This window comes from Oncorhynchus mykiss, chromosome 15, assembly GCF_013265735.2.
Source record: "Oncorhynchus mykiss isolate Arlee chromosome 15, USDA_OmykA_1.1, whole genome shotgun sequence".
Lineage (NCBI taxonomy): Eukaryota > Metazoa > Chordata > Actinopteri > Salmoniformes > Salmonidae > Oncorhynchus > Oncorhynchus mykiss.
The window spans coordinates 56,927,051-56,990,993 of NC_048579.1; the positions used below are offsets into that span (position 1 = coordinate 56,927,051).

General features: G+C 44.0%; 1 protein-coding gene and 1 long non-coding RNA gene across 5 annotated transcripts; both read left to right on the top strand.

Annotated features, from left to right (window-relative positions):
* Window positions 1-1,906: 1,906 nt before the first annotated feature.
* On the top strand, window positions 1,907-11,408 carry LOC110490373. 2 transcript variants are annotated; one of them, XR_005036135.1, is made up of 3 exons: window positions 1,907-3,231; window positions 10,285-10,340; window positions 10,595-11,408. It is a non-coding gene; the product is annotated as an uncharacterized LOC110490373 (long non-coding RNA). The 2 variants fall into 2 exon arrangements; XR_005036134.1 differs by having other exon boundaries at window positions 10,285-11,408.
* Window positions 11,409-15,141: 3,733 nt separating this feature from the next.
* On the top strand, window positions 15,142-46,474 carry LOC110490374 (neuroepithelial cell-transforming gene 1 protein). 3 transcript variants are annotated; one of them, XM_036944735.1, is made up of 11 exons: window positions 15,142-15,379; window positions 26,038-26,092; window positions 26,448-26,514; window positions 30,183-30,245; window positions 41,824-42,108; window positions 42,809-42,871; window positions 43,111-43,284; window positions 43,473-43,730; window positions 43,838-44,008; window positions 44,374-44,560; window positions 44,684-46,474. In XM_036944735.1, exons 1-11 carry the CDS (start codon window positions 15,337-15,339, stop codon window positions 45,121-45,123), a joined length of 1,806 nt encoding a protein of 601 aa, XP_036800630.1. In that variant the 5' UTR covers window positions 15,142-15,336; the 3' UTR covers window positions 45,124-46,474. The 3 variants fall into 3 exon arrangements, with proteins under 3 accessions (XP_036800630.1, XP_036800629.1, XP_021419408.1); XM_036944734.1 differs by lacking the exon at window positions 26,038-26,092; XM_021563733.2 differs by lacking the exons at window positions 15,142-15,379; window positions 26,038-26,092; window positions 26,448-26,514; window positions 30,183-30,245 and adding an exon at window positions 38,433-38,684.
* Window positions 46,475-63,943: the final 17,469 nt, after the last annotated feature.

Below are 63,943 nucleotides of genomic sequence, written 5' to 3' on the forward strand. Positions count from 1 at the left end.
AGAGGATGAGGGGGAGAGGAAGAGAGAGAGTGAGGCTCACTGCCTGTTGACTCACTGAGCAGGAATGACTTGACTGGTCATGATCTGTATGACTGAGCAGTGCGCACACTCTCTCTTTCTCACACACGCTCTCTCTCTCTCTTGCACTCTCTCACCACAGACACACTCACCCGCTGAGTGGAGAGCTCCAGGACAGGCTGCTCTCGCAGCACAGCCTCAGGGACTTAGAGGTACTCTGCTGGGGAAGAGAGACAGGCAGGGACCCCCCCTCTGGAGCTCACTGGAACTTACTCTGTTTTTCTCTCCTTCTCTTTTTGTCTGTTTCCTCTCACTCAGTCTCTCTCCCCTTTCTCTCCCATTATCTCTCTATTTCTACTCTCTCCTTCCGTCTCTTTCCCTCTCTCTCCTTCCGTCTCTTTCCCTCTCTCCTCTCCTTCTCAGGACGGACACAGGATGTGAAGAGAGCAGGTGGCTGACAGTCTCACAGCAACAGTAGGTTCCTTTTTCTATTTTAATTTTTTCGTGTTTATAATATATTACAGGGAGTTTGTTAGTGTGTTTTCGTTCCAAGGACATGGAGTCATATTGGAACACATCACTGCAAGCCAGGACAGATTCAGAGGAGATTCAAATCATGATCTTAATAAGTGGAATGCGTGATTATTCAAATGCCGCCGCTTATTCTCAGAACTCATTGTTCACCTACTGCCAGAGCTTGGCTTTAGGCTAACCTTTGGCTAGGTTAGTGATGATATGGTGCAGCTCTGTGCTTAGTCATTAGTAGGGAACTATGATGTAGTCTGTCTATTCCCTGTAATGACTGAGGTCATTTATCTCCGTTATATCTCCTCCTCCTCTAATCACGCTGGTTGATTGCTGTGTAATACAAGAGGCTAGAGAGGGAGTTAACCTACCTACTGTACGGTTGTGAACGGGTCAACTCAGTTAGGAGCCCATATCAATTAGAAAGGGACTCCAAGGGACATTAGAATGGACAAGACATTCCAAGGCGTGTTTGAATCAGATTTATTGTGCAACATTCCGGTTTCTGAGACCAATCTCACAGAGACACACACACACACACACCTACACCTGAGGTAACTATAGCTGTTGACTCAGCTGGTTTTGTGTTTCTGTGAGGCTCCTCCTCACACCTCCGTATGTTCTTGGAATCAGCGTGTGAATGGCTGGGAGGGGTGGGTGTGGCACGCACCACTGTACCTTGACCTAACACCCGCAACGCCCACACACTCGTAAACCTGTATCTACACAAGCACACTCTTACATAGAAGGTAAGGGCATGGCAAAGTTTGTGATTTATACTGGACTAATTCAGGTAGGGGCTCCTTCCTTCTCCCTATCGGATGATAGGTGAACACACCTGGATTGTCCTACTGTGTGTGTGTCTGCTGTAATAGAAAGGCCTCATTCTGTCAGTATGGCTGATTCACTGTAGGGGGAGGCCGGGGGAGCTTAAAACCTGCTTGTCTCTCAGGTGACACACACACACACACACATGCTTATCTCTGCTGGTCAGACTTAGCAGTGTGTTTGTGGCCATAGATCATGTCCCTCTACTTGAAAATGAAGCTCCTGTTCTCATGGCTCTGGATGTATGGGGACTGGAGCTGTCTTTGTGCCTCACTAGAGTGGCCCAGATTCAGTCAGGTCAGCTTGGGTCTCCACTTCAGGGTTAGTAGACAGGTCAGGGTCAATGGCATGGTTGTTTACGTGTGTGTGTGTGTGTGTGTGTGTGTGTGTGTGTGTGTGTGTGTGTGTTTGTGTGTGTGTGTGTGTGTGTGTGTGTGTGTGTGTGTGTGTGTGTGTGTGTGTGTGTGTGTGTGTGTGTGTGTGAGAAAGAAAGAAAGAAAGAAAGAAAGAAAGAAAGAAAGAAAGAAAGAAAGAAAGAAAGAAAGAAAGAAAGAAAGAAAGAAAGAAAGAAAGAAAGAAAGAAAGAAAGAAAGAAAGAAAGAAAGAAAGAAAGAGAGAAAAAAAGTTGGATACCACTGAGAGAGCATGTGAACTGGGTCCGGTTTCCCACAATGCCAAGTGTGTACAGAGATATGAGTCGTGGTCACTCAGGGGTGGAGCCCTCCTCTGTTCCTACATCACCACAGAAACAGGCCTCTCATTTTGTTATCACTTACAGACTAAATTGGGGCTACATTGGAATTGCCCCACTTGACCAACGATCGCCGCCCTACTAGGGAATATGCTCTTTAAGGAATAGCTAACACTTGGGAACTGATAAATGGGATTGACAATAATCTGTGGATAATATGTAGTTGTTTAGTTGTCTTCCTCTTCACTTTTTGGTTGGTGGTCTCTGCTGTTTGCTTGTCAACAGCCCTGTGGAGTGCCCAAGCCTGTGGCTATTCCCATTTCTCCTGGTATTCCCAGTTCTCCTCCTGGCTTGGCTGGGCTCCTCTCCAGCTTCCTGTAGTGGAGTGTTTGGCATCACACCGTGCCCAGGAACACACATTGCAGCCATGCCTGTGGGCATGAAGTGTGCGTGTGGGAGAGAGAGAGGGAGAGAGAGGGAGTGTCAGGGGAGGTAGAGTAAAGGTACTGTCTCTCTCAAACACACACACACACACACACCACTTAGCAGTGCTACACTTTCTCACATGGTTGTGGGCTTCCTTTTCTTTACTAGTTTTTGTTGGTCGCTGAGAAAGACATACCCTCTGTGTTTGGTAGAGCAGGAGTCAGAGGAGAGAAAGACATACCCTCTGTGTTTGGTAGAGCAGGAGTCAGAGGAGAGAAAGACATACCCTCTGTGTTTGGTAGAGCAGGAGTCAGAGGAGAGAAAGACATACCCTCTGTGTTTGGTAGAGCAGGAGTCAGAGGAGAGAAAGACATACCCTCTGTGTTTGGTAGAGCAGGAGTCAGAGGAGAGAAAGACATACCCTCTGTGTTTGGTAGAGCAGGAGTCAGAGGAGAGGACAGGAGAGGGGACAGACTCATCCAGGTGGACAGAGGTAGGAGTGGACAGAGGGGGACACCCATGGAGGAAGGTCACTCTGATATTTCCCACTACTGACCCCCTTGTCTTGCATAGCCAGACATCGTATTCTTGCAATCGCAAAAATCAAAGCTAGTGACACGTTGATGACTCGGCTGGTATTCTTGTGCTTTCTCAGGAAATGGGAGGCTGTGGAGGATATGACAAACAGCCCTCATTCAGTCAGCAGACTAACTGGACAGCTCTACTGTACGCCACAGGGGACAGTGAGTAAACCTATTTATTTACTAAGGACCATACGGGAAGCCGTGACCTGTTTGTCATGGTCCTGTTAATGACTAATTAGTGTGTGTGTGCGGATGTATTTCCATTCAGAATTGTTTTATTTGTGTGTCTGTCAGTGCCTGCGTTTCTTCATTGTATGTTAGTATTGTGTAGAGTATGCGTGTTTGTGTTTTTGTGGGTGTGTGTATTTGTTTACATCTGTGTGTGTCTCTGTGTGAATGTGCGTCAGTGGATGGTAACCAAATCTGGCCTGCTCTGACCCACCCCTCTGGTGATGCACACACACTCTGCCACGTCTCACAGCTTTGTTGTAGTGGAATGAATACCTGTTACGTCTCGGAGGGAGGGAGGGAGGGAGGGAGGGAGGGAGGGAGGGAGGGAGGGAAATAAAAAGAAAAAGAGAAGGAATGAGATGGAGAGCAGGGGGAGGGGGTGTTACAGAGATTGAGGGGTGATTGTTAAGTTGTGATAGATGGAGTTGGATCCAGTACTGTAGATAGGGTAAAGGGTAGGTCAACAGAATATTAAATATGAGTTGTGTGTCCCTCCTTTCCAATACTGGTGTCTGTAACTGTAAAACACAGGGAATTCCTTTTTCTCCTACCTCTGATAAATACACCTCCAGGGGATGATTTCTGAAAACATGTTTTTTGTGGGCCTTACACAGAGACACAAAGCATCAATGGGCGTCAATTGAGTGTTCTCACAATAGCACAGGAAGTGACTTGATTTGACTATGACATCACTTCCATGTGGGGGTGGTCGAGAACAGTTTGTTTCAGTTCGAACGGTTTTGCTAATGTCATCAGGTGTGTTTATGTGTGGCAGTCCATGTTTACGGGTCAAATTCACCTGTGACGACTTCTCAGTTGAAGCAGAACACACACAGTTCTGAAGCGGTGAAGCTCGCTCCCACACATGCTGGAGAACGGTCACTGTTTGGCTGGTCCCAAGGGTGTCTACACATCAAGCCCTGAGTGTTGCGGGAAACCAGGCCAGCCTGTTCCACACACACACACACACACGCACCCCTCTGTAGCTATCACTCTGTCAGAGCTCCCATTAGCGTCATTGTTCCCTTGGCGACAACAGGGTCAGGGGTCACTTAGCAACGGCAGAATGTTGAGGACACTGGAGGGAGACTAGAGCTCAGTGCTTCTGGCCTTTTGTTCCAGAACATAGCCTCAAGTCTGAAAATAGATATGGGCTTTAATATTTCCACACTGTTTTCCTCCGCAAAGTGATGACACACTCTTCTATGGTAGTCGGATGTCGTCATCACAGCTGATGACATACGTTAATGTATAGAGAATCTATGTCCTTCTATGATATGAGGAAGCCGGCGTGATGTTCTATATGACACTGAGCATGATGGATCGTCTCCTCTCCTTCTGGCTCACTGCCAAGAAGGGGTTTACATGTCTTAGAGTAGGCTTCCTCTTTCCTTATTCCCTCTCTGATCAGACGGCACACCGTAAACACAAGGGGTGGTGATCGATACAAGCAGTGTGAGAGTTCTTCCCAGTAACAAATGTTTTTGACAAGGTTAACAGCGGTGATAAATGACCATAGTACTGGAAAAGCACGCGTGAACATTTATGACACCACCAGGCTGTGCTGCCGTGTACCTGTGCTTCATGCAGTACCTGCGTCACACTACCTGTGTACTCTAATGACCGTTAGAGGAGTGGCCCTATATAGTCCTTACAGTGCACTATAAACTGAATAATCAGATAAAGATGGTATTATGACAAAGCTTATCATATACTGGGAACCACGTACACATATATTCAGGAAAAATAACATTCTGGCATGTGGATATGCTTACACCTGTGGCTAGTTTCTCTCTCTCTCTCTCTCTCTCTCTCTCTCTCTCTCTCTCTCTCTTTCTGTCGCTCTCTCTCGCTCTCTCTCTCTCGCTCTTTCTCTCTCTCTATGGAGTGGCACTGCGACACAGAGGGATTGAACCTTTAGATATTGAGGCAGGCGGAGATCAAAAACGTCCTGTAGTTATTGATTTGTAGGGACGGAGAGGTGCCTGAGGAATGATTTGTAGGGAAGGAGAGGTGCCTGAGGAATGATTTGTAGGGAGGGAGAGGTGCCTGAGGAATGATTTATAGGGAAGGAGAGGAGCCTGAGGAATGATTTGTAGGGAGGGAGAGGTGCCTGAGGAATGATTTGTAGGGAGGGAGAGGAGCCTGAGGAATGATTTGTAGGGAGGGAGAGGTGCCTGATGAATGATTTATAGGGAAGGAGAGGAGCCTGAGGAATGATTTATAAGGAAGGAGAGGAGCCTGAGGAATGATTTGTAGGGAAGGAGAGGAGCCTGAGGAATGCTCTTCAGATGTACAGTCGTTGATTTTAGAGGTGGAAGAGAGAAGTGCTCAGACTCCGAGGGCTTTGGACTGGCCGTGAGCCAGCAAGCAAACACTGGGCGCCTTTGAGGAGAACCGCTATGGTGCTGGGGGGAGGTCAGAAATAGTTGGCTCATTTGCCATCTGCATATCCAACGATAGAGAAATTATATATTCTTCTATGGAGACCGTGACATAAAGTTCTTGCCTAATCATCAACCATTCCCCACTCACTCAAACACACGCCTACACAGTACTATCAGATGTCTAAACGTGAAGATTTCTCTCTTCATAAACAATGTTGTACAGTCATAGCGTGGCTGCTGTTGAAGCCGGCTGGGGCTTTCTGGAAAATTAGTTTACGGTAAAAAGGAGCTCTCTTTTTGGGAAGTTGCCTTGGCGATGGGCCAACAGGGAGTCCGCCTGCTTTGTGTGTATGTATGTGTGTGTGCGTGTGTGTGTGCGTGTGTGTGTTGTTGTTGTGACTCAGTGTTTGTGGGCTGCAGATAACTGTGTCAAAATTAAAAGCAAATGTGTCCCATCTCAAATGGATTTTAGGGCTTTAGTAAGAAAATAACAGTCCTCAGTTTGCTGTGGCAGATGTTTGTCAGAGACTAAGACTGTACTGTACAGATATACTATCTTAATTTGACCAGTTTCGCACTGCAGGAAAATAATCCTGCAGGAACAGGAAATGTGAATTATTATGTGGATTGTAAATAATGGATGTTTTTATAGGGGCTGATTCATTTAAAAAAATATGTTTTTAATCAAGTCTGACAATTTAAAGTGGAAATTTAACTTAAGAAGCCTTTTTAAACCTCAAATACACTACAATTTGCATTTCCTGTTGCACTGCAAAATTCTCTGACAACACAGTGATCAAATTACGATAACACATCTGTGTATAATTGGTTTACTGTAAACGTGAACCACTTTGTCAAGATGTGTGAGTTTTGTCTCAGCTTAATTCCAAGGAGGGTGATGGTTCCCCCCTTTCCCCTCTCTTGCAATACACACACAAACACACACCCTGTCAGTTGGGAGGTGTGGAGATAAACAGGAGGCTGATCACAGCAGTCCTGAATGCCACATCATTCCTGCTACCACCGTCATCTAGGTTTAGTGACTCACCCTGCCGTCATCTAGCCCCTCCGAGGGTCACACACGTCACCCAGAGCCCCACAATACACCCCCTCTTCCTGGCTTGCCCCCCCCCCCCCCCCCCCCCCCCCCCGCCCTCTCTATGGCCTACTCATCCCTCTCTGGCTCCCTGGCAGCCTGCTCCTGAGCTGGAGGTGAAGAGAGTCTCTGTTTTTCTCTCTCGCACATTTCCAGAGCCTTTCAGTCTCATACGCAGAAAAACAAGGGCTATTTTTTAACCATGCTCCAATTCGGATGTTAAGATTGTTTATCTGTTTCCGCGAAAGACGTGTCCTCCCGGCTTAAAGTGGCACAGAAAATGGAGCAACGTTCGTCCCGTTCCCGGAACTGGATCCAAACAAAGCCAGATATTTAAGATTCTCTTGCAAGCAAGGAGACGCACTTGTTATTGTCCTCTTTTTCTCTGACAGTGGAAAAATACTTTGGATGGTTATGGAGAAACGTCAGCCTGCCTTGTGTGTGTTCTGAAAATCCAGGAACTCTTAAATCTTATCTTATGATGTGGGCTTATTTTCGTGTGTGTGTGTGTGTGTGTGTGTGTGTGTGTGTGTGTGTGTGTGTGTGTGTGTGTGTGTGTGTGTGTGTGTGTGTGTGTGTGTGTGTGTGTGTGTGTGGCATTCAAAAGTCTGGTACTGTACTGTATTCCTCGCTTACTGCATAGATGCATGTTTGATAGTATTTGATTAAAAGCCCCCACTTACTCCAGAACCATGATGGATGTTCTGTTCTCCCTCCATCAGACTGATCTGCCATTAGCATAGCTCCACACAGTGGGCTAATACCTGCCATCAGTACAGCCTATTGCTCTGCATGGCCCATGCATGAACCCATAGCGCAGCTAGCGCTCTCGCGCTAATGCACATTAACACACACATGAACCCAGCGATACACGCTAGGCTTAACCGCATTATCTGGAAAGGGCTACTGACAGAGACACTTATCCAGTAATGGAGGGTCTTTATTGGTTAACTCCTGGAATGGCCCTCAGAGAATGGCCCCATCATCCAGTTTAATGCCTTATCACCACATCTGTACTGAACGTGTGGCGTCATCTGTCACGGTTCACATACTATTCAGCACAGGGTCTTTGATGGGGCTGCAGTCTCCTTCATTATCATTACTCAGTTGGCACTCCTGTTTTGTAACATCCTATGCAGATTGACACGTACGCGCACACACAGAAACACACACACCCAATATTCACATCATGGACACCTGTGCATGTTGGCTGTGTACTCTATCATGAAAGATCTGTTTCAATGTGCAACCGCCTCCTTTAGCTTCTCCCATTGACTTTCCATAGACTTTCTTGATCAGGAATCCAATAAAGAGACTTAAGCCAGAGTTTCCAGGGGTTCTGAAAAGACTGGCAGGGAAGGTATTAATCAGTAGTATGTCAACACTGATTCACTGTCTCTGATGAAATGCCAGTCACTCATTTGAGCCTCTTCAGCACTGCATTCCGCTACACAGTTCCTGGAACAGTTATGTCAATATAATGGCTCAGATGCTATCTTTACGGGAATGAAGGATACGCTCAGGTCAGTGATGATGTTGTCCCAGGGGGATAGAGGGGTTTGACGTGCTGCCTGTTGAAGACAGGAGAACTTAGAGAGGAGTCAGTCATCAGGCCTCATAAAGCTCTGGATGACTCACTGTTTTAACACCTCAGCAGTGTGTCCTCTCTATTCCGCTATAGTGAGTCCCATCTCTGACTGATGACTCATAATCTTTTTACCCTCCCACTCACACACACACACACACACACACACACACACACACACACACACACACACACACACACACACACACACACACACACAACCCGTAGGTAAGTAACGCCATATCCGGCAGGAGGGGTAACCTTGTCGTCTGATTATCATACTGGCAGTGAGTAATTCTTCCTGTGTAAAGATGAGAACATCCTTTCCAGAGTCAACCCTCCATCATCCTCCTCTTATGCACCTTGACCACAATCTACCCTCTCGCAGTCACCCCACATCCACAGAGCTCTGTCTGTCTCCTCCTCTTGTGTGAGGCGTTTATGTGTGTTTGAAACTCAGAGTGGACGTCTTGCAGCACATACCGTTTCCACCCCTTTCTGAAACTAACAAATTAATAACCGTGTGTCACTTTTTTGGATGAGTATAAGATCAAGTCTAATCTCACTAAATAGGTGTGCCGCAAGGCAGATGTGCCCATACAAGTTTGGACAAAAGAAAGATGCTACTCTGCCCAGCATAGGAATAGGCCGGCCTCTCCCTGAAAAAGGAATCTCATATAATTTTCAGGAAAATTACCCCCCCCCACCCCTCTCCACCACCATCCAGGCTGTTATATAAACACACCACCGTCACTCTCTCTCTTTCTTGCTCTCTCTTGATCTTTTTGATACCCTGAGTGAAGGAATGGAGGAGCAGCAGCAGGAAGGGGGACATTACCGTCACCCGCAGCAGCTAGGGCCTGCCGGGCTGGTGTGTGGGAGTCTCTATCTCTGCATGTTACTTCCTGGGAGAGAATGAAACAGAAAGCACAATGGCCAAACCTCACAAGGGCTCCTTTCACATGGGGGGGAGGGAGCGGTAGAGTTGAAATCTGTCTCTTACGTATTCATTCATCCCACAGGGTGTTGTTGTTGTTAGGTTTGAGGTTGGCTTCTCTCTTTCCTCTCCCCTACCATGCTACGTGCTGGTGGGTGACTACTTATGGTGTGGTTTATGAGATGTTATGCCTCCCCCTAGTGTCCAAAGGCAGGATTGTAGAAAAGTGCCACGTTGTGATGATACTGTTCCATCCAACTGTGTTTTCCTTATTTACAACATGCTCTGACATACACTATGCTATATGACCATTATAGGTCATCCAACACCCAGCATTCAGACACCTGTGATTGACTGTGAGAACCTCTGTGACCAACTGCTATTAAGCTGTGTTGTCATGGCGACGCCATGGTTACGTAAGTGTTTTGGCCTGGTTCTCATAATCACACAGCACAGAGCTCTTTGTGTCCCAGTCATTTTCTCCGACACTGGACACCCCAGCTGTGATCTGTTCACTCACTGTACATTCCTCCACCTGAATGTGATATGATGAAGATCAGGTGGGATACACAGGTGTGTGTGCAGCCTGCCACGCCCTATGTGAAACACACGTGTGTGTTTGTGTGTGGTGGGTGGTCATGATGTCATCGTCAACACTAGCCCCATTGTAAATAGAAATAGGGTTTGGGGAGGTGCACAGCGGTGTGTCACTGTGCCCTGCCGTGTCCATAGATACCTGCAGGACAGGTACAATAAGCAGGACACAATAAGGAAGCTATTGTAAGGCTATGAGGCAAGCACTGTAAAACAGGTAAGATATCACGACTAGTGTTTAGTGGCTGTGAGAGTAGTTTGTTTGGTTACTCATGGATGTGGAGTGTTTGCCCAAACACACACAGACACACACACACACACACTCACTCACTCACTCACTCACACTCTGTGGTCATGTGGTGTTTCTATGTGTTTTTCCCAGGACCTTTGGCAGGCAGAGAGGTCGCTGAGCTCTGAGAACAACAGTTAGTTGGGTGGGTGAGTAACATTGTAACACTCATGTTTGTTGGATGAGTTCTAGAATAGAAGACGAGTAGACTGGTTAGATGTTGTTACTTATTTCTTACAGTCATTTATTGTTGATAGATAATGATTGCTGTAATGAATTGTGCATACAAAATTGTATCATTGTCTTATACTGTCTAATATTGTAATGTGTTATGTTTTCTTTATGTTGACGTGACGAGAATAGTATCTAAAGATATGATATTATTCTTATAATGTTGCTGCAGATCTTCTTCACAGCTCTACTGTTAAGAGGCAGTGTCCAAAGTGTGGAGGATGATGTCACACGTCAGCTGTCCTCATCGCTGGGCTACCATGGCAACGACATTCATCAGAATGACTTCCTGCAAAAGCAAAGCACTGTCACGATCACTTTCTGTACTGACAGATCACTTTACAAGGATAATTATTGTGTTTGCGTAAGGTTACGCATTGAAATGCTATGCCAAATGAGTGGACTGTCTTTGTAAATCTACTTGTCATCCATGTCACAACTGCTGCACAGAGTTTCTAAATAAGCAAAGTGTCCTCCAAAATCTTTGCTGCTGCCACGCAACCACTGCATCCCTATTGTCCGGCAGGGAAAGTCTTCCCCCAGAGGCTGGTTTCACATGGTGGTTTAGATTAATGTTCCCAGTGTCTAGCACCATTTGAAATCAGTGTTCTTGGGGACAGGAGAACAGCACTGGGCCTCTGGTAGTGTCAGTCAGTCTATTGGAGCCATCCTCTCTCTCTCTCTCTCTCTCCCCTTTAAAGGATGACTGATTTCCTCTGGTGTTTAGAGCCCCTTACAGCCTTCTAGCACCATTTGAAATCGGTTATAATGACTGGGGATCAATGCCTCAATGTCTTCACGATGTCTACACGTCAACTCTACAGTCAAGCAGACAGGAAATGAATTTGATGAATGTTCATATTGTACGTGTCACAGGGTCTGCTCTACAGATTGGACAGTTGGACAGGAGCTCATTTCCAGTGGGACAGTTTTAAAGTTTTTATTGAATAAATGTTCAATAAAACTGAATTGATAGTGCATACTTATACATTTTTCTGTGTGTATGTTATCATATTTGTGTCCGTGGTTCTGAACCTGCATGTGAACTATATAACCCTGCTCTGCTATGTATAAAACTTATCAGAGCTCAAGGGATCATAACAAGTCTTTTCACAATACCCTCACTCATAACAGATTGAATCACTGTTATACCTAGCAGCACTCAACACAATCCAACACGTTCTTTATAACATGATCATGGAAACAGGAAAGGCTTTTTATTGCTGGGCTTGTACCAGACACCGCACAGAACCACAGAAGATGGCGTCTACTGAGTACAGAATGTTAAACCGGGAAGGTTCCTGTTCTGTAATGTGGGATGAATGACTTCCAAGGAAGCCTGATGTTTTCAATAAGATTTTAAAGTTGTGGAAGTTTATCTTGTCTCTGCTCGGCGTCTCTGTCGCCTGTGTTACCATGTCACTCTCCGGGTCTGGCAAGACATGCAGTGCACAACCGGTATCTATTCATTTAGTGTGTTGTTAGGTGTAGATAAAGGTGTGGGCGATGTCATTGATGGTGGTTAGCATGGTAGTATGAACATGATCATGGAGTTGAACTTGGAGACCATCCCAGAGAATGCAGTTGAACTGGGAGAGGAAGAGGAGGAGGCAAAGGAAGAAAAATAAGTGCCTCTCCACATTCGAGCGCTACAGAGGTACAACTTGGACCCGAGGTCATTCTGTGTACATGATTATTAGCTGAGATACTATGCAATTTCAAATCATATCATTATTTTATAACCTAATTGGGGAGGACAGGCTCATTGTAATTGCTGGAATGGAATGAACGGTAAAAAACACATCAAACCTGTGGTATTATGAGCCATTCTCCCCTCACCAGCCTCCTGTGGAGCCTGTATTGGCTAGGTTGAAGACAAAATAGGTAAGGACAAGTTGTATTCATGAAAATTAAACAGATTCACGTTTATTCTAGTTGATAACTAGCATCGCCTGGTCGTTCTTTAAAAGTAATTTCCGCACCATCTTAAATAAGCATGCCCCTTTCAAAAAATGTAGAACTAAGAACAGATATAGCCCTTGGTTCACTCCAGACCTGACTGCCCTCGACCAGCACAAAAACATCCTGTGGTAGACTGCACTAGCATCGAATAGTTCCTGCGATATGCAACTTTTCAGGGGAGTCAGGAACCAATACACACAGTCAGTCAGGAAAGCAAAGACTAGCTTTTTCAAACAGAAATTTGCATCCTGTAGCTCAAACTCCCCCAAATGTTGGAACACTGTAAAGTCAATGGAGAATAAGAACACCTCCACTGCACTGAGGCTAGGAAACACTGTTACCACTGATAAATCCTCGATAATCGAGAATTTCAATAAGCATTTCTCTACGGCTGGCCATGCTTTCCTCCTGGCCACCCCAACCCCACCAACAGCTCTGCGCCCCCCGCAGCTACTTGCCCAAGCTTCCCCAGCTTCTCCTTCACCCAAATCCAGATAGCAGATGTTCTGAAAGAGCTGCAAAACCTGGACCTGTACAAATCAGCTGGGCTAGACAATCTGGACCTTCTCTTTCTAAAATTATCCACCGCCATTGTTGCAACCCCTATTACCAGTCTGTTCAACCTCTCTTTCGTATCGTCCGAGATCCCTAAAGATTGGAAAGCTGCCGCGGTCATCTCCCTCTTCAAAGGGGGTGACACCCTAGACCCAAATTGTTGCAGACCTATATCCATCCTGCCCTGCCTATCTAAAGTCTTCGAAAGCCAAGTTAATAAACAGATCACTGACCATCTCGAATCCCACCGTACCTTCTCCACTGTGCAATCCGTTTCCGAGCTGGTCACGGGTGCACCTCAGCCATGCTCACGGTACTAAACGATATCATAACCGCCATCGATAAAAGACAGTACTGTGCAGCCGTATTCATTGATCTGGCCAAGGCTTTTGACTCTGTCAATCACCACATCCTCATCGGCAGACTCAACAGCCTTGGTTTCTCAAATGATTGCCTCGCCTGGTTCACCAACTACTTCTCTGATAGAGTTCAGTGTGTCAAATCGGAGGGTCTGCTGTCCGGACCTCTGGCAGTCTCTATGGGGGTGCCACAGGGTTCAATTCTTGGACCGACTCTCTTCTCTGTATACATCAATGAGGTCGCTCTTGCTGCTGGTGAGTCTCTGATCCACCTCTACGCAGACGACACCATTCTGTATACTTCTGGCCCTTCTTTGGACACTGTGTTAACAACCCTCCAGGCAAGCTTCAATGCCATACAACTCTCCTTCCGTGGCCTCCAATTTCTCTTAAATACAAGTAAAACTAAATGCATGCTCTTCAACCGATCGCTACCTGTACCTACCCGCCTGTCCAACATTACTACTCTGGACGGCTCTGACTTAGAATACGTGGACAACTACAAATACTTAGGTGTCTGGTTAGACTGTAAACTCTCCTTCCAGACCCATATCAAACATCTCCAATCCAAAGTTAAATCTAGAATTGGCTTCCTATTTCGCAACAAAGCATCCTTCACTCATGCTGCCAAACATACCCTTGTAAAACTGACCATCCTGCCAATCCTCGACTTTGGCGATGTCATTTACAAAATAGCCTCCAATACCCTACTCAACAAATTGGATGCAGTCTATCACAGTGCAATCCGTTTTGTCACCAAAGCCCCATATACTACCCACCATTGCGACCTGTACGCTCTCGTTGGCTGGTCCTCGCTTCAGACTCGTCGCCAAACCCACTGGCTCCATGTCATCTACAAGACCCTGCTAGGTAAAGTCCCCCCTTATCTCAGCTCGCTGGTCACCATTGCATCTCCCACCTGTAGCACACGCTCCAGCAGGTATATCTCTCTAGTCACCCCCAAAACCAATTATTTCTTTGGCCGCCTCTCCTTCCAGTTCTCTGCTGCCAATGACTGGAACGAACTACAAAAATCTCTGAAACTGGAAACACTTATCTCCCTCACTAGCTTTAAGCACCAACTGTCAGAGCAGCTCACAGATTACTGCACCTGTACATAGCCCACCTATAATTTAGCCCAAACAACTACCTCTTTCCCTACTGTATTTGATTTATTTATTTATTTTGCTCCTTTGCACCCCATTATTTTTATTTCTACTTTGCACATTCTCCCAATGCAAATCTACCATTCCAGTGTTTTACTTGCTATATTATATTTACTTTGCCACCATGGCCTTTTTGCCTTTACCTCCCTTATCTCACCTCATTTGCTCACATCGTATATAGACTTGTTTATACTGTATTATTGACTGTATGTTTGTTTTACTCCATGTGTAACTCTGTGTCGTTGTATGTGTCGAACTGCTTTGCTTTATCTTGGCCAGGTCGCAATTGTAAATGAGAACTTGTTCTCAACTTGCCTACCTGGTTAAATAAAGGTGAAATAAAAAAAAATAAAAAAATAAATGTAATATTTTAAATCCTTGCAGAACACAACTGTTTGTTGAACTGAAATATCAAAGAGGGCAGAAATGCACAACATTAGTCTATTACAATACAAAAACACGGTAGAGTGCATTGATATTTAATTGTGTCTAAGGGTTGTTTTGTGCAGATAATAGAAGCAAGTTCATTGTAACAGCATTTCCAATTGTTATTAGAGGTGCTGGCCCCGCCCAGAGTCGTCTGTTTATGTTATGACCCCTCCCATTTAACCATATAGCCTAGCAACTAGAACCTCAGGTCTTTCCTTATTGGTCATTGTTCAGATTTCCGCCATATTCAAAGAATTTCAAACATCCGTACTGTTATTATTTTTTCATAAATAGTTATCTATTATTCTCACCTTTAACATTGATTTCTGGTTCTGCCTTTCAAATGGAGGAAACCGGTGAAGCACAGGTTCAAATTTCGATACCAGAGAAGCAGAATGACAGACCAAAGAGAAAGGCAAACATGAAGAGGAAGTTCACCATAGATGATGAGACATCTCCCGAGAGAAATAACAATAGCAAATCAAGGTGAGACAAACGCGGCCTTAACTATTGAGTGCAGGGGATGAAACGAATATAAGTGTAAACTATTTATATGGCGTTAACAACGTATTACCAACAGACTCTAGCTAACATTATTTAGATAGCTAATAATATTAGTTACGTCAGTTTAATGTTTGTTTCGATGGCTAGCATGTGCCTGGCTGACGTTACAATTCGAGTAAGTTGTCATTGTTACACCCCAGCCCAGCTCATGGTTCTCACAAGGGAAGTGAAATTATAGGCTTGATGACTTTGCTCATGATCATGCACGCCGCAAATGACATGTTACTTACTATAAGTTCCTTGAATTTTATTTCACCGGTGTCTTTTCATTATCGATAACGTTACACCTATCAAAGCAGGGCGAGTGTGATGAATGGTCAAAACCATTAATCTTGTAGCGGAATGATGTCATATCACGTAATTATACAATTTTATACAATTGAGATTTATTTATATATAAATAAATACATATATAAATAAATTGACAAATTATCCAATGGATGATGGTATTTTTGTCCCACCAAAGAGCACAAAAGGCTGTTTGGCGCATCTATCATGAAGAGGAGTAACTTTGCAGCTGTTTCTGATTAATAAGCAATGCCATGCTGGCGGGTGGTAACCAGTGGCGATTTTAGCGTTTAAAAAAAATAATATTTAACCAGGTAGGCTAGTTGAGAACAAGTTCTCATTTACAACTGCGACTTGGTCAAGATAAAGCATAGCAGTGTGAACAGACAACACAGAGTTACACATGGAGTAAACAATAAACAAGTCAATAACACAGTAGAAAAAAAGAAAAAGAGTCTATATACAGTGTGTGCAAAAGGCATGAGGAGGTAGACGAATAATTACAATTTAGCAGATTAACACTGGAGTGATAAATGATCAGATGGTCATGTGCAGGTCGAGATACTTGTGTGCAAAAGAGCAGAAAAGTAAATAAATAAAAACAGTATGGGGATGAGGTAGGTAAATTGGGTGGGCTATTTACCGATGGACTATGTACAGCTGCAGCGATCGGTTAGCTGCTCAGATAGCAGATGTTTAAAGTTGGTGAGGGAGATAAAAGTCTCCAAATTCAACGATTTTTGCAATTTGTTCCAGTCACAGGCAGCAGAGAACTGGAAGGAAAGGCGGACAAATGAGGTGTTGGCTTTAGGGATGATCAGTGAGATACACCTGCTGGAGCTCGTGCTACGGGTGGGTGTTGCCATCGTGACCAGTGAACTGAGATAAGGCGGAGCTTTACCTAGCATGGACTTGTAGATGACCTGGAGCCAGTGGGTCTGGCGACGAATATGTAGCGAGGGCCAGCCGACTAGAGCATACAGGTCGCAGTGGTGGGTGGTATAAGGGGCTTTGGTAACAAAGCGGATGGCACTGTGATAAACTGCATCCAGTTTGCTGAGTATTGGAAGCCATTTTGTAGATGACATCGCCAAAGTCGAGGATCGGTAGGATAGTCAGTTTTACTAGGGTAAGTTTGGCAGCGTGAGTGAAGTAGGCTTTGTTGCAAAATAGAAAGCCGATTCTAGATTTGATTTTTGGATTGGAGATGTTTGATATGAGTCTGGAAGTAGAGTTTATAGTCTAGCCAGACACCTAGGTAATTATAGATGTCCACATATTCTAGGTCGGAACCATCCAGGGTGGTGATGCTAGTCGGGCGTTCGGGTGCAGGCAGCGAACGGTTGAAAAGCATGCATTTGGTTTTACTAGCGTTTAAGAGCAGTTGGAGGTGACGGAAGGAGTGTTGTATGGCATTGAAGCTCGTTTGGAGGTTAGATAGCACAGTGTCCAAGGAAGGGCCAGAAGTATACAGAATGGTGTCGTCTGCGTAGAGGTGGATCAGGGAATCCCCCGCAGCAAGAGCAACATCATTGATATATACAGAGAAAAGAGTCGGCCCGAGAATTAAACCCTGTGGAACCCCCATAGAGACTGCCAGAGGACCGGACAACATGCCCTCCGATTTGACACACTGAACTCTGTCTGCAAAGTATTTGGAGAACCAGGCAAGGCAGTCATTAGAAAAACCGAGGCTACTGAGTCTGCCGATAAGAATATGGTGATTGACAGAGTCGAAAGCCTTGGCCAGATCGATGAAGACAGCTGCACAGTACTGTCTTTTATCGATGCAGTTATCGAGCTGTTGGCCGAGGTTGGAGTAGCCAGGAGGAAGGCATGGCCAGCCGTTGAGATGGTGGGGCAACCTGAACAAAACATTTTTTATTTGCATGCCAGCAAAGCCACAACACTAAACAATGCAGTCCCAACCCCTGAATATCAACTACAACTTGTCTGTCAGCGAAACAGTTCATTCAGCCTCATTTACTGCCTTTAACAAAAAAAAGACAGCTAATATGGCTGACTTGGTTAAACAAATGTGGATAAGAGGCAATCTGTAATTTCAATGAAGACATTAATGAGCTAGGACGAACATAGTCAATATAACTATTTGTTCAGCACTTTTGAAATGTACAGCAACAGAATTCAGAACAGGCCGTTCTTACAGTATTTCCCCTGTACAGCAAGTCAGAACTGTAGTATAAATAAAGGGGGCATATAAGCAGACAATGAAAGCGCTTACAATATTCAATGATGACATTTTTCTAAAACAGGCTATAGGCTACATGTGCACCCCCAAGTCAGAACAGTAGGCTAAGTTATGGGGGGAAAGGAGACCAAATTAATAGGGTGAAGAACACAGGCTACCAACATCTTACTACACAATATACATTAGTATTACATTCTTAGCTACAGTATACATATCTCCCTGGCATATTACATAATTTATGCAGCAGCATACAATACATTTTTGGACTCGCCTTGTTGTGCCTTGCTCACTTGAACAAGAAGGTGGCGCGGCGGTCCTTCATGGGCAAATTCTGTCATCAAAGTCTCCCATTGGCTATCTAGCTAGCTTGGTTAAACCCCGATTGGGGCTTATTTGACAAAGATACAGTCGTTCAAGTGATGGCCGCCCGCGTCATCGACGTGCCATGAAGGCGTCACTCTCTGACCAAATATGGTGTCCTATAAGATATACTAACGATCCTTTTTAGGATATGAAAATTTGTATCTAACAAAACAACACTTCATGTTATCTCTGGGACCCTTTGGATGATACATTCTGAAATCTTGCTCTAAGCACACATTTCACCTTCAGAGGTGAAATTATCCAACCTGTTTTGTTGTTAGGAGCTCTCCTCAAACACGCATGGCATGTTTTTGCAGTAATAGCTACTGTAAATTGGACAGTGCAGTTTTATATATCATCTGAAAGCTTAAATTCTTGTTAATAATAAGACACTTCTATGTACCAACATTTGTTGTTACTCTAATATCTGTGATCTTGATATAACGCGCTGCATGATTTCTAACTGTCCCGTTAACGGAAAGCCGACCCTTAATTAAACAAGCAAACACATTTATATTGCAGTTAGAAGGTAGTGCTGGTTGCATATTCCAAGTCCTTGGAAAACTATTTTAGCTGGTTACTTTTGCATGTTCCCGTCAGGACCTAATTATCCTTTTGCGTCAGCACATGCCGTAATTGTAAACTTTTAAACAGACAGTCGGTTACAGATAGCAAGTACTGCAAATAATTGTGTACTACTGGACAGTATGCTGCAATACTGTAATACACACTAGTTGACCACAAGGTGGCAGTAAATGCCAACAAATTAATCAAGTAACCACGAATAACAGTTGGTGTGGGTGTTTGGATGATAGATGTGGGTGTTTGGATGATAGATAAATAGTTTGTTAGTCACATGTGTAGGGACGCAGATGTAATTTCCGGGTACAGGGAAAATCTTATGCGCCGTGCTCCAACAGTGCAGGTCATTTAAAAAAATCAAATAAATAAAAAGAATTGAGTGAGACAAAATAAAGATGATAATAATATATACACATTTACAACTGTGGGGGCGGGGTAAGAGTGAATGAAACAGGAATATAAAAAATAATACTATATACTTTACATAATTATTATTTAAAAAATGTAACCTTTACAGTTAAGAACAAATTCTTATTTTCAATGATGGCCTAGGAACAGTGGGTTCAGGGGCAGAACTACAAATTTGTACCTTGTCAGCTCGGGATTCGCTCGCCCAACGCTCTAACCACTAGGCTACCTGCTGCCCCTTACACTGTAGCAATGATAAATGTCCATTGGGGGTAGTCCGGGGGAGGAGGGGGAGTGTAGCAGGGAGCTGCCTAGTGACTATTGAGCAGCCTGATGGTCTGGGGATAGAAGCCAGTCTGACAGTTTTTGTCAGAGTTGGGACGTCCCAAGTATACCGTTTAGACTTCCTATCAATTCAATTCAAAGGGCTGTATTCGCAAGGGAAACATATATTTACATTGCCAAAGCAAGTGAAATGGATAATAAACAGTAAACAATACCCTCAAATTCTGACTGAATAGAGACATTTCAAATGTCATAGTATGGCTATATACAGTGTTGTAATGATGGGCAAAAAATTAAAGTACGGAAGGGAAAATAAACATAAATATGGGTTGTATTTACAATGGTGTTTGTTCTTCACTGGTTGCCTTATTCTTGTGGCAACAGGTCATACATCTTACTGCTGTGATGGCACACTGGTATTTCACCGAATAGATATGGGAGTTTATCAAAATTGGATTTGTTTTCGAATTCTTTGTGGGTCTGTGTAATCTGAGGGAAATATATGTCTCTAAATGGTCATACATTTGGCAGGAGGTTAGGGAGTGCAGCTCAGTTTCCACTTCATTTTGTGGACAGTGTGCACATAGCCTGTCTTTTCTTGGGAGCCAGGTCTGCCTACGGCGGCCTGTCTTTTCTTGGGAGCCGGGTCTGCCTACGGCGGCCTGTCTTTTCTTGGGAGCCGGGTCTGCCTGTCAACCTTCCTTGTTTTGGGTCAGTCACAGTGGCCAGGTATTCTGCCTCTGTGTACTCTCTGTTTAGGGTCAAATAGCATCTAGTTTGCTCAGTTTTTTTGTTAGTAGTTTCCAATATGTCAACTAATTATTGTTATGTTTTCTCGTGTTTTGGTTGGGTCTAATTGTGTTGCTTTGTGTGGTCTGTTTGTTTGTGAACAGAGCCCTGGGACTCTTCTATAGGTTAATCTCTCTGTAGGTGATGGCTTTGTTATGTAAGGTTAGGGAATCGATTTCCATTTAGGTGGTTGTCGAATTGAACGTGTCTTTTCTGGATTTTTATAATTAGCGGGTATCGGCCTAATTCTGCTCTGCATGCATTATTTGGTGTTTTACGTTGTACACCAATATTTTTGCTGAATTCTGCATATCTCTCTGGCCCACAGAACAGCATATGTCTCATGAAAGGACTTTGCACTTCTTGTTCAAAGTCTCATAAAGATAGTGTTCCCGTCTGACTTCAACCTCGACGGTTCCACATCTTGTAAGGAAGAAAATACTTGATTTGTTTATACTTTTTTTATCTTTCCTGTTCGAGTATACAATTTATGACACAAATAGTCTTCATAAATTTCCCCAGGCCCAATCAAACTTGTATTATTCCAGTTTTAGACAGACAGCAGACAGAGAGCCAAAAGTCAAATTTATTTTGGGGTAATCAGTACTGAGAAATATGATGTTGGCATGTGGCACACTGGTAGGCTTTCCATCCTTTGTGCCAAAAGGCCCCTGCCCACTGTTGGGAAAACATGGAAAACTGTGACTATAAATATGACCCCAATAGCCAACCCTGCAGGAAAACAAGGAGAGTGTTGCTCAGTGGACTTTGGATTACTAGGTAATAGGTGTTTGATTGCATGTTACCTTTGTGATTATTGAGCCGCGTGCTCCTGTCTCGATCGTTATTCACTGTCCTTCAGCCTCAATTATGTCAACATTTTCTGACTTGCTTCCAGCCTATTCAGGTGTTATTCACCCACAGAAGTGTGTAACAGATAGGTCTACCTCTGAGTAAGAATCATACCCCTGCCTGTGACTTCCAATCACAAGCCCCAGGGACTGACCTTTGTCCCTTTTTCCAATGGACAGTTGTCGTGGGAGCAGAATGGTCAGTACTGTTCTAGAAAAATAAACAACTAACTATATAATGTCATACAAACCTAGATTGTAAAACATCTATAGTTTTTAGACCCTTTAACAATAGCATTCAGGTGTATTCAATGTAATGTATCCAATGTCACGTTTCCAACCCACGATGAGCTGTTCAGAAAGCTGATACCAGCCATTGTGCTGGTGTGTGGGGCCTTTTTATGCATACGTGATTGATGTCACTTCGTATTCACTTGGTCATAGTAGTCAGCTTTGGGGCAAAGGCCACTTTCACTGTGCCAGTGTGAGAGAGCTGTATGTGCTGTGAGTCAGTGGAAAGGCATTATAGTAGGCCCTGCCTTTGTTTGTTAGGTTAGGTTATGTAAAACTGATTCCAACCACCCCACCTCCCGCTCCCCTGGCCTCCACTCATCCAGTATTTCTCACCTGGAAAAACTCTCTTGCCCTAGGTAAAGATTTCAGAGTAAATGACCTTCAGGCATGCACAGTCAGACACTCGGAGGGTTTTTTATGATGAAGTCTGTCAGGTGCACCACATTGCTATCTCTGTTTTTTAACAGGTCAGCATCCTTAAACATCCGGTCAACACATAAGGTCAGATAAAAGGAAATTGTGTCTAAAATAATCATTTGTTTTGTAATTGGGATGTTTTTTTCATTTGAATGACCCAGGCTCCCGAGTGGCCCAGCGGCCTAAGGCACTGCATCTCAGAGCTTGAGGCATCACTACAGACACCCAGGTTCGAATCCAGGCTGTATCACAACCGGCCATGATTGGGAATCCCATAGGGCGGCGCTCAATTGTCCCAGCATCGTCTGGTTGTGGCCCTCTAAACAACATTACATCCCATCGACATTACAGAATCTGAAATAATCGATTTAGGCTAAGGTCAGGTGTGACTGTTATCTGGTGTGTGTGGGTCAGAAATGTGAGTAAAAGCAATGCTGTCCTAACCACTCTAGGATGATACAACGTTGATGTCATTTGCTGTACAACGTGTGCATCAGAGAGGAAGAACCTTCCAAAACATCATGATTAGGCCTAAATCCTGTTAGCAAACACCTTTCCCAGTCTCTGGGTGGAATTATTTTCTGCATTAAAGGAGCTCTACGGAAATTATTTTCTGCATTATTACATAATGTACCTTTTTACTGTGTTTGTCTAGAATGATGAGCCAGGGGGAGAATGAGAGACAGGACTGCTGGTGATATGTGTGTTGTTGTACACACACACCTGTGTTGGGCTCCAGCCTCATTCCCTGCATGTTTTGACCACTGTCTGAGAAATAGCCCTGCTCTGGCCGTCCCTTGGCTTCTCCTGAGGGAGCTACTGTGATTATCTAGTGTTCCTGTGAAGCTCCATTGCATTCCTCAGACACCACCACCAGGCGGACACCAGAGAACCACCCAGGTCGTCACAGCGTAGCAGCATAGCTTTCATTCATCACCTCGCATACCTCAGTGTTCCTGCTGTCTACAGAGCACACCGGTTCCCAGAACATAGAATAACACAAAGCATCACCTCACTTTATGAGCTCATTGGCTGCCAGATGTCACTGGGATGTCTATTGGACAGGAATGTCTCACTGAACAGAGACGTTCTGATAGCATCCTGTTGATAGACCTATCAGGGTACCTATTACTGGTGTCTCTTCAGATTTGTTTCACATCATGGCTCATTGTCTGAGGTAATGTCATTTTGAATAATGTACACATTAATACACACCCTAGGGGCGTTCTTGAGTCTTCATAACCATCCTCCTCACCTCCAGGCCACAGCAGATCCAGTAACTAAACTCTCCCTCCTTTTTCCCACCTTGTGGTGCGTTCAGTTGAATACTGAGTCAAACCCATCATCCAGTTCAGGCTGTGGTTCTGACTCATGCAGGAGCAGCACTGCTTGTGCGTAGGTCTCTCGCTCATAATGGCTGTATGGTCTCTACCATGAGTGTCACTGACCACAGTCCTCATGATGTAAAGGGGTAAGATGGCGGAGGAGTGTGGTGTCTGTTGACCACCTGTAGTGACCTTTCACATCTCCCAGTGCCACACAGACACAACTCTCTCTTCTGCCCAGGTCTCTCTCGCTCAATTCAAAGGGATTTATTGGCATGTTAAACATATGTTTACATTGCCAAAGCAAGTGAAATAGATAATAAATACAAGTAAAATAAACAAATAATAACGTTACACTCATAGAATATCCAAAGGAATAGAGACATTTCAAATGTCATATTCTGTCTATATACAGTGTTACAATGTGCAAATAGTTCAAGTACAAAAGGCAAAATAAATAAATATGGGTTGTATTTACGATGGTGTTTCTGTTCACTGCTGTTTCTGTTCACTGTCTGTGTGGCAGCAGGTCACACATCTTGCTGCTGTGATGGCACACTGTGGTATTTCACCCAATAGATATGGGACTTTATCAAAATTGGATTTGTTTTTGAATTCTTTGTGGGTCTGTGTAATCTGGGGGGAAATATGTGTCTCTATGGTCATACATTTGGCAGGAGGTTAGGAAGTGCAGCTCAGTTTCCACCTCATTTTGTGGGCAGTGTGCAGATAGCCTGTCTTCTCTTGAGAGCCAGGTCTGCCTCTCAATAGCAAAGCTATGCTCACTGAGTCTGTACATAGTCTAAGCTTTTTTTTGTCTCTTTTTCCTTGTTGATTCTTCCATCACTCTCTTTATCCTTGGCCTTATTCCCTACAATCTACTTTGCACCTTTTAGTCCTATATTTTTCTTCCTGTTTGACTTGTCTGAACTCCCTATGTTCTTCGTTCTCTCATGCGTTCTCTCACGCATGCTCTCACACTCGTGCTCTCGTTCTCTTTCTCTCGCACTTGTTATTTCTCACACGTGCTCTTTTTCTCACACTCGTTCTCGCTTTCTCTCACACTCGTTCTCGCTTTCTCTCACACTTGTTCTCTTTCCCTCACACTTGTTCTTTCTCTCACACTCGTGCTCTTTCTCTCTCACTTGTGCTCTCTTTCTCTCTCTTCTCTCACACTCATTCATTCGTGCTTTCTTTCTCTCACACTCGTGCTCTCTTTCTCTCACAGTTGTGCTCTCAAACTTGTTCTCTTTCTCTCGCACCCGGGCTCTCTTTCTCTCGCACCCGGGCTCTCTTTCTCTCGCACCCGGGCTCTCTTTCTCTCGCACCCGGGCTCTCTTTCTCTCGCACCCGGGCTCTCTTTCTCTCGCACCCGGGCTCTCTTTCTCTCGCACCCGGGCTCTCTTTCTCTTGCACCCGGGCTCTCTTTCTCTCGCACCCGGGCTCTCTTTCTCTCGCACCCGGGCTCTCTTTCTCTTGCACCCGGGCTCTCTTTCTCTCGCACCCGGGCTCTCTTTCTCTTGCACCCGGGCTCTCTTTCTCTCGCACCCTGGCTCTGTTTCTCTCACACCCGGGCTCTCTTGCTCTCGCGCTCTCTTGCTCTTTCACTCACTCACTCACTCACTCACTCTTAGGGAATTCCTCCACTGTCCGCCAGGCCTCCACTACTAGTCGTTCAGTACCGATTTCTGGGTGCAGACCACATAGGAAGCTGTAGAGTGGCACCACAGCTGTGGTCAGTGCAGTCTGCCCTTCACTATAGACAAGTGCTGTGTCACTGTGCACAATGCCACCTGTAGCAACGAGGCAGGAAGGCCAACGGAATGACTTGGCCCAGTAACAGCAGTACAACAGGAACACATGCTAGAGACAAGTGGTTCAAAGGAATCAAGGAAAGAATGTTAGGATTGTAGAGGTTTAATTTCCTTTGTGGTTTCTCAATATATAAAGACCATTATCACCAATCTGTTTTCAGATATGATCTGAACATATTGTTGATGGTTTCAGAAGATATGAGTGTTCATCTAAGTAACACCTTGACATGAACTCAAACCCAAACAATGTGGAAACTGGTCTTTTTGAAAGCCGTCCAATTTGGCTTCATTTTCACTCATGTGGGTTGTTATCAGCGTGTGACAGGGCAATAATAGAAATCCAATCCTTCTGTCTCAAAAGACTGACAGAGGTTTTTAGATGTGCTGACAGGGTGCCTGTCTGAAGGGTAATCGTCTAGTCAGACAGAGGGAATAGATTGCGCTTTGTCTAAGAGCTCTCAACTTGTCCTGATCTGACCTAAACTAGCCCACTCTAATGGCCAGACTGACGCAATCCCTCAAAAATCCCTTATACAGATCTCGCCCTCATCAGGTTATCATCAATCATTTTAAATATAATCAGAAGTTTAATCATTGATGATAACCTGATAAGGGTGAGTATTGTATTTGAGGAGTTTCATGAGGTTGTGGGTGACCAGAATGGGGCAGTAGGCCAGCTTCATCTTTCTTTTTTAAAGCACTCCCTGCTCAGGCTCTCAGCAAACAAACTTCTGACAGGGGGAAACAGTTGCTTTCTTTCCCCAATTAGGAAAGGGGTGGGTAGGGTCCTCCTCTTACACGTGTGAGAGAGGTAGGCTGTCTGTCCTATAGATGGAGAGACAATAGTATTGTGAGGACATCTTGGAGACCTGGTAACCCTGTGGGTGCTGCACAGAGAGTGAGGGGTGAAGGACAGTTCTCTGACTGGATCTACTCTGCTGGGTGTCTATCCTAGCTGGCTGTCTGAGGATGCAGAGAAGGGGACATCGCTATGGCTACAGCAGGCTGTGGTATGTACCAGAGCCCATGCACCGTGTGCCACAGATGTATACGGTGGCACCTGAGCACGGGTCTTTGGGGAAGGCACTGGATGACTGAAGTAGTTATTGTGTTTGAGGCACTTCCTGCACTACCATGATTGAGCGTTCACAAGGCAGGGGTGAGCTTGCGTTCTTGCATGCGGCATTGTATTGTGTGGTTGTTACCTGCTGGTGTTGTGGTGGTGTTATGTCATCTCGTGCCCTGAGATGTAAAGGTCTTAGTAGTGTCACCTTTTTGAATTAGGGTGTAGGGTATGGTGTTATTCATATTGTACTAGTTGAACAAGCAATCATTTCCTGCTCTTTTTCCATCTTCATCTTGTAGGCCTGGACTGAGAAGAGGGAGCTCCTTCACCTTCCTCACCCCTGGACCTCAATGGGACTTCAGTCTGGTGAGTACAGCCTCCATCCAGCTCTTGTTTTTGTGTCTCCCTGTTCCCTCACAGAACCTTGGCTCATTCCACTATCCTCCACATTTTATCCTGGCATTGTTTGGGACGATTATGGCTATCCGGCCTGTTTGTGCAAAACTGTCTGTTTTTGCTTCAAATCTGGCCTTGGTGTTTTTAAACCGACACGGAAGCAAATGGACTTGTTCATTCTCAAAGCTGTAAAGTTCCTCTGACTTGGACCACAGATACTGACTCTGTGCACTTAGGTTTAGGAAAAAGTCCTTTATTAGTAAGCGATAATGACAAATGACTGAATCACTTTGGTCTTAAGGTTTTGAGGGGAGGTTTGGACTGCATACTAAATCTTACTTTGCTCATGCAACTCGCAATCACCTCTGAGTGAGAGGTGACGTAAGCATTCTGCAGGTCCATCTGATCCTCTATTCAGGAACTTTTTAATTGCATGACTCCCTCACAGCTGATGCCAGGCACAGGACAGACTACCCAGTGACCCAACAGTGAACAAACAAGAAAAATCTTCCTGTTTCTATTTCCCCTTCAACATAATGGAATCAACATAGCTCCTGTTCCTCTCAGATTGGCCGGCCTACTGTTTACAGTAAAACCTAGACCTCAATGTGATCAGTGATTGGAAACAGAGTTGAGAGGAGAGATTAGAGAAAGGAACGGAACGACAAGGCCTGGAGCATTCCAGGGTTTATGAGTGAACCCCAGCTGAAACCCTATCTATCACTCATCTGAGCCGGGGAGAGGAGGAGATGAAAAGAAGGGACGAGGGAGGGAGGGAGGGGTAGAGGAGAGGAGGCTCTTCATCTCGTGCCAAATGTTGCCTTTGATTCCACTAATTTACTTTAACTGGCATGCTTACCTCAACCACTAAAAGCATATAGCGCTTGTTGCCTAGGCTCCCCCCCATGACTCCACTATTATCTCAACTTTTATAAATCTACCCAAAGAGAGAGAAATGTAGACAAACGGTGGGCTCCTTTCTTCTCCTTTGTCTCCCATCCCCTCTTATCTCTACCTTGAAACTTGAATAAGGTCAGGAGGATCCTGTGCTTTGATGTGGGAATATAGGGGACTTTCTGGAGGCTGGGGCAGGCATAGTACAGTTTAGGTAGGGGGGGGGGGGGGGCTGTAGTGTTTCATATTATCGAAGAACTACATTAGCAAGGCCTCAGGGCAGTTCTGTAATGTTGAGAATATAATTTAGGTTTCCAGTTCTGTGCAAAGCCCAACTGCTGTTGTGTGAATGTAGGCAGGTAATTAGTAGGGGAGATGGCAGCTTTTCTGTCTCTCCCAGCGACGTGTTCAGACAGAATGTCAGTCAGCATCGCTTTCCATGCAAACGTTCCCACTTCAAACAGGTGTGTGTGTGTGTGTCTATGTGCCTAGGAATTGAGATTGTATTTTGATGTGCCAATGTGTGTGTCCCTGTGTGTAAGATCAAGCACCCTAATTCAATGATATCAACATAAACCTACCCAGCACATACCAAAACACTGAGGTGGGGTACTAAGTATGACCACTGATTATCATAGTCTCTGTTCTAGAATCTCTTGAGAGTCCATGGCATTCTTTAACACTATGCCTACCTACCTCATACTTTGCTTTGTGCCGGTAATTACATAGGGCCAGCCAGGTTGTGTATTCTGGCAGCTGACCAGGTCATGGTTTTATTGTGCCATTTTCACGTGACACACACAAACAGGCCAGCACAATAATAGGCCAGTGTTACTCGTGAGAGAACTCCACTGTTGCCTCACTCCCAACCCCCACCCTTTCTACACCTCTCCCCATCCTCCCTCTACCACTCCCTCCTTCTCTCACTGTTTCCCTCTCTCTGTGCAATCGATGTTTCTCACCTATCATTCTATCAAGCAGAACATACTTAACAAATATCACCAAGTTCTTTATCTAATCCCACCTGACATGAATGCCCTTTTTTCTCAGGCCTAAGCTGGGCTTGTTTAAAAGGTTAGTTTAGCCTAGCCCATGATGTCATGGTAATGTAAAATTGTATCATTTGCATGGGCAGCAGCAGCAGTCAACAGAGACTCTGCCCTCACACAAGCCTTGTTGTCTGGGGGAGGCTCTGAAGAGGAGACCCCTCTAGCCCAGACTTGCATTGCATCGGCAGTAGTTTGTTAGGTTCATGAACTGAGGAGCTTCTACATTATGCCTCTAGTCCAGTGTAAACATTCCATCTAACCTGGCACACCCTTTTGATGATTTCATCAAAAACGGACCAGAAACACATCGTTATTTAACAGCTAGCCTAGCACTATGCAGTTAAACCCTCTGATGATAAACTCTTTAATGTCTTGTTATTTTCTCTGATCAATCACTTCAATTCCTTTTTGAATGGGGATCAGCTTAATTATTAGTCGTTCAGTCACTAGCTGATTAAAGACACTAGTCTAAAGCTATTGGCTAATGAGCCTTTTTTTTATAGCTAGTTGATGAATGGCTACACTGTAGCCTTTTGATCAGATTGCCAGTTTCAGCCTCTCCTTTTACCGCAAGCTCTACTATAAACAAGAGTTTAATTGATTGATCCCACTTCCCTCATTAGCTTCAGAAAAGGTCCTAACTGCCTCAATTAGACTACCTTTAAAAAAACTGACTGAGTGTGTAACTACTGTATTCAACAGCTGTAGCACTAAATGAGAACCTCTTGATAAGGAGCTGTACTGTAGTATTGCGTAACTTTCTGTTAGCCAAAGCACTGTTAACTCCCCTTAGTAGGCTAGCTAATCATCTAGCCTTGTTCTCTCATCTGGGGCATTGCATATGGAGGCCCCTTGTGTCCCCTTGTAATTTATGAACCATGCAAATTCACATTTTCTCACCTTGTGTGATCAGAAATTGCACAAGGAGTTGTCTTTATATTGTACAAGGAGTTATTTTTATATTGCACAAGGAGTGGTCTTTATGTTACACAAGGAGTTCTCTTTACTGTGGAAAGGTTTGAGGAAGAAATGCCCATTTACCTCCTTCAAAACTAACTATTCATAACAAACAACTACCTCAACATACTGTCTCACTCTGCACACCCGTGGTCCCGTCTCGACTTCCTGAATGCCCTGTGATGGCCCTCTACTCCCTCTGTGGTTAATGTGCCCTAATGACAGCGCCCTAAGAGCCCCGGCAGTCAGGCGACGCCAGCGCTCCTCCAGCCTTTACAACCCTAGTCACATACACACAAACTCCGGGCCGGACCTCATCTCACCTGCCAGCTGGTCTTCTCCCCAGGTGTTCAAGTGCTCTTGTGCTTCATTAACCCTTTCCTGTTCCCAATGGAACCTGCAGGGGTGAACATTGTCCCTGTGGCAGTTCTTCACTTCACTGGGGTTATTCTCAAACCTATGAGACCAGGATAGGACAGGGTAATGGGGCAGAGGGGTGGTGGTTGTCTGTTCTTGTCTAACTATTTCTAACATCAGAGAACAGCAGGAGTCCAGACTAGATGTAGTTGTTTTGTGTGAATTGGAGAGACTCATGAGTGTGTGTAGCTATCTGTCTAAAGAGAGAGAGTGTGTGTGTGTGTGTGTGTGTGTGTGTGTGTGTGTGTGTGTGTGATAGATATGGGTAAGTTTATCTGTCTAAATTTGAAAAATAACAATCTCATTTCCATCTGTCCCCAGAAGCGGAAGTGCAGAGAGAAGAATGAGTCTGATGCAGTCAGCCTGTGCAGCTTTGACTTCAAGGTAAAACACACAATGAATCGGCCCATAACACTGATCTGAGTTCACAATATAGATGCCCTGAACCAGCATTACTGATCCTAGATCCGTTTGTCAAAGTGATGCACACAGTTCTGTAAACTGTTGTTGTCCCCAAGAGATGCTGACATTCATGAATGTACGGGAAATTGCATTCCAGACTTAGAATGTTATTGCAATGGATCATTTGGTACCAACATGGAGGACAGTTTCCTGACCTCTGTATATCTTTGGCTGAGGTCTGAAGAAGCTAGGTCTATAGCCTATCCAAAGTCTAGCCCTGTCCTGTTTGTTTGTGATACTTGAGCATATCACTGAAAACCATCCAGATAAGGACCATGTTTGTTTATAGCAACCACCACAACATTCATCAACTCATGTTTTGGGAATTCCATCACCAAATCTACTGTAGCTACTAAGATCATTATTTATAGTAAATTGACAATCAGGGCTCGTTGGTTGGAAAACGTCCTCCTATATGGGTCTATAATGTTGTCTGGGTGTTTGACTCACATACTCAGGCCTGTCACCAGTATTCCAATTTGGGATGATTTTCTCAATAATCCCCCTTTGGTAATGCTCTCTGTTGCCACAGAGGTTTCATTATCACACTCAATCTGGAGGCGAAAGAAACGCACACCTGGTGAGGTGAGGTACTGGCTAGCAGAGTAGAACACTTGGTAAAGGAAAGCCTCACAGTCTAGGAGCTCAGATGCAATAATTGAATAACCTAATAACTAATGTTTGGACAAACGAGCTATAATTATCACACTCAAAACATAACAAGCACTTTTCTGAGTAATCAAACGATTAATAGTACCCTGTTAAATTTCTCACAAACCACTATGACAGGCCACATTTCTAGTGAACACTTTTACTTTTGATGACTACATGGAGGACATTAGTCTGTTTCTACCCAGCGGAGCCTAATCTTGTTTTTTTGATCGCTTCATATTTCTTCAGTAAAATTCTTGGGTCTGAAATGACTCGAAAGCTGAGGGTGGTCTGATGAGACTGTTGATAGTAGTGCATTAAAGAGATTTGCCCATCACAATTTATAAACAACCCTACATCATTATGCTCAATCAGATTTGAGCCATTTTACTGGTAGTCTCTATATACAAAGACTTGTTATTGTCCTGTAGCATTGTTTTTTTTTTAGGTGGTTTATAGGCTGGTCTATGTATTAGTCTATACCAGGGAACTCTGTCGGGGTCTCGACTTACTTTCTAGAGTTAAAATACTAGAATACACAAGGTGCAATTTCAAAATGTGGTTGTGTATCAGCAGTTTCTCTTATGTCAATCACTGATAGTCAGTCAATTAGCTCATGTCGGCTAATCGTTTTTTAGATTAGTGGTCAGCTATCTAAACTTGTTATCATTGAGGAATTACGACCAGGGGGCCCCCATTGATTTTGTTAGTCAGTCTCACTCGGTTATGATATTAAAAAATGATAACATTTCTCTCCACCCTGTTGCAAAATGAATAGAATTGTATAAAATGACACTGAACAAAAACGTAAAGTGTAGGTCCCATGATTAATGAGCTGAAATAAAATATCCCAGAAATGTTCTATACGCACAAAAGCGCATTTCTCTCAAATTTTGCGCTCAAGTTTGTTTACATCCCTGTTAGTGAACATTTCTCCTTTGCCAAGATAATCCATCCACCTGACAGGTGTGGCATATCAAGAAGCTGATTAAACAGCATGATATTACACAGGTGCACCTTGTGCTGGAGGTTTTGTGTCACAACATAATGCCACAGATGGCTCAAGTTTTGAGGGAGTGTGCAATTGGCATGCTGACTGCAGGAATGTCCACCAGAGCTGTTGCCAGTGAATTGAATGTTAATTTCTTTACCCTAAGCTGACTCCAATGTCATTTTAGATAATTTGGCAGTAAGTCCAACCGGCCTCACAACCGCAGACCACAATCTATGGCGTTGTGTGTGGGGGCGAGCGGTTTGCTGACATCAACGTTGTGAACAGAGTGCCCCATGGTGCAGATTATAACATGCCTTGTCTCTGTTGTTGCTTCATTCATTCTGTGATCCGTGCCTGAGCTTCCAACACTTTCATGGTTGAACTGATTTCAGTCACCTGAAATCAGTGACTGGTATTATGATCCCATCACAAGGTATTATGACGGGATGGGCTATAGTGAAATGGAAGTGTGGATACAGACGAAATCCTGTCTGTCATTCAGTGGTATTAAAGTCTTATTTTTCCACTGTGTTATTGGTGATTGGTCAACAAGGAGTTGTCAAACTGTCAGAATGACCACTTCATGATCAGAGTTATGGTAACACAAGGTACATCTATGCTTCAGTAGAGGACGCCATGCTGTGTATTGAGATTTAGCAGCCAGATTCACTTCGAAATTGGACGTCCATCCATGTCCCGAGGATGTCTGGAGATGCCTTCAGAATCCTGCTAGGGCATTGTGGACGGAGATGGTGAATGAGCGTTAGCCACCCAGTGCTAAACAGTCGTTTTACATGTATTTGTTTTAACCCTATCCTTAACCTTGTTAGTTCTAGATCTGTCATTTTCATTGAAAGCAAATCTAAGAAGTAGTAGTTCTGTCATATTATCTATTTCTATGCTTCCTGTTCTTAAGTTTTGTTTTTGTGTCTTTTACCTTCGGTTTTGTACACCAACTTCAAACAGATGAAAATACAATCTTTTCGGTTATTGAAAATATATGTCACAGCGTTTTAAATGGTACAATGATTCTCTACACTATACAGTTAAAGGTGAAATATGCAGAACTCGTTCCACCATTTCCTGGTTTCTAAAATTCAAATAGTTAGTTTAATTTCAGTTTAGGCTACATTTCTTGTTTTGTCACTGAAATTAGGCCATCTATTTGAATTTTAGCAACCAGCAAATGGCGGCACGATTTCTGCACATTGCATCTTTTAACTGTTGAGTTGTTGTTGTTTGAACTCTATCCCAGCCCTTAACTCTTAACTTAACCATTCAGAATGAGACAGCAGTGGTGCAACCCCAGATGCAGATGCTGCAGTAGGAGCAACTCTTGGTGTCCAAAAAACGTAGACAATTTACGTTTGGAGCCACTTCTAAATTTCACATTTGGAGAAACATCTGCAGTGCAGTGATTAAAGCAAAGGTTAAAGGTTCTTGTAGTGTATGACTAACTGAGGTCAAACCACTCACTGACTCAAACTAAACACGATCAAAACAAGATTCGGCTCCCCTGGGGAAGAACGGAATAATTACAATAAACTTGCCAAGTGATATTTCATAAAGTCGAAGTTGGGCAAGAATGGAGAGAGGAATGATTCACTGAACCACTCCTCTGTCATAAAGTATGTGTTTACTAGAAATGTGGCCTGTCATAGAGGTTTGTGACAAATTGAACAGGGTACTATTATTCATCTGATTAGAAAAATCTGCCGTTGTGTCCTTGATCAAGGCACTTAACCCTAATTGCTGCTGTAAGTCGCTCTGGATAAGAGCGTCTGCTAAATGACTCAAATGTCAAATGAACTCATTCGGCTGCTAGATGAACAGTCTACTCTGGCGAATGGTCCTCGTTTAATGAAGTTAGATCAAAGCTGAATCAATGTCTGCATACAAGATCACATCATGATGGTATTCTACATAACTGAGTATTATAGTGTATTATAGTTTTCCTGTAAAACAAACACCACCTCATTTCTTATGAGATTTCAAGGTGATTGTGGCATGCTACAGTTTGATAACCCATCTACACTAAAATCTGCCCACTGTCCATAATTCTAAACCACACTGTAGGCTACTTCAGAACAACGCTGTATAACTCCAGAAGAGCTAAATGTATCTCCTCGTGAAACTGATTGAGATCCAATAGTTGGCATGCAGACGGTGCATGGATGTTTCACCGGTAAAACTTGAAGAATTATTATTCCCGAGTGAAAGTGAGAAATGTGCAGGGAGGGTACCACAAAAATGTGTGCGTAAATCCCCCCACATGCGCAGAACGTGATTTGGATCTTCAGCTCTGGGGAAGAAGGGATATAGGCGGGGACAGGGCGGTTACCTACGGATTCGCAGTCTCGGCCTGTTCGCAAACTTGTTGTACCAGACCAGATCCCTCCCCCGCACACCGCCCCAAATCCACCTTCAACCCCCCCATGCTGTCTTGCTCTTTGGCCCAGCTGGAGGGGGTTGAGGCAGGTAAACAACCTACGAACAATAGGCTACTTCCATAGTTCTCTGCTCCCCCTCAACCCTCCAGGTTTGACCTGCATGCTCGCCCGGAGAGCCAAAATGTTGCCACAATAAAAACAGGGCAGGGGGGTTGAGTAGCTGACTAGAAGGTGTTTGCTGTAAATGCTGCACACTTGTATCGCCAGTCCTGGCTGGAATCAGGGTTCCTTGAAAAACCTGAAGCCACAAGTTGTAACTTTCCAAGCTTCTTTCACCACCCATTTTTTTCTCTTCTGCATGTTTGCTTGGTGGGTTAGCTAGATTGTGTGTGTGTGCTCTCTATGAATGTGTCATGACAAACCTGTGGTTCTTGGTTACCTCCACACTGTTTGGTAGCAACCCATAGAAGCCCTGGTTGTGTGCACTGAGAAAAACTCACTTAAGTAAACTATTGAGTAACCAGGGGATGTTTGTCTGGTGTGAATTCTAGCGCTGGTATTGTGTTTAATGGCTGCTCTGTGATGGTTTTAGTGGGGCACTGCTGGATTAGAAGCCCTGTCCTCATCTCCCCTCCAATAGCTGCCGAAGATACCTTTTTTAAAGGTTGATTGGCAATAAGACAGAGGAATGAGGGAGGAATGGAGACCACAGGAAATTGGGGAACAGGTATAGGTGGAAAGTGAATGGGAAGAATGGAGCGAGAACAAAGGAGGCAAATTCCAAATAGTGAGAAATGGGGCAATACAGGAGTTGGTGTATCAGAAACGAAACTGTTTTTGTTTTTCTCTTTCTCTTGGCCCACTCAATCTGGCAGTGCCTGGGCTTGATATGATCACACTGAAGCCGTGACTCATTATAGTATATGAACACCCGTAGGCCTATGCTCTTCCTGCCTGCTCAAATAAGGACTCACCGACCAAATGTATATAGGAAGGAATAATCCACTAATATTAGGTTCATTCCAGACCATATCTGCCATTTGTTGTACCTGAACTCCTGCACCAAACTCCCACCACCAGGGGGCAATGGTTCCACCTCTTGTTGAGTGAATTAGTCCCCTTGGAAAGTGTTGGCTGTTATGTTTTATCCAGAACTCTAATAAACACTAGCCTTTTCCTGTACTGCTGGTGTGGAGGGCATGTTCAGTTCAGTCCGAACTGTAAGCCCCAGGGCTCTGTTTGTTCCTGGCAGGGAGGTACCAAGGTGGAATAGAGGGTAATGCTATGGTTGAGGTGACTCACTCCTGCCTGCCTCTCTGTGTGTGTGTGTGTGTGGGGGGGGGGGGGGGGATAGTAAAGTGTGTGAGAGGGTAGTATTAAGTAAGTAAGTAAGTGTGTGTGAATACACGTTTGTTTGTCAGACCTTTCCTACAGCTGACTGGGTGTTTGGGCCCAGCAAGTTGAGCTATTTTGTGTTTGGTTGTGTTCACAGCCCACCCACGGGTGATGGACCAGACAGAGTGGTGACTCAGCCTCAGGTCTCCCCACACAGAGTGACTAACACTGAGATGCACCGTGTTGTCTTCCCTGTGTCTGGATGATTGCACGATAAAGACTCTTTTCACAGACACAGGTTTTCATTTTCTCCACTGAAAGTGTACACTGGGGCAGTGGTGTGTTTTATAGTCTATCTCCTCCAGACTGTCTGTTTCCTGGTTCATATTCCAGCAAACAGACATTTTGTAAATATTATTATTCAGTCTTACCTGAATAATCATTCACACCATCCTCCCTTCTGGCAAACTGCTCTCCCTTTTTCACAAGTAATCTAATCATCCCCCAAATCAACATGTAGTCAGACTTTCCCCCTGGGCTGTTAATTTGCATTTGATTCCTTACCCGGAGCTGTGAATCCTAGCCACTTGTTGGGTCAGTTTGTGGAGTGGACTCTGCTTGTGGAGTGATGTATGCCAGACTGTCAGAGCCCTGTTGGTCTGTATAACACAATCAATTTAACCTATAAACAGACAGCCCTGACGAACACATTCTCAACCATGGTGCCAGTCCTCATTTAGTTTAGCAACAATGACCCATCTGTGTTTTCTCAATTCTGTCACCGCACACACACACACACAAGCTTAGTTGCATATGTCCTGTTTCACACCTTAGTATTGACACAGGAGGGTGAATTCGAGCCTTCACATTGGTCTAATTTGTTTGCTCAACACACACGCAAGCACACACAGACTGTGGCTAAATGACTAGCAAGGTTTTACATCCCTTCCACCACATAGCACCTCAGCACATTATCCAGTCCATCACACAGTCAACACCTTGGAATCTGCAGTCCATTTGCGCAGCAGTTATGAGTATGTAGCAACGTGTAGGGTTGAGTGGCTTGCCACAGGTGTTTTCACATCTCTAATCACGTCTCAGTTCACTTTTATTCAGATGGAGCATGATTGTGTCTGGCAGGAAAAGGGAAGCAAGCTTGTCTTTTACTTTAAAACTCTGCTTCAGAATGACCTGAGTTTAGTTTCTCACTTCTTTGTACTGTTAAACTGGGTGCAGATGAAATGCCCCCCCCCCCCCCCCCCCTTTAAAGGGATACTTTAGGATTTTGTCAATGAAGCCCTTTATCTACTTCCCCAGAGTCTGATGAACTTGTGGATACCATTTTTATGTCTCTGTGTGCAGTTTGAAGGAAGTTGCTAATTAGTGTTAGCTCAATGGAAGTCTATAATATCTACTAGCATTCTGGGTAATAACGAACTAAACACCCCTAATTTAAATCCACCCCACACACTACACTTCTGCCCTCAATACACAGGGTGTGTATGTCTTGTGTGTGTGTGTGTGTGTGATATAATAAGGAGGTGAATGAGTGCGTCCCTCTTATTGATATTCTAATTGATCTTCCCCTTCCCCTGCTGATCAGAGCCTGGTAACAGCTCTCTGCCATTAGCTAAAGCAGACCACGAACACTGCACTTTACACCTTTCACACCAGAAAGCCATAATTACTCACTCAATGAGGTGTGTTATTGATTACATGATGGTTCATTACTTATAGGTTGTGTTTGAACTAGATTCTATAGGTGGAAATGTACAACTGCTGTTTTCAAGGAATTTACATGATTAATTATCTGAATAGAATTCCTCTAAGCCTACTTTTGTACATGATTCATCAGTATGAGCTCAGAAGGCATTTCTCTATTGTGTTTAGTTTAAAAACACGAAGCAAGTTTCTCTCTGAGTTAGGGATGCTCAATTAATCTAATTTGGATCGAAATTGCAATATTGTTAGAGGCTGCATTTTTAAAAATGTTTTTCAATTATTTTTATGCCATGATTATAATATTCAAATGTAATAAGGGTCTCCAGGGAAACTCTGACCGACACTTTGGGTTCCTTCCCTTTCACAACATCTACTGTACCTGTCTTTTTCAGTAGTTGTCATGACAAACAACACCAACCATAGAATTGGAATACTCATTTTATTTCTATGATTCTTAGTGTTTTGATCTAAATTGGAAGTAAAATCGCAATCATAATATTGGGTTAAAAAATTGGGATTAGGTTATTTTCCCATATTGTGCAGTCCTAAATTGTTGGACGGTAACTTGTTCTCTGATGCGAGAGCAACAGATCTCTTATCAGATCTGTGACTGAATCAGCAACTAGCCCTGTTCTCTCTGCTATCTCCACTGAACACTGTATCTTAGCAGGGTATGTTTGTGTGCGTTTAGTCTCTGGCAGATTACTGCCTTGTTCAAACCAGAACTCTTAGAGCTCATTGTTCTGTAATACTGTCTGTACATGATGCATTCCTTTTCCATGCACTTTAACAACAGACCTACATGGAATTCTCCCAGCACTTTTTTGTTTTAATGTGTGTGTGTGTGTGTCTCCAACAAAAAGCAAACGGGCTGCTTCACCTGTATAGCCCTTCACACTTCCAAGAAGAGTCTGATTCCTCCAAAAGTAACCCCCGTAAATGGTGGGAGGGGTTTGGAGAGCTTGGTCCTCCCTTTACCAAGGAGTATTTAAACCGCCCCCTCCCTAACTCCACCTCAGACCAAAGTTTAGAAAGAGAGAGCGGTAGTGTGTGGAGTGGATTTGTTCTACTCTCACAAAGATATTTTGAAGAAGAGAAAAAAAACCTATTTCATATGGATTAATGAAGACTAACTGGATATAGCAGAAACCTTGTTGGATTTTTTTACTCAACGCTATGGTGGCTTACGATGAACTGGGTAGCTTGGTGCCTATCAAACGGACTCTACAAGCTATAGACTGTCAGAACCGAGGCAACAAAGACTCAGAGGTGAGATACTGGGAGAAGAAGTGATTGATCTAGTATGTTCTTTCTGCTGGCTTTGTCATTTGGTATCAGTTGGATAGGAACTTGTTCTCTGCTGCGATAGCCACTGATCTCTTATCAGATCTGAGTGAATCAGCACCTTGCCCTGTTCTCTGCTATCAAATGTTATTTGTCACATGCTCCGTAAACAACAGCTTTGTCACAAGCGTATTTGTCACATACTTCGTATCTCACCTGAACACTGCACCTTACTTAGAAAGGTATGTGTGTGTGTGTTTAGTCTTTGGCAGAACCTTGAGCAGGCAGGAACCATATTTGTTCTTTGATACTATCACACTGAACATTGCTCAACAGGTTGAAGTTGAGGTCATAAAACTATCCATCCCTTTAGCTTTGCTGGCTTTTGTGTGAATCTATCTGCCCAGACAGGTAATGTATCCTATCCCTGGGGGTTGAGTAGTACCTCATCAGCACTGTAACAGCAGGGGACAAATAGCCATACAGAGATCAACACCATGTTTTCAACTTCTCACCAAATGTTTCATTCCAATAACATTCTAACTTGGAATGTATGTGGTTTGAAGTTGGAACTTAATGCCAACATTACTGCACATTTAAATGTTCCAGTTGGGATTCCCCCAGCCCCATTTCTCAGAGCCCTGGGGGAGTGAGTGCAGTGAAGCGGCTCTCAGGTGTGAGTGCTCACACAGAAGGCTGAGAGCATTCCTCACACACAATTAAAGGGAGGGGGGGGGGGGGGTGGTGGTAAAACCCAGGTGTGCCTCTTCTTCTCTGACTCACACAGAGCCACTGGTCAGCAGAAGCCTTTCTTACTCACTTCTCTAGTCTCCTCCCTTCCCCCATTCAAGGTTTTTGTGGTTATATTTCGGAAGGGGTTTCAGGGGGAAGCCAGCGGCTACATTGTCGGTAAATCAGAAAGAAGAAGTTGAGTTCTTCAATGAAGTGAGTAGTCGTGTATGGAAACCTAAGTCACCCCACAGTTATACTTTGATGAGCTCTTTCGTTGGAGTCCAGGGTAAACCATGGTGTTCCACTCCCTCAGAGCCCTGCTATCAGCTATGCTGTAATGAGAGAGAGAGAGAGATGCAGCAGAGAGGGACAGGACAGCCAAGCCAGCAGGGATTAACACATGTGGGGTTACATCAAAGGGAGGCCAGGGGCACAGGAAGGGGCTATTGGGGGGGCCGGCTGAAAAAGTGGATGCATTTAGTTGATGAGCCTTTGGCTTTCTGGTTGGAGATAATGAAGTAGAAGGATAATTGTGGAGAGGAGGAAGGGAGGGGCGTTGTTATTAAAAGGGGCCAATATAGGACATTAGGGAAGATTTGAGTGAGTGCCCATGGTCCCTCAATCTGTGGTGGGGGAGGGGGGGGGGGGGGGGGGGGGTTGTTCCAAAGACGGTACAGAACGATACAGCCCAGCAGCACAAACCCCGGATATGTCTGGCTTCCTGAAGGGAGCGAGACTGAACAGTATTCCAGGGAGTTCCCTGTAGTCAAACTGCCTGGACTAGGACTAGTTTCTATCAGTCTGCATGTTGTCTCTCCAGCTGATAGTAACACTGGGTGGGCGTACAAAGAACAGCACTAGTGGCCTTTGTTATTCCAGGGCCAGTCCCCAAATGACAGGAAAGGCACAATGGGCAACACACGTTTCCAAAGTTTACATTGGAAGACCCCTTGATTTCCAAAGCAAATTCCCCCTCTGTTTCCATTGTCCAATGGGGTTTACAGCAGAACTAGTTGGACACAGTGTGGCTGTTATGGTCCTCTCTCCACTCAGTAATGAGGCCCATTAAAATACATTCCTAGAGAGGTTTAAACCAGACCTGTGTTTTAGGATTGGGATTCCTTTCTGACCGCACCACTGTCAGAGCGGTTCGGATGTGGTCAGCGCTGGTCCTCTCGGTTTATTGTCTCTGGGATACAGTGGTTTAGATAAGTTCCTGGACTGTCTGGCGGTCCTGGTCAAAGACCCCGACCACATTTGGACCATGACCCTAGCTGGCTGCAGCCACAGTGGCTTTCACACCAGACTCTGGGGTGGATCTGTTCTGCAGCTGTGGTCTGCTTTTGGGGCCAGGAGGAGCCTGAATGGCTCTCTGTTCCCCCAGTTTTGCTGAGCCAAGGCAAAACCCCATTCATCCTGAGTCAGGAGAAGCATTATATTTATGGTTGTTTTTGAAGAGGTCTCTCTCAGTCTATGAATTCATTACCTCAGATCTGCAGTGCTTTGATATGTTTGCTGCTGTTTGCAGCAGGCCAGTGCATTGGCAGGGGAGAGTTGCGCTCAGTACAGGGGAGTGAAGCGGGATTACCTGGTGTGATGCTTCTCTCACGCGACAAGGGCTCCAGGGCCTGTTCCGACTCGTACCCACAAACCCCACACCACCCCCTGTGACTCCTAAAAAAAGACTGAGACTTCCAGTATTCTAGTGCCTGTTTAGGACGAGGCCTGTTAGTTCCTCTCTATCTCTCACTGGTGGTCTTTCGTCTAGAGTCTCACATCAGTTTTACTCTGGCTGTCCAAACACAGCACCGTCCTGTCTCGTACCTCACTGAACTCTGGGAGACGGGAGTTAAATGATGAGGCCTTTTGTCTTCCTATGTTTGAGTGACTGAACAGTCCCAGTCTCACGGTCCGTTTGCTGTAGTTAAGCCATAATGCTGAGTAGTTGTGTGTGTGTGTGTGTGTGTGTGTTGGACAGCTGAGAGCGGGGGTCCCGTGCATTCCTGGCATGCCTCCAGGCCCCTTCTCTGGTCGGCGCCTCTGGGCTGCAGTCTGAAAGGGGGTCTTTGTGCTCCCCCAGCCTGCCCTGGGCTCCTCAGTCCTCACATGATGGAGGCAACAGCTGCTGGGGCTGCTGCTTCCTCCCGACCGCTGTCTCTATGGCCTGACCCCAGCTCCAAACCCGGCCTCCCTTGTGGAGGGAGTGTCATCAATAGGGATTCATGGCTGTCATCATCAGGGCCATGTCATATCAGTAATGGGGAAGCTTCTAACTGTTTCCTGTTGAGGCTTCTGCTAAAGGAGTTGACGTTCTGATGGTTGAGGTTTATGATAAAGGAAGTTGAGAATCTGAGGCCTAATCTGTGTTTCCCCCTCTCTCTCTCTTCTCCAGGAACCCAGCAACAAGCGTGTCCGTCCTCTTGGCAGAGTGACCTCGCTGGCTAACTTCATCTCCCCCGTGAGGAATGGGGCCGTCCGGCGCTTCGGCCAGACCATTCAGTCCATATCCTTCCGGGGCGATGGCAATGGTGGCAAGACGCCGGGCGTGCCCCAGAAGCCATGCAGTAAGGCGGCGGCGCCCACGCCGCCCAAGAGACGCAACAGCACGCTGTGGTCGGAGACCTTAGACGTCCACCAGAAGGGCACCTTCTCCACCAAGGAGATCAAGAGACAGGAGGTGAGAGTCAACACCGTCACCATAGACTTTTCAAATCTCTTTTCACACAAATCCCAATAGAGAAAGAATGGGAACTCGGCTGCAACCATAGATGGTGTGATTAGATTAGAATGGTGTGAGGTGAGAGACTGAACCACATACCTGATGTCTAGTTCGGCTGGCCCTGCTAAAGCGCTCCAGATGACTGAGTGCGCTCCAGGTCACAAAGCCAGACGCCACTGTATTCAGCCTAGCCCGGGACAGAGTTATTAAAGCCAGAGGGCTGGGCGCTTTTCCTGCTGCCCCCCCCTTGCACTGTTTTTCTCTTTTGATTCTCATACAAGAGTTCAGACTTTTGTTTGGTTTGAAAGTCCCCTCGGTATTTGTGCTGAGTGAGCTAAGTGGGGTTAGAAGCGGTCAGGGCCCAGTCTGTCACCAGTCTGTTCCAGAGCTGGTGTCTGACGTCACTAATGTACCCCTGGCCTGGCAGACCTCTCAACCAACTGTCAGAATACTCTCAAACCATAAACAACACAGAGAGAGTAATTGAGAGAGAAGGGACACAAGAATTTGGCAACTCATTGACCTCAGTAATTTGGCGTTGATTTGTCCTCTTACTTTAATATGTCCTCAGTAATTTGGTGTCCTTTTTAGTTTAATGTGTTTTAATTTGGCATGGCCTCCTGTTCCATGGTGTTTTAAACATCTCCTTCGTCCTCAGGCCATATTTGAGTTGACTCGCGGAGAACAGGACCTGATTGAGGACCTCCAGCTCGCACGCAAGGTTCGTACTTTAATTCAAACCCTCCGAGAGTACATATCAGGCAAACAGATTAAATCTGACTAGTTGGCAGCTCTCCTCTAAACATGACCGACCATTACCAATGAGCTATAAAAATAAATGATTCCATTTCTATCTCACTAAAACCTTTCCTCCAGAGCTATTCTTAGGCTCCCACTCTCTTTCTAAATAAACCGTAAGCTGTTGAATGACCGCTTGGCTCTATTTTCTCTCTCCTCCAGGCGTACCACGACCCCATGCTGAAGCTGAGTATCATGTCGGAGGAGGAGCTGAGCCATATCTTCGGGGACCTGGATGCCTACATCCCCCTCCACGAGGACCTGCTGGCCCAGCTGGCCACAGCCACCGGCCCCGACGGCACCGTGGGACAGATAGGACAAATCGTCGTCAGCTGGGTACGTACCAGGGCCCGTGCCCACTCAATTCTGGCCTCTCTCTATCTTTCTCTACCTGTGTGTTTAGCAGGGACTAAAGTGTTGATGATGTCATAAAGATGCCCCTTTATGACATGACGTATCTGTATGTTTATCTAGCAGTGAATGGCCAAAGTGCTAACGGTACGCTACATCTCTCTCCCCTCCAGTTGCCAGGGCTGAATGCATACCGAGACTACTGCAGTAACCAGGTGGCGGCCAAGGCCCTGTTGGACCAGAAGAAACAGGACCGGAGGGTGCAGGACTTCCTGCAGCGCTGCCTGGAGTCTCCCTTCAGCAGGAAGCTGGACCTGTGGAGCTTCCTTGACATCCCCCGCTCCCGCCTGTTCAAATACCCCCTCCTGCTCAAAGAGATCCTCAAACACACGATGCCCGAGCACCCTGACACGCCCCACCTGGAGCTAGCGGTGAGTGGAGACGCCCACAAACACTTATGAATACAGCGTTCTGAAACATCAAATATATCATTGTATCCTATCAGTTTGTGACTATAACTGTGTGTATTTGTCTCCAGATCACCATCATCCAGGGTGTGTTGTCTGACATCAACATGAAGAAGGGTGAGTCAGAGAGCCAGTACTACATAGACAAGCTGGAGTATCTGGACGACAGGCAAAGAGACCCGCGCATCGACCAGTGCAAGAGTCTGTTGTGTCACGGCGAGCTACGCAACAAGAGCGGAACAGTGAGTTTAGAACACACACGCATACACACACATTATAATGCTAAAATATGCACACTCGCACTGCAATCCACCTAGAGCAATGACTCTTCCCTGGCTCCTTCTAACCCTCACGTGCACAAACATGAGCTCTGCACCCCCACATAAGGCAATCGGGGCCAAAATTTTGACCTTTTTTCATTTAAAACGAACCGAATAACACATGAATTACATAATCACATGACAATCTCTACCAATGATTAATCCTCAGGAAAATAAAAATCTGTTGGCAGATGAGAATGTGAGAAACTATGCCTGAAATTAAACAAAACCTTTGCAATGATCTGATTTTTAACATATATTATTTATTCCTTTCTTTTGTCCTCCAGAAGCTGCATGTGTTCCTGTTCACAGAGCTGTTGGTGATGACCCGGCCTGTGACGCGGAACGAGCACCACTGTTTCCAGGTGTACCGGCAGCCAATCCCGGTGCAGGACCTGGTGCTGGAGGACCTGCAGGATGGAGACGTCAAAATGGGTGGCTCCTTCAGAGGAGCATTCAGTAACTCAGACAAAGGTGAGCCCCTGACCCCTCACCTATGACCCCTCCCCTATGACCTTCCATGTCTATCTGGAGGTTAAAGCCTGTAGCTGAAACTGATGGTTAATCTAACGTCTTGTTCTCTGCTCATCTCCTCAGCCAAGAACATCTTCCGTGTGCGTTTCCATGAGCCGTCTCGGGGCCAGTCCCACACGCTGCAGGTCAACGACGTCTTCCACAAGCAGCAGTGGCTCAACTGCCTGCGCAGCGCCATCTCCGTCCACCACCCCGCCGACGTCACCACGCCCACTTCCTCCCCGGCAGCCGACGCCCACTCCAAGCGGCACTCCTCCAAAATCTCCTCCGTCGTCCACACGGAGGAGGCCGACGAGAACTGCCCTTTGACGCCCGCAGGTGCAACCTCCGCCTCCAGTTCTCTATGCGGGGATGAGACCCCCAGTCCCACCTCAACGTCTCCCTCCTCCCGCTCCTCATCCTCCTCTTCATCACCACTATCCTCCCCGTCGCCCAAACACAAAACCAAAAAGGACAAGCGCTCCCTCTGTGCTTTAGGGAAGAGGAAGGAGACCATGGTGTAATTAGAGGGGAGAAAATGGACTCCTGGGCGAGTGTACAATATGTTTGTACATAAGGAGGGGGGGGGGGGGGGGGGGGCTGTGTGTCCCCTCCCCATGGGACTTTTATTTATGCATCTGTGTGTTTATTACAACAGTGTTTTGTGTTACTGTCCCCATTGGCAGCTATTTACATTACCCTTCCATCCCTCCACTGTTTGGTTCTGTCCACAAAGGGGCTAAGTGCATACCATTCAGTATTCTGGAGAGGCCTGCTTGGCTTTCAGTAATTAGATAGAAGTCGTGCATATAGTCCTGTTTACTATTTGATTTTTTTTTAATTGAAGTTTTACTCCTTTTTTTTCCCAATCTGAAATGACTGTAGCTCTATGTTTAAAACAGCACTGTTTCTATCTTTTTGCTGTTGTTATTTCACACTTTTTGGGGAGGTGGATAGAAGGGAAGAGTTTCAACAATAGATGAGATACGAAACTGAAAACTATACATTTTGATAAGTCTGATTTGTAGCTGTACTGGAGGACGGGTCTTATTTTTGTACATTCCTAATAACAGATATTTTTTTATGGTCCGGCCACCTTTTTGCATCACCTGCAGTTGAAGGCATTAACTTTAATCCAATCGCATTTTAATGGGGAAAAAACATGAATTGCTACAGAATGTAGTAATTTTATGTCAAAACGCATATCAAATGAGATTTTGTTTTACTATAATGTAAAAACAATTTAAACTGAGCCATGTTGGTTTAAAAAGCTGACTCTTCCAAATGAAAATTGATCACTTTTCAACGTAGCAATCTTACATGGAGCTTTAGTTGTTGACACTGCCACTCCCCAGCCACAGTACTGGCAGGGGCATATACATGCTTGTCTGATGGGTTGGGATCTACTAAGGAGATGACGTATAGCTGAAAGAAACCACAAAGATGGGTTGAGAAAAGCAAAAGAGTATGTTAGAAGAAGACTTAAGAGATGTGGAAAAAAGAGGGAAATGTTGAATGTGTTTGAACTGAGAAGTTGGGGGTTTTTGTTTTCAAGGTGTGTGTAGCCACTAGCCACGCAATGATGGAGCTGTGATGTGGTGCCTTGTCCAAAAATGGAGGTTTGAGGCACTGGTCAAAAGCCAGTGAGAAAAATGAAAAGAAAGACTATGTATGTTATAGGGAGAAAACAGATGAAGGTGTTATGAAAGTTTTGAAGAAGGAAAATGAATGAGGTTTGACTGTTTGAAAAGGGGATGGTAAAGAACTGTACTGAAAAGTAAAGGGCTGTGATATGACTGCCATGGCCTATATGCAATGTGGTGTAAAAACAACACAAAAATCTATAATAAAGATCTGTGTAAGAGTTGCATCTGACCTCTTGAGTTACTATCTTCCTTTCTATTTTCTACCTCAGTGGACTGAATGATCTGACCTGAAAAACTACATGTGTCATACATAAACACACCATCATCATCATCATTGGCTGTTGGTTGCTGTCTTGGTAACTGTTTTTGAGTTATCTGAATTGTTTAGATGGTTAATGGCGTGACGACAATGTTTACACCATTATGGCATCTCTTAGTCTTGCTTATAACAGGCAAATCACATTTACGTAAGTATTCAGACCCTTTACTCAGTACTTTATTGAAGCACCTTTGGCAGTGATTACAGCCTTGAGTCTTCTTTGGTATGATGCTACAAGCTTGGCACCTGTATTTGGGGAGTTTCTCCCATTCTCTACAGATGCTCTCAAGCTCTGCCAGGTTGGATGGGGAGCGTCACTGCACAGATGTTCAATCTGGCTCAAGTCCGGGCTCTGGCTGGGAAACTCAAGGACATTCAGAAGCTTGTCCCAAAGCCACTGCTGCTTTGTCTTGGCTGTGTGCTTAGTGTCGTTGTCCTGAGCGCAAATAAACTTTGATTTGATTTGATTTTTTGCTGCCATCACCATGCTTCACCGTAGGGATGGTGCCAGGTTTCCTCCAAATGTGACGCTAAAAGGCCAAAGATTTCAATCTTGGTTTCATCAGACCAGATAATCTTGTTTCTCATGATCTGAGAGTCTTTTAGATGCCTTTTGGCAAACTCGAAGCAGGCTGTCATGTGCCTTTTACTGAGTAGTGGCTTCTGTCTGACCACTCTACCATAAAGGCCTGATTGGTGGTGTGCTGCAGAGATGGTTGTCCTTCTGGATGGTTCTCCCATCTCCATAGAGGAACTCTGGAGCTCTGTCAAGTGACCATCGGGTTCTTGATCACCTCCCTGACCAAGACCCTTCTCCCCCAAGCTCTTAGAAGAGTCTTGGTGGTTCCAAACTTATTCCATTTAAGAACGATGGAGGCCACTGTGTTCTTGGGGACTTTCAAAGCTGCAGAAATGTTTTGGTACCCTTCCCCAGATCTATGGCTTGACATAATCCGGTCTCAGAACTCTACAGACAATTCCTTCGACCTCATGGCTTGGTTTTTGCTCTGACATGCACTGTCAACTGTGGGACCTTATATAGACAGGTGTGTACTTTTCCAAATCATGTCCAATCGACTGAATTTACCACAGGTGGATCAATGGAAACAGGATGCACCTGAGCTCAATTTTGAGTCTCGGAGGAAAGGGTCTGAATACTTATGCAAATAAGGTATATATTTTTTATTTGTAATACATTTAGAAAAAAACCTAAAAACATGTTTTACTTTGTCGTTATGGGGTATTGTGTGTAGATTGATAAGGGCATTTGTTTATTTAATCATTTTTTAGAATAAGGCTGTAATGTAACAAAATGTAGAAAAAGGGAAGAGGTTTGAATACTTTCCGAAGGCACTGTACCTCAGTCTGTCCGCAGGTCTTCCATTCCTCACAACACCACTGACCGTATTAACAGAAAAGCCTCACTCTGAAAGGGGGGACTTAACGGACGGACCATCAAAACCCTTTAATACCATTAGCATGTTAACAGTGGCAATTGGGGGTTCATATCGGTTGTTATGACAAGAGAGACCAGATTTTGTGTTTTTTAACCTTTATTTAACAACAATTTCTTATTTAGAATGACGACCTACCAAAAGCCAAAAGGCCTCCTGTGGAGACGTGGGATAAAAAAACATATATATATAGGACAAAAAAAAGAGAGACAACATAACACTACATAGAGAGAGACCTAAGACAACAGCATAGCATGGCAACAACACATGACAACAACATGGTAGCAACAAAACATGGCAGCAGCACAACATGGTAGCATAAAAAAACATGGTACAAACATTATTGGGCACAGACAACAGCACAAAGGCAAGAAGGTAGAGACAAACTAACCACCAACCAAAGGACATCCAGCCAACTTGACACAACTGTGGGAAGCATTGGAGTCAACATGGGACAGCATCCCTGTGGAACGCTTTAGACACCTTGTAGAGTCCATGACCCAACGAATTGAGGCTGTTCTGAGGGCAAAAAAGGGAGGTACAACTCAATATTAGGAAGGTGTTCTTAGTGTTTGGTAAACTCAGTGTATAAGGTGTGTGTCCAATAATGTGATTGGTAATATAGTGCCAACATAAGTATGGAGTTAAGTTGTGGGCTATGGGCGAGAGAGAGAGAGAGAGAGGTAGGGAGTCCATTGCAGACATCACTGTAAACACATTCATGTCCAGCAGCATAAAGTCCTGTTAGACTGGTTTAACTTACAGCCATTTTAATTGGTCTCTGTGCAGCCAGTGCTGCTTGGCAGGGCCGAGCTCGGGTTCAGCTTTTATGGAGAAATGGCCTCATGTCTGCTTTTCAGTAATAGGAGAATTCTCAGAGCATTCGCTCATTCTCTCCACAAAGCAAACCTGCTGTTGCATATTTACTTTAACCCAGGCCCTATATACACAAGTACATAATTGTTACAATTCAACAAATGGACACTTAACTTTATTTTTAACTTTATTTATGGGGCGGCAGGGTAGCCTAGTGGTTAGAGCGTTGGACTAGTAACCGGAAGGTTGTGAGTTCAAACCCCCGAGCTGACAAAGTACAAATCTGTCGTTCTGCCCCTGTTCCCAGGCCGTCATTGAAAATAAGAATTTGTTCTTAACTGACTTGCCTGGTTAAATAAAGGTAAAATAAAAAAAAAATTGTTCCCAGGCCGTCATTGAAAATAAGAATTTGTTCTTAACTGACTTGCCTGGTTAAATAAAGGTAAAATAAAAAAAAAATTGCCAGTGAGGTAATATAAGGTTCCTATCAAGTGTCTGTAGTCAGTAGAAACTAAAACATTTACTCATATTGTTTTTATCTGCTTGAGGAAAGGGATATTCTGTGTTTTTTTCCTACAAAGAAAGTCCAAATGAGAAATGATTGTCAGTGATTGTCATTTAACAACTCTGACTGAGACTAAACATGAACCAGTGTCAGCTCACTACTTGAGGGGTTGTTAGGCTCCAAGCCCTCTGAAAGTATTGCACCACCCTCATCACTGTGTTCAACTCATGTTTCCTTTCTTGTGTTTTCCTTTGACCCCCAATAAGGAGAACTGAGTAACATCCATCGTTGTGCAACACTATTATACACAGTCTTACTTCGTCTTTGGAGCGGAAGGGAGGAGGGGAGTCACTCGGGAGAAAACCCCCAGGCGTTCGCTGTTGTCTTTTGTGCTTAAGGTGTTTCTAAACAAACAAGGGAACGTTTGGCTTAAAGTGGTCGATAAAACTGCCAAGCTCCCCATTAACAGTAACAACTGCGGTTGCGTAAAAGGGCTTTGTCTCAAGTGTGTACTTTTGAGGTGTGGATGTATGTAATTCAATGCATGGTCTTTGAAGCAGACAGTTACACCATATTATTCTTCATGAGGCTACAGTCAAAGCATTGCTCTGGACACTGTTATACCTGTAGAAATTGATATGGAAAGATATGCAGAGATCATATCAGAAAGTGATTGTGATACCACAGTGGCATCAGTTGTCAAAGTCATTGGGTCAGGGGGCATTCAACAAAGCTGGCTTGTATCCAGCATGGCAGGAAGCTGTCTCATTAGGCTATGTAGTTGAAGCTACCCGGTGTCCCAACAATCAATCAATGTACACCTCCGCAAACCATGGCCAAAAGCCCCTATTGCATGATACCATATAATCTCTACTAAATGTTGATATGTGAACCCTGAATAATGCACAAACAAACACATATCAAAACTCTCGTCCACCCTAAAAGAATGTTCCTCTCAGCAGCTCATGGGACATGTAGTTGAAAGAGCTTATCCGGTAACACTCATCCTAAACCCCCCACCATGCAGCACTCATCCGAACTCTTCCGGATAGACAGCCTACTTCTCTATTACCCCTGGGGTGACAAAGAGACACAGGGATATGATTCAGACCAAGTAGGGAAGCAGCAACTTTTGTGTGACCAAGTGACTAAGTTACATATTACCTTAACAGTGCCATGGAAGTGACACTGTTACTCAGTTCCGGAATCAAAACAACTTGACCAAGACTACAATGGGGAAAGGCGATAACACACTCTCCTCTATACACACTCCCATATCAGTGCACTACCCCCGGGCTAGCTCAATGACCAAACCGTTTTTTATTTCCCTAATTGCGCAACCCCACATCCCAATGCTTTGGACAAGCTCCCCAAGTCAATTCTCACCACCCCCAGTGAAAATGTTAAACATATGCACGCACTATCAAAGAGTCCTTAGAAATCAAATTGGTTCTGAATTGTAATAAGTGAGGCCCATGAACAGCCAAAAGGTCAGCCTCCCCTACACACAAGTACATACGTATTACAGAACAAGGATCATCATGTGATAGATGTTATGTTTGATGAAAAGCTCTCAACAGCGTTGCCTCCCTTGAGAGTTTTATGACTCTCAAGGTAGAAATTACTCACTTTGCACAGACCTAGGATCGGTTTTCCCAAATGAATCTCAAACTGAACTAATTTGGAGCTATACCTAACATATGACTTGAGACCAGTGCTTAAGGCAACTTCTATGGACTCCGGGTCACATGGGTACAAAGACGCCCCATTTGAAAGCCAGCCTTCATGTTTCTGTCACAGAAGCGGCCCTCCATCCTCACCCTGACACACCAGGGCATCAGAGTGTAGAATCAAAAGGCACGTTCAGTCACCACTAACACCGTGTCAACAGGACCTGTCAGCTAAATGCATTTTCCTCTAAGACAAACAGTCTCAGGGATTTCCGCCATAGACAGTCGCCTCAGGTGAGGGAATTCACCCTGAAAGACAGCTCAAAATGGACCCAAAATAAGATTAACCTGTTTCAGTCTGAAATGTAGCTTCAACTTTGTCTTGCTCTAACGGCAGTTATCAATCCTTCATTTTTTAAGCTCCAAAAGATACAGCGAAGAATACCACCAAATACCAATTAGGCCGTCATAAATGAGAATTTGTTCTTAACTGACTTGCCTAGTTAAATTAAGGTTAAATAAAAAAAATATTAAAAAAATACAATTCAATACCACTGACATTTAGAAGTCCTTAATCATGCCTTCAAGTGCAGAAGGTCACTAGTTTAGTATAATGGGTGGATAAATCTCTATTGACAATGGGATAAACTTAATTGTGACTGAGTCATGTGTGGTATTATACTAATTTAATATATAACCAATTGTCATCTTGACTATAACATTTTCTGCTTCATATCAATCTGATGCTCACCACTATCTTTCCAACCTAGTTTTTGAAGCATGATACCTCTGTGTAATCACTCTCACCCACATCTCAAATATTTAAACATGAAATGTTTAAATGGAAGATGTATAAAAGTGTATAAACATACAGGTGTGGCTTTTGGCGAGTAACCCAGAAACGACACACCTTGGTTAACTCACAAAACCAAAGGAATTAGCAGTAGGGGAAAAATACTTGAAATCAAATCAAATTGTATTTGTCACATACACATGGTTAGCAGATGTTAATGCGAGTGTAGCGAAATGCTTGTGCTTCTAGTTCTGACAATGCAGTAATAACCAACGAGTAATCTAACTTAATTTCACAACAGCTACCTTATACACACAGGTGTAAAGGGATGAAGAATATGTACATAAAGATATGAATGAGTGATGGTACAGAACAGCATAGGCAAGGTGCAGTAGGTGGTATAGAGTACAGTATATACATATCCTGTATATAAACATTATATTAAGTGGCATTGTTTAAAGTGGCTAGTGATACATTTTTTACATGTATGGCAGCAGCCACTCAATGTTAGTGGTGGCTGTTAAACAGTCTGATGGCCTTGAGATAGAAACTGTTTTTCAGTCTCTCGGTCCCAGCTTTGATGCACGTGTACTGACCTTGCCTTCTGGATGATAGCAGGGTGAACAGGCAGTGGCTTGGGTGGTTGTTGTCCTTGATGATCTTTATGGCCTTCCTGTGCCATCGGGTGGTGTAGGTGTCCTGGAGGGCAGGTAGTTTGCACCCGGTGAAAGTACTACTTAAGTATTTTTGGGGGGTATCTGTACTTTACTTTACTATTTATATTTTTGACAACATTTACTTTTACTTCACTACATTCCTAAAAAAAGTATGTACTTTTTCCTCCATACATTTTCGCTGACACCCAAGCACTCGTTACATTTTGATTGCTTAGCAGGACGGAAAATGGACCACACTTATCAAGAGAACATCCCAGGTCATCCCTACTGCCTCTGATCTGGCAGACTCACTAAACACACATGCTTTGTTTTTAAATGATGTCTGAGTGTTACCCTGCTATCCATAAATTTAAAAAACAAGAAAATTGTGCCATCTGGTTTGCTTAATATGAGGAATTCTATGCATACTTTTACTTTTACTTTTGATACTAGTATATTTTAGCAACTACAGTGCCTTGCGAAAGTATTCGGCCCCCTTGAACTTTGCGACCTTTTGCCACATTTCAGGCTTCAAACATAAAGATATAAAACTGTATTTTTTTGTGAAGAATCAACAACAAGTGGGACACAATCATGAAGTGGAACGACATTTATTGGATATTTCAAACTTTTTTAACAAATCGAAAACTGAAAAATTGGGCGTGCAAAATTATTCAGCCCCCTTAAGTTAATACTTTGTAGCGCCACCTTTTGCTGCGATTACAGCTGTAAGTCGCTTGGGGTATGTCTCTATCAGTTTTGCACATCGAGAGACTGAATTTTTTTCCCATTCCTCCTTGCAAAACAGCTCGAGCTCAGTGAGGTTGGATGGAGAGCATTTGTGAACAGCAGTTTTCAGTTCTTTCCACAGATTCTCGATTGGATTCAGGTCTGGACTTTGACTTGGCCATTCTAACACCTGGATATGTTTATTTTTGAACCATTCCATTGTAGATTTTGCTTTATGTTTTGGATCATTGTCTTGTTGGAAGACAAATCTCCGTCCCAGTCTCAGGTCTTTTGCAGACTCCATCAGGTTTTCTTCCAGAATGGTCCTGTATTTGGCTCCATCCATCTTCCCATCAATTTTAACCATCTTCCCTGTCCCTGCTGAAGAAAAGCAGGCCCAAACCATGATGCTGCCACCACCATGTTTGACAGTGGGGATGGTGTGTTCAGCTGTGTCGCTTTTACGCCAAACATAACGTTTTGCATTGTTGCCAAAAAGTTCCATTTTGGTTTCATCTGACCAGAGCACCTTCTTCCACATGTTTGGTGTGTCTCCCAGGTGGCTTGTGGCAAACTTTAAACAACACTTTTTATGGATATCTTTAAGAAATGGCTTTCTTCTTGCCACTCTTCCATAAAGGCCAGATTTGTGCAATATACGACTGATTGTTGTCCTATGAACAGAGTCTCCCACCTCAGCTGTAGATCTCTGCAGTTCATCCAGAGTGATCATGGGCCTCTTGGCTGCATCTCTGATCAGTCTTCTCCTTGTATGAGCTGAAAGTTTAGAGGGACGGCCAGGTCTTGGTAGATTTGCAGTGGTCTGATACTCCTTCCATTTCAATATTATCGCTTGCACAGTGCTCCTTGGGATGTTTAAAGCTTGGGAAATCTTTTTGTATCCAAATCCGGCTTTAAACTTCTTCACAACAGTATCTCGGACCTGCCTGGTGTGTTCCTTGTTCTTCATGATGCTCTCTGCGCTTTTAACGGACCTCTGAGACTATCACAGTGCAGGTACATTTATACGGAGACTTGATTACACACAGGTGGATTGTATTTATCATCATTAGTCATTTAGGTCAACATTGGATCATTCAGAGATCCTCACTGAACTTCTGGAGAGAGTTTGCTGCACTGAAAGTAAAGGGGCTGAATAATTTTGCACGCCCAATTTTTCAGTTTTTGATTTGTTAAAAAAGTTTGATATATCCAATAAATGTCGTTCCACTTCATGATTGTGTCCCACTTGTTGTTGATTCTTCACAAAAAAATACAGTTTTATATTTTTATGTTTGAAGCCTGAAATGTGGCAAAAGGTTGCAAAGTTCATGGGGGCCGAATACTTTCGCAAGGCACTGTACATTTACTTTTGATACCTAAGTATCTTTAAAACCAAATACTTTTAGACTTTTACTCAAGTAGTATTTTACTGGGTGACTTTCACTTTTTTACTTTTTTTTTACTAATTTTCTATGGTCTTTACTTTTACTCAAGTATGAGAATTGAGTACTTTTTCCACCACTGGGGATTAGTTTGCCATCATCACAAGTACCTTATGGGCAGTGCATGGCAGGTTCATTGCCATTTTTCATACCAGTCACAACACCCCTGTCCTGGTTTATGTCTGGCCTCTTTACACACATGGCATTTTACAAGTGTTGTGTTATACAAGCGTGTTGAGCGTAAATCTATGGTGTTATGCAGAGGTTGAGTTGTTTTCCCCCTTATTTAGGTCATATCTAATGATTTTCAATATGTCTGGAAAATGTTTGTGGAGTATGGGGAACGGAAAGGGGATACCTAGTCAGTTGCACAACTGAATGCATTCAACTGAAATGTGTCTTCTGCATTTAAAGAGAAGTTCCAGTAGGCTATTTTGGCGACTACAGTAAGTATTTTTTAAACCTCCCTCTATGGGTTGGATGGGTCAATGTGTAGTTCATACATGCATAATCTATGAGCAGAATTACTGTTTTACCTTAATGCAAAAAGATGTTGAATTCAGACTGTCATTGTTTTACCACTTACCACAAAAAAAATGTAAACTACGGTGAGCGACATGCCAATAAATCAGCACAATATACTTTTTCTTTTTTTTCAGATTGCCGGTGTACACTGGGCTAATGACAACACACAAAATAGTAGGTCTAAACGAGATAATTGTACAATACAGCGGACTTAGTAAACCAGGCATTTGTGGTGAGTGCATGGGGGCCGCCACCTTCATAAACCTCCGCTATTAGCCACGAAATCCCTCGTTTGAAAGCGATTGTTTTCTGCAGGCAGTGTGGTGAATCATTCACACACACACGGGAAACTGTTGAGCGCTGCAGTTCTTGACACAAGAACTGGCACCTACTACCATACCCCGTTCAAAGGCACTTACATTTTTAGTCTTGCCCATTCACCCTCTGAATGGCACACACACACAGTCCTTGTCTCAATTGTCTCAAGGCTTAATAAAAATCCTTCTTTAAACTGTCTCCTCCCCTTCATCTAGTGGATTTAACAAGTTACATCAATAAGGGATCATACTGTAGCTTTCACCTGGATTCACTGGTCTGTCTATGTCATGGAAAGAGTGTTCTTTATGTGTTGTATACTCAGTGTAAAATGGGTGACACAGCAGAGAGCGAGAGCGCGAGATAATGTACTGTACATTATCTGCACATATATGACTTTGTGTGAATTATTATGTGTATTATAATTAATGGACGTTTTTGTGGAGGTTGATACATTTTTTCGTAAGGGAAAATCAAGTCTGAAATGTAAAAGTGGAAATTACAAGCTTACGAAGACTTTTTAAACCTCAAGTTTAAAATGTCCTGCATGGCAGGAAAGTTCTACTGCAACAGGGTGATCAAATTAAGATCCTACTTCTGTATGTAGACCGTTTGACTTTGAGGTGGGATACAGGTTGGTACAGTATTGCCAGCCAACTGCATCTTGGGAATGTACTAGTAGTGTAGCCAATTAGTGCATACAGTACCTGTTTTTCGAGGCAGAACATTATTAGATGCCTTATAGTTCAAATCTGTGTTTATTCCCACAGTATTCTGCTCATTTCTGGTGTGACAACCAGGTAGGCCACATATTGCTCATGAAGCAGTCCTTTAATTTCCTCTGTGAAAGCCTGTGGCTTTAGGGGTCTAAACCACTCACTCTGCTCAGACTGAAGTGGAGTTTTTCTTGGATGCCTGCACAGCTACGTCAAGCATTTCTCTTTCCCAGTCATGTGTAACGCTGTCCTGTGGTAGTGAGTGTGTAATCGACCGACCCTTATATGCCGAGATACTGAGGCCAGCAAGGAGAGGAGCTATGAGTTCTGTCTGCCCAGACTGACATAAATACACAAACAACTTCACAGACGATTATTTACACACACACACACACACACACACACACACACACACACACACACACACACACACACACACACACACACACACACACACACACACACACACACACACACACACACACACACACACACACACACACAGATTTGTATGTTACAAACTGTGTATTTATTTATTGTGTTATCTTTTTATTATTTATCTTGTTTCTCTGCCCATAAGTAAGCATTTCATTCATTGTTAGTCTACACCTGTTGTTTACGAAGCATGTGACAAATAGCATGTGATTGATTTATTGTAAACTCAGCAAAAAAATAAACGTCCCTTTTTCAGGACCCTGTCTTTCAAAGATAATTCGTAAAAATCCAAATAACTTCACAGATCTTCATTGTAAAGGGTTTAAACACTGTTTCCCATGCTTGTTCAATGAAACATAAACAATTATTAATGAACATGCACCTGTGGAACAGTCGTTAAGACACTAAGCTTACAGACGGTAGGCAATTAAGGTCACAGTTATGAAAACTTAGGACACTAAAGAGGCCTTTCTACTGACTCTGAAAAACACAAAAAGAAAGATGCCCAGGGTCCCTGCTCATCTGCGTGAACATGCCTTCGGCATGCTGCAAGGAGGCATGAGGACTGCAGATGTGGCCAGGGAAATAAATTGCAATGTCTGTACTGTGAGACGCCTAAGACAGCGCTACAGGGAGACAGGACGGACAGCTGATCGTCCTCGCAGTGGCAGACCACGTGTAACAACACCTGCACAGGATCAGTACATCCCACCTGCAGGACAGGTACAGGATGGCAACAACAACTACCCGAGTTACACCAGGAACGCACAATCCCTCCATCAGTGCTCAGACTGTCCGCAATAGGCTGAGAGAGGCAGGACTGAGGGCTTGTAGGCCAGTTGTAAGGCAGGTCCTCACCAGACATCACCGGCAACAACAACATATGGGCACAAACCCACCGTCACTGGACCAGACAGGACTGACAAAAAGTGCTCTTCACTGACAAGTCGCGGTTTTGTCTCACCAGGGGTGAATGTATGATTAGCGTTTATCGTCGAAGGAATGAGCGTTACTCTGAAGCGGGATCGATTTGGATGTGGAGGGTCCGTCATGATCTGGTGCGGTGTGTCACCGCATCATCGGACTGAGCTTGTTGTCATTGCAGGCAATCTCAACGCTGTGCGTTACAGGGAAAACATCCTCCTCCCTCATGTGGTACCCTTCCTGCAGGCTCATCCTGACATGACCCTCCAGTATGACAATGCCACCAGACATACTACTCGTTCTGTGCGTGATTTCCTGCAAGACAGGAATGTCAGTGTTCTGCCATGGCAAGCGAAAAGCCCGGATCTCATTCCCATTGAGCACATCTGGGACCTGTTGGATCGGAGGGTGAGGGCTAGGGCCATTCCCCCCAGAAATGTCCGGGAACTTGTAGGTGCCTTGGTGGAAGAGTTGGGTAATATCTCACAGCAAGAACTGGCAAATCTGGTGCAGTTCATGAGGAGGAGATGCACTGCAGTACTTAATGCAGCTGGTGGCCACACCAGATACTGACTATTCCTTTTGATTTTGACTCCCCCCCTTTGTTCAGGGACACATTTTTCCAGTTATGTTAGCAACATGTCTGTGGAACTTGTTCAGTTTATGTCTCAGTTGTTGAATCTTGTTATGTTCATGCAAATATTTACACATGTTAAGTTTGCTGAAAATAAACGCAGTTGACAGTGAGATGACGTTTCTTTTCTTACTGAGTTTACATGTGTGTGTGTGTTTGCATACTTTGAGTAGATGAGTTCCTCTCTGGAGTCCTACTTTTAAAAAGTCAACTGAGTTTGAATTAGCAGCCGTTTGTTAAAGATGTAGGAGAACTTTCCTGCAACTTTCCAGGAAATGTAAAACTTGAAGTATATTTGAGGTCTTTGGCAATTTTTTCTCTCGAGGCAAGCCGAAGTCTACACATCGGTGATTGGTCAACAGTAGTGATTCTTCAATGAGGTGTTTGTTATCATTCAGCGAGAGACAAATCGTTTTCATGCGAGAAATACTGCAATAACATCTTAGTTTGCGTGACTAAGATCTCTGCAAAAATGTCAAAATGAATGACAGATTTCCTGAGTTATCTTAGATTAATTCAGACTATTTTGAGGAAGTATACTGGCTACGGCCTCAAGGGGTCTTTTAACACTTGTTTGCTTCAGCCGAACCAAAGCATGCGGGCGGCTCTAGGCAACTCTACCTCTCCTTCGTACATACACCAGTATCCCACCTTCAGTAGTAGTAGTTCTCTGTTTTCAGGATAATGTAATGGTTATTTTGAAAAAAATGTCCTCTTCTAAAATTGATATACTGACTTTGGAAGTATATAAGAGTACTCCACTCAGATATTTTGGAGGTCTTGAGTCTCTCAATCAGGAGGACCATACAGTTACATTTTTGGATGGTTGACCTGCTAGGAAATCTGTAGGATTGTATCCCGAGGCCTTTCCCCCTAGCTGTGTGGTATAGGAATAAATATCTCTTAAAAAATAGTGATATTTATGAGCCAAGTTCAGGATCGTAGAGGCTGATCTCCCTCTGAATTGTCAGTCTTCCAAACTGGCGTCAGAAATATAAAAAAAATATAAAATTACATTAACCCTCTTAGAGCTGGGGAGGAGGTGGGTTCTGGGTTATGTGGATGGGTGGGTGTGAACTCAAATCCTTCCCTGAGGCTATGTGGTTAGCTTGAGTTATTTAGCCTTGTTGAAAAATCCCCTCTGTGCTATGTCTGTGTTCCTGGTAAACCAGATTTAGAAGCTTTTAGGGAGCTACAGAGGAGGCAGCATTGAACTACTGATCCATTGTTCTTCAGTGAACCTGTGCGGCCCCTGTCTCCTCCCAGTGGGTTTCTAACAGGTTAACTCCAATTTGTAATGTCTTCACACTGGGCTTAGCATGGTGGATGATGAGCAGTCACAGAGATTTTTTAATTTTGTAAAAAAAAAAAATGGACCTTTATTTAACTAGGCAAGTCAGTTAAGAACAAATTCTTATTTTCAATGTCGGCCTATGAACAGTGGGTTAACTGCCGAGTGTTTCCCCTAGGATTATTAGAAGCAGCAGTGGAAAAGTTAGTGGCGGGTAGTCAGCGGGGTAGTGGGCGAGGTAGTAGGCATGGCCAATGGCACGGTCTCCGGCCACAGAGACAAAATGTGGCTGTTTTAATGCAAATTTCCTGCGATTCTGCACTTTTTACCATGGTTTATGTCGTGTTCTTACTCAAACCTTTTAACAAAAGGCCCCATGCCATGACATTTGGGAAATTTTAGATTCTTCCTGATTGTCTAGTTTTTATTCTGGTGGTTGTTAGTTCTCAAATATTATCTTATTTAAAAATATATAACTCCATTATCTTTTCTACATAATGTATGTCTGGTTTTAGTTGTTTAAGTTTACACTGGAAGTGTTTTATCATCCCAAAAATGATTTTAAATATCATATTTTTTGGAGTGGAGGCCACGGCCATCGCTGCTAAATTAATATAGATATAATATAATATACAATATATTAATTTATAATATATACACTGGACAACTATTGCTTTGTACAGGAACACTGTAATCTAGTTTGGTTCAATTTGAATAATTTTCCATAGCGAACAAAAACAAAAATATTCCTTTAAAAATGAAGGAATTCTGAATGGCCGTTTTATGTAGGTTTTACCTTCTGGTTTCTGAGAATCAGTGTCTCCTGTCATGTAAAGTAATCTGATAGCGTTCTGAACAACATCCAACTCTGTAGCGTCGAACAGCTAGAATATACAAACACCAACCCACAGCCCATTATTGTACAAACATCTCCTACCTCCCCGCCCGCCCTTTTTCCGATCTTGTCCTCTGCCTGTTAAACGAGGTGAGCAAGTTCTGTTAAGTCAAGACCTTGATTTACTTCCAGACCATCGCTCCACTCCACACCAACATCAAAGTGAAAAGACAGACAGTGTCCTCAAGCTCAAATGATGTGTTCCCTTTTCTGACTGTTGGGAAACTTCATGTCTTTGATTCCAACACAGCAGGTTGTTTTTCAATCCCCTGTATGTCTCTCTTTCGCTCTCATTTCTTTCTTCTCACCTGTTTTTCCCCACCTATGTCTGTCTCTCATTTCTTTCCTGTCTCAAAAGGGTCATCCGGACAGGGAACACCTCGTTAAAATCGAAGCTCAGTTTACTAGCATCAACGTCATCCTCCTAAACTGTTATCCATATTGCTTAGAAATGGCATTCACGTGCAATGTTAAAATAATGGAGTGTGCTCTTATGAAACGCTAATTTGACTGTAATTATATTTCATAATCACTACTTAAGGGCAAATGTCTAATGATCATGTCAGCCTGCAGGTAATAACATGTGTCCTTGACTTTGTGTCCCTGACATGGTAGCATGGAGAGCATAGCGACTTACATCTGTACATGTCAAAATAGACAGCAGGTCGATTGTGCCGATGAGGCAGAGAGAGGCTTCGACTTGCACCTGTAACCTAAAAGAACGTAGCGGTACACATACATGCTCTCTACATGTGGGTGCTTCATAAGAGTTCCACAAACCCAAACCAGAAGCCATGAATGTCCTATAGTGTTGCTGCAATGCAGCAGCACAGGCACTGTCAGGTGAGAGGTTGAAAGGTGAGAGTGAGTGTGTGTTTCTTTTTTGCGCAATATGTGGTAGAAGACTGTTTTTGTGTGTCAACAAGAAAGAGATTGAGTAACAATGTGTTTCTCAGTGAGCGATTAACAATGAGTGTGTGTGTCTGTGGGTGCGTGGGTGCGTGCGTGCGTGCGTGTGCAGGTTTGGGTGGAGTGCTGTATTTCTTAACCACCGATGACAGACACGTTGGTGTCGGTCAGCCGCCTGGGCACTGAGGTGTGTCCGGTATGTGAACTCTCTGCTCTGAAGATTTCTGCACATGACTCCCAAACACACACCCTTCTGTCTCTATATTCTCTGGAGCTGGGAACCCCCCGCCTGGTCTGGTCCTTACCTGGGTCAGGTCAACCCGTTCCCTACAGCCGATCGCGTGAGAGAGGCCCAGCCATCTGGATCTCATCCGTGTCCTCAGGGAACACCATGTGTTGTTCAAGGTGTTATTCACTGTGTTACTCATTCACTCCCTCAGTTTACCTCGGGCCTAGCAGTACACTCTCCAGTACACACTTCGGCCTGACACCTTTTTGTGGGCCGGCCTTCCTTTGACAACACTGGTTGAGTCACCCCTTGCCAACAGTCAACTTGGCTACGGAGACAAACAGAGAGAGAATACAGAGCTGTGCCATTCGTTAGGCTGCCGGCGACACGTCAGACAGCACGCCTCAACAGAGCACTTCAAGTTGAATTACAACAACACAGGTAACACAGGTTACATTCAATAACAAAACTCTTCACCCCAAATACAATCATGGCTGACAAGCTGAAACATCAAACAGCTGCAGCGCGGTACAGTATTACATCCCTCAGCAGGCTAAGAAGCTCAAACATGACAATATTGTCTTTCACCACAGGAGTATTCCTATGAAAACACTGGTTCTCGTCTCTTGTACTCTCTTCAGCCCCCAAGCGACAATAGCAACCGTCTGGGTTTAGTCCTGGTGGTCAAAACATCTGAGCATGACGGAGGGCCCAATGTACTGTCTGTGCATACCAGTCCTTGTCTGGCCCTCTAGCAGACTGACTTGAAGGGAAGGAGGTTTTTAGGATATCCATCCCAGTGTATTATAGGCCTAACTGCTGCGTGGTTTATCTAGGTGTAATATTGACTTTGGTATGATCTTCAAAGTTGTTGTAATACTTACCTTTATTTAACCAGGATTGAACACTCTATCATTTACAATGAAGGCCCTGGGAGCAGGGAATGTAAACCACCTGGCAGAACCATGCACTTTTCAACCTGTTCCAAGGTGTCCAATGTCTCCACTCTAAAGCCATCAGGCTTACACCTGGATCACACTGTTAAGGTTTGGTTTACTAGGATTTTGGGGCCCATAAGCCTCTTGTTCAGAAGCTTACTAAGGTGTTTCAAGGACAGATTTAGATCATGTCTCCTTTGTCTTTGCATGCCTTCTCCAGACTGATACCTCTTGGGACAGAGGGACAGAGGAGGTAAACAGGTGAGTATGAAAAAAGACCCAGTGTAGGGACAATAGGACATTCTTAGAAAAAAAGGGTTCCAAAAGGGTTCTTCGGCTGTCTCAATAGGATAACCCTTTTTTTGGTTCCAGGTAGAACCCTTTTGGGTTCCATGTAGAACCCTGTGTGAAAAGGGTTCTTCCTGGAAACAAAAAGGGTTCTCCAATGGGGACAGCCAAATAATTATTTTAGGTTCTAAAAAGCACTTACAGTATTTTTCTAAGAGTGTAGATGAGAGATCACATAGCTTCAAAATACATTTAAATAAATAAACTATAAATATAAATTACATAATTGTTTTATCTATGAAAAGTTCCTACATAAATAAAACAATAATCCCTGTGAGTTAAAAATGTCAGAGGCAGGCAGTCAACCAGAACAGTGCAATCAAGCAGTTTGTGAGAAGAGTCAATTTAACTGAGCCAAAGGACAAAACGAAATGGAAACATTCCACTGCAATAATCGTGAATCCCTCAACAGTCTAGTAACAATGTCCACTGGGACTTTAATAGTAAAACCTTATCCAGTGGGGGTAAAGTGGGGGGTATTTTCAGAGGGCCCTAAGGTATTACCATAAAAACACAGGAGTGGATGTGGAGGATATACATTTCTCTGCTAACATAATGCTTCATAAGATATTCTTTTTCATGGTTGTAAGGTTTTATTATCTTTCCTTTTAAAGAGGGAGTTGTTTCCTCTCTGTTTTCCACGAACTGAAAAAAAAAGGCTTTTCCAAAGTGGAACCTTGGCAACAGTATCCTGAGCTGTTTACATGTTTAAAAAAATCTGCACCAAAAAATACATTTGAGATGAACAAGCCGTGGTAAAACCTGACAGCTGCCTAAAGCTCAACAGAAGGCCCTCAGAACAGCAGTTACTGTATTCCAATAAGTCATCTATATCTAGCCTTTTGTTTACTGTTGTAACCCATAACTATGAGGGACACCCCTTTACATTGTGCTACATCTGTAAAACACAACTACACTCAATTGAGGGATGATCGCCTGGTATGGACAGCATGCAACACAGTACTATACACACCCAACTCCACCTGACCTTGGAGTCACTTGACCGTGACCTTTCCCCAACCCCACTTGAGTTTACAGTTCAGTGGTAAGCTGATCCGCTGGGCTTTCGATACATACAGTGGGGCAAAAAAGTATTTAGTCAGCCACAAATTGTGCAAGTTCTCCCACTTAAAAATATGAGAGAGGCCTGTA

Bases quoted from the DNA above. Each gene is read 5' to 3' on its own strand.
- LOC110490374 (XM_036944734.1), top strand. From the start codon at position 15,237: ATGGAGGAAACCGGTGAAGCACAGGTTCAAATTTCGATACCAGAGAAG. The intron at 42,109-42,808 runs GTGAGAGTCAAC...CTTCGTCCTCAG, and splicing joins AGGAGATCAAGAGACAGGAG to GCCATATTTGAGTTGACTCG. The intron at 43,731-43,837 runs GTGAGTGGAGAC...ATTTGTCTCCAG, and splicing joins CGCCCCACCTGGAGCTAGCG to ATCACCATCATCCAGGGTGT.